The sequence below is a fragment of the Canis lupus genome, chromosome 32 (genome assembly GCF_011100685.1).
Source record: "Canis lupus familiaris isolate Mischka breed German Shepherd chromosome 32, alternate assembly UU_Cfam_GSD_1.0, whole genome shotgun sequence".
In the NCBI taxonomy this organism is placed as follows: Eukaryota; Metazoa; Chordata; class Mammalia; order Carnivora; family Canidae; genus Canis; species Canis lupus.
Window position 1 is genome coordinate 38,525,184 of NC_049253.1, and position 60,948 is coordinate 38,586,131.

The following is a 60,948-nucleotide window of genomic DNA, read 5'->3' on the forward strand; positions in this document are numbered from 1 at the left end:
GGAGTATTAAAATCAAAGAAGAAAATGGAAATTACCTCCAAATCCCACTCTCCAATGGTAATCATTTCTAAAATTTGAGTATACCTTATTTCTTTTCTATGTGCACAAATAAACTTTTCAAAAACCAAATGAGATTACATTTACACACCTGAATAATCTGTTTCTTCAAATTTAAGCAACAGAAAGCAAATCAGATAAATTTATGATTACTTAACTAATTCAATATTTATTGACCACTTATAATGTATAAGGAACTTAATAGCATTACAAAATGGATAAAGTTTATGATTTCATGGAATTTACATTCTAGTAGAGAGATATATACAGTAAGCAAATTATCAAATTACATATAATATTTTAGGGGGTTGTAAGTGCTGTAAAAATATAAAGCTGGGTAAAGGGATAGAGATGGGAAGCTAGCACAGTTGTCAATATGAGAAATAGTGGCTTGGAGTAGGAAAGTAACAAGGGAGGTAGTGAGTGAAAGTTGGATTCTGGATGTATTTCAAGGTAAAGCAGACCAACTCGCTGATGAGAGTGCGTAGGGATTCTCCAACTGCCCCTTCAGATCTATGCACCATTCCTTCCCATAGCCTGGAAGTCTGACCTCCACAGACCACACACCTGGATTCTCCTGTCCTCTTCTGCTTAGGTTCAGACGATTGGAGATTGGAGGGCAGGAGGAGAACAAGGCCAGGATATTTATTCTCCTGGCTCCTTCCCTGCCCACATACAGCTTGGCAATGACTACCCTTCTCTACCGAAGGCCACAGCTCCTATTAGGCAACAGTCTACTATAGCTACAGCTCTTGCAGGCATTGGCAAACCCTCCCCATCCCAGACTCCTTCCAGCCTGGGGTAGTAAAGTCTTCCCACTACCTCTTGGGTGCTTCACCACCTTATATTAGTTTCCCTCTACTGGACCACATATTTCCAAACAATCTTTTGAATTTTCCTCAGATACCCCTTTACTGTGCCATTTGTATCCTGTGAGGACCCTGAGAGACATAGGATGTGAAAAAAAAAAAAAAAGATAAAAAAGGATTGAAAGATGACTCCAAAGTTTCTGGTCCAAGCATCTGGAAGAATGGAAGTGCTGTTTACTGAAGGGAGGGGAATCAATAGTATAAAATGAATTCATTAGAAGGATATGGGGTAGCTCACAGAATAGGTTAAAAAGCAGAAATGTAAAGCAGTGGGTTGAAGCTCCTGGTTTGTGGGGAGCTCAGGTTCTGAAGTTGGCAATAATTAGGTTAGGGTTCCTAAAGGAAAAATGGGCTTACAGTATTCCATTTAAGGGAAGGTGCAGATCAGCTCTTACTGCTTGAAGGGAGAAATAAAATAAAACAAAACTTGTTCACTACAGGGATGCCTGGGTGGCTCAGCAGTTGAGTGTCTGCTTTCAGCTCAGGGTGTGATCTCGGGGTCCTGGGGTCAAGTCCCACATCAGGCTCCTCGCGAGGAGCCTGCTTCTCCCTCTGCCTGTGTCTCTCCCTCTCTCTGTGTGTCTCTCATGAATAAATAAATAAAATCTTAAAACAAAACAAAACAAAACTTGTTGACTACATTTAGCAAAGCTTCAGGCCTAGAGGAAACCAGATACTGCTAAGCATCCTTCAATGTAGAAGACAACTTTCAACAAAGAATTACTTAGCCCAAGGTATCAATAGTGCGGAGGTTGAGAAACCCTGCTCCCCATGAAGGCCACCATATGCTTCAGTTTCTATGTCTTGGGGAGACAAATCAGATTATAGTATTCCAGATCCAAGGACTCAAACTCTATTAGGAACCAACTTTAAAAGTAGTGGTGGGGCTCCTGGGTGGCTTGTTGTGCCCAAGATTGCAAATCTGAGAAACCACCAAGGAGCTGACCCCGAGGTTAAGAGGCTTAGCAGTTTTATAGGGGCCAGTGGCCAATGAGATTGTAACACACAGAAAGTTGCATAGTCATGCCCGTCCACATGCAGGTGGCCAATTGAATTACAATTTACCCTATAGTGACCGTTTGAACTAGCCTATCACTCTGGTCAGAATTGGCATGCAGGTTTGGTGGGGCAAAAGGTGGGGTTTACATTCTTTGGCAGTTAGGGGTTCCGTATTCCTACATGAGCCGGTTTCCAGTAAGGGTGTGCTCAGCGGCTTGACTAGGGTGGGGGAGTGCCTTAAGCAATAAGCAGGTCATGTGGGGGTCATACAGGAGGTGGTGGGTGTAGCACAAAATGGAGTTGGTCCTGCTCTGCTTGTCCAGGGGTAGGGGATTTTTGTCAAATTCCTTGGGTCCCACAGTCAGTAAGTGGACTCTTGGTTTCGGCTCAGGGTCATGAGATCAAGCCCCAGATGGAGCCCCAGCTCCAGCTCTGCACTCAGCAGGGAGCAGTCTCGAAGATTCTCTCCCTCCGCCCCTCTCCTAACTTGTGCACACATTCACACGTGTGCTCACTCTCTCTCTCTCAAATAAATAAACAGAATCTTAAAAAGAAAAAAAAATGTGGTAGTGGTAAATAAATGTAAATGAGGCTCTGCAGGAATAGGCACCACATTTGGAAATTGTTTGAGCCTAGAATTTATGTTTACAACGCTGTAGAGCAAACTGCATCTACACAAAGGAATACAAACCCCACTCAGTATAACATAGGTTTATTAGTGGTTTAAATAGAGCGTTGTGTATGTGCTCACGTTTGCAACTAAAGTTTTAATCAAGTTGTAAATCATGTAATAACTTTACTAGTCACGTGGGAACCTTTGCCGGAAACACAGAGCTATGGTATGGTCTAATGACTGGTTCTGAAGCAGGCTTCAGCCAAGGTTGCTTTCACCAGGCACAACATGCCTTCTGTGTCCCAAGGATCCTCTTGAGACACATGGATGTATGTGGAGAATGCAGTGCACACTCCAGACATGCTCCTGTCACTAGCACAACAGGAGAACTGAGCATTTGAGACTGGCACAGAGCCAAGGGAAGGAGGCACAGAAAGCAGATGAAGAAGGGGAACTTTGCAAATGAGCCACAGAGCCTCAGGGCTTGGACGACCCCGTTGTTTCCTGACATTCTGGCAGAGACACATTTTTCATCAAGAATGATTTTTTTTTTTCCATTTGGAGCTAGAAAGTTTTGTGTCTAAAATAAACATGATTCATGTCCCAAGAAAGCTCCATTCTAAAAAACTCTGTATCCTTGGCTGACTTATACCTCTCCAACCACATAGAATCTGATTTCTGATTCCCAACTCTGAGAGAATACTTCTGCCCTTTATTTTCAAGGCCCAAGAGGAACTGGAACCTCAGTCTACCAGAGTAGAAAGTTCCAGGAGTTTGACTTTCAATTATCAGAAAACTGTGATCATTCTCTGGTTTTCCCCACCTCATTTTGCTACCTCTGGAAGTCCCCTAAGTTTATTTAACAGTACTTTCCTGAAGCTCTAAAGAAAGACTTTTTTTTTCTCAAATCAGGAATGTTTTGATCGTAAATATGAAATGCACAGAGATTTTGCTGAAGTATTACAGTTTAGGCTGTCAAATTAGTTCAGTAAAGTAATTCAGTCAACTCCATTAACTGATTCTTTTTCTGTCTCAAGTAAATATGTCTTCTCTTCAGATGTATATTTTTGAATGTTGTGCATATTTACAGTTAATGTGGATCCATCAGTAATTAATTCACTCAAAATATATTTTTTTAAAGATTTTATTTATCTATTCATGAAGGACACAGAGAGAGAGGCAGAGACATAGGCAGGGGGAAAAGCAGGCTCCATGCAGGGAGCCCGATGTGGGACTTGATCCCGGGACCGGGGGGATCAGGACCTGAGCCAAAGGCAGATGCTCAATCACTGAGCCACCCAGGTGTGCCTCACTCAAAATATTCTTAACTCATAAGGTTAACCAAAATATATTCATAGTATGATTAAATCCTTGTGTGTGTATGCTTTATACATGTATCATAAATACTTTGTACTTTAAAAACATATTCAATATTTGTTTCACAATCATTATGGCATTTGGAGTAATTTCTAAAAGTTAATCTCATTTTTCAAAAAAGTCACATTTTTAGTATTCATTTGCTTATTTTACAGTTTGGAAAAATGACATCCACGGGGCATTTTTCTCCTCCAATTAATGTAAACATTCTGTGAAATATTATGATATTCATTGTCTTCTTTTGAAGCTTCCGATTGGCTTGTTCTTCCTGGTTAGAAAACAGCTAAATTGAAATATAAATTTATGACAACTTCCTCTTAAGTTCTGTATACAAAATTTGTATTCTTTCAGACAGTGATAATAATTGGAATCTCCAGTAAATGTACCAAAAAAGAAAATATTAATCTTATTAATTCACTACAGAGGTCACTTAGGTTTATCTCAAAATGTGGTCTTCAGACTACCTGAGAATGCAGCTGCTAAAATACAGATTCAGGACTTCCTCTCAGAAATTCTGATTCAGTAGGTCACAGTTGATCCAGGAATCTGGGGGTTTTTGTCTTTTTCTTCTCAGTGTAGCAAACAAGCAGCACGCTTACAAACGTCATTTTCACATGTGTGTTTATTCAGCTTTATTGAGCTATAACTGACAAAATTGTAATATATTTAAAATATATAAAGTGATCTGATATATGTATACATCATGAAGGATTCCCACATTTGACTTAATTAACACATTCATCACCTCACATATTTACCTCTGTTTTGTGTGAGAACACTTAAGTTCTACTCTCAGCAAGTTTCAATTATATAATACAGTATTAAGAACTATAGTGACCAGATTATATTTTAGATCCTCAGACTTTATTCATCTTATAACTGAAAGCCTGTGTTCTTTATCAATCTCTCCCCATTTCCCCCACCCCCCACCTCCTGGCAACCACTATCTACTCTCTGTTTATATGAGTTTGATTTTTTCTTTAGTTCCATATATAAGTGATACCATGCAGTATTTGTGTTTCTTTGTTTGACTTACTTCACTTGGCACAATGCCCTCCATCAAAGTAACAAATGGCAGGATTTGTTTCTTTTTAAAATTTTTTTTTTTAGAGATTTTTATTTATTTATTCATGAGAGACAGAGAGAGAGAGAGAGAGAGAGAGAGAGAGGCAGAGACACAGGCAGAGGCAGAAGCAGGCTCCATGCAGCGAGCCCGACGTGGGACTCGATCCCGGGTCTCCAGGATCATGCCCTGGACCAAAGGCAGGCGCTAAACTGCTGAGACACTCGGGCTGCCATGTTTCTTTTTAAAGACTGCATAATGTTCCTATAAATATAATATATATAACATATATATATATTAGATAGATATCTCCATCATCTCTCGATGGACACAACATTTTTTCATACTTTGTCTATTGTGAATAATGTTACAATGAACATGGGAGTGCATAAATCTCTTCAAGATAATAACCACGTTTCCTTGGAATATACATACCCAGAAGTAGGATTGCTGGTCCCATGATAGTTCTATTTTTAATTTTTTGGGAACCTCCATACTGCTTTCCATAGTGGCTGTGCCAATTTATATTCCTGCCAACAGTGCCAAGGGTTCCCTTTCCTCTACATCTCACCAGGAGTGGGGGAAATGGGGGAGAGATTGGTAAAGATAAGAGTCTTTTTGGTAATAGAGATCCTAACAGGTGTGAGGTGATAACTCATTGTGGTTTTGATTTGCATTTCCCTGATGATTAGTGACACACTGAGTGTCTTTTCAGATGTTGGCCATTTGTATGCCTTCTTTGGCTCTTTTGCCCATTTTAAAATTTTTTGTTTTTTGTTTTTTGTTGTTGTTTTGTTTTCCTAACTAGTGGAGTTCCTTATATATTTTGGTTATTAACTCCTTATTGGATGTATGTTTTGCAAATATTTTCTCCTATTCTGTAGGTTTTTTCATTTTGTTGATCAATTCTTTTGCTGTGCAGATTTTTATTTTATGAAACCTTTTCTTTAAAAGATTTATTTCTTTATTTGAAAGAGAGAGAGCGTGCACACAAGTGAGGGAAGAGCAGAGGGAGAGGGTGAAAAGCAGACTCTCCGCTGAGTGTGGAACCTGTCTACAAAGGCAGGGCTCGATCTCATGACCCTGAGATCATAACCTGAGCCAAAAATCAAGAATAGGGCACTTAACCAACTGAATTACCAGGCACCCTGCTGTGCAGATTTTTAGTTTCATGTGGCCCCACTTGTTTATTTTTGCTCATTTCCTTTGTTTTTGGTGTCAAATCCAAAAAAATCATTGCCGTGACTAATGTCAAGGAGATTTCTCCCTGTCTTTTGTAGTTTTATGTCTTAGGTTCAAATCTTTAAACCATTTTGAATTGATTTTTGTGTATGATGTAAGATAGAGGCCAAGTTTCATTCTTTTGCATGCGGTATTGAAGAGACTGTCCTTTCCTCATTATATGTTCTTGACAACTTTGTCAGAAATCAACCATATATGCATGAGTTTATTTCTGGCTTCTCTATTCTGTTTCACTGATCTATGTGTCTGTTTTGTTTGTGCCATACTATTTTGTTTACTGTAGCTTGAAATCAGGATGTTTGATGCCTCCAGCTTATTTTTCTTTCTCAAGATTTCTTTGGCTATTCAGGGTCTTTTGGGATTCCATACAAATTTTAGGGTTGTTTGTTCCATTTTTGTGGAGATGCCATTGGAATTTTGATAGGGATTGCACTGAATCTGTAAATTGCTTTGGGTAGTATGAACATTTTAACGATATTAATTCTTCTAATCAATGAACACAAAATATCTTTCCATTTATTTGTATCTTCTTCACTTTCTTTCATCAATGTTTTATAGTTTTCAGTGTATATATAGATCTTGCACTCCTTGATTAAATTTATTCCTAAGTATTTTATTCTTTTTGATGCTATTATAAATGCAATTATTTTCTTTTTTTAAAATTTTATTTATTTATTCAGAGAGAGAAAGGCAGAGGCACAGGCAGAGAAAGAAGCCAGCTCTAAGCAGGGAGCCCAATATGGGACAGGATCCCACCCTGGGCTAAAGGCAGGTGCTCCACCGCTGAGCATCCCAATGCAATTGTTTTTCTTAATTTCTCTTTCCAATAGTTCATTGTTAGGATATAAAAATGCAACTGACTTTTGTATTTTGATTTTGAGTCCTGCAACGTACTGAATTTGTTTATTAGCTCTAACAGGTTTTTTTTTTTTTTTTTTTGGTGGAGTTTTTAGGGTTTTCTATATATAGTATCATGTCATCTGCAAACAGAGATCATTTTACTTCTTTCAGATTTGGATGCCTTTTATCTCTTTTTTTCTTGCCTAATTACTCTGGCTAAGAATTCTAGTTCTATGTTGAATAAAAGTTGTGAGAGTGGTCATCCTTGTATAGAAATTTATATATATATATTTAAGATTTTGTTTATTTATTCATGAGGGACAGAGACAGAGTGTGAATGAGAGGCAGAGACACAGGCAGAGGGAGAAGCAGGCTCCATGCAGGGAGCCCGATGTGGGACTTGATCCCAGGACTCCAGGATCACGCCCTGGGCTGAATGCAGGTGCTCAACTGCTGAGACACCCAGGGATCCCCCTAGAAATTTATATTTTGATAAAATTGCTATGATATTTTTATGCCCAATGAAATGTAGCACAATTTATTAAAAAGATATCTCTTGTGTTTCCTATTTCATTTGAAATAGAGGATCAATTTCATACCTAATTTTGTCTTGAAAATTTTATATTCTTTTTTCTTTAAAAATGACTTTAAAATTGTATAAGATTCAACACCCACAGAAATATCAATCCACTCCTACTGTAGATAAATTTGTAATACATATTTTTGTGTCTCTAATGATACCCACAGATCAGGTTATTCAAAGGAACATGATGGAAATCATGAAAGATTTCAAAAGGAGATATGAATAAGTCGTTTCCAAAATAAGAAGGAATCCTGGTGTTTAAATGCACCACATTTCTATAAGCTGAGACCACTATGGAAGAGTCTGAAACTGCCAATTCTTCAGCATAAGTGGATGAAGGCAAGAGGAAATAGTGCCTGTAGTCCCTTTAGGGGACCACCCTTTGGTACCAGTTATGGTATTTGGTCAGATGGTATTTTGTAACTAACCAGAGGTTTAACACTATTCCAGGCCCAACTCTGCTCAGCCCAATTTGGACTGGGATTAAAAATATATCTAATACAGATATAATCTTGTTATTTATTCATAGAGGCACACAGAGAGAGAGGGAGGCAGAGGGAGAAGCAGGCTCCACACAGGGAGCCCGACATGGGACTTGATCCCGGGTCTCCAGGATCACACCCCGGGCTGCAGGCGGCTCTGAACCGCTGTGCCACGGGGGCTGCCCTATCATCTTTTTAATCAGTCATCTTCCCACTCACAGCCTATTCTAAGAGCTTTTGGTCATGCCTATTTTAAGAGAATCTGCCACTTAACCTTTGGTCATGTTTGTCTCAGGTGTCTCTGCTTTCCTGGATACAACTGATTGAACCAGGGGTGGACATCTGACTCAGCCTGAGCCAATTAGATGTTCTCATTTCAGAAGTTGAACCAAAACACAAAAATTGAGGCTATTCAAATTGTGCAGAGGACTTCTTGGCCATGGGAGGATTGGGGACAAACATGATACCATAGCAAATCAAAGTCTCAGATAAGAATTGGAGGGGAGCAAATCTCAAAAGCCTTAGAAGGATCAGAAATGGATGGGTAGAGGAGATGGAACAAATGGACATGCCAAGAAGAGCAGAGATGAGAGATCATCTGACACCAGAAAAGTAGTTTTTGGATGGCTATTTCCTGTGAAAGAACACTCCATCTTCTGAAATTAGATTCCCTGATATCCCCTGAATTCCTTCAATAAGCAGCCTTTCCACCCACACTGATACACTTGGGTTGAGGAGTTTTCTGTTCCCATCAGCAGAGATCCCCAATCAAGACAATCTGGACTTATCAGCCACAGTTTTCAGAGTAGTTAAGGAAGGAAGCGCACATCCTGTGGAATGTGCTAAAGACTGCAGGGCTTCCTGTGGGATGCACGTAGAGTGTTGAAGCTCCGCCTGATGGGCATCAAGGAAGCAGGAGACCAATAGAAGTAGATCGACAGGGCAAGAAGCTAGGGGGATGAGGATGTCAAACAGGCAGACTCCTTACCTACAAAAGTAAAGTGAAGGGCATTTGAAAGTTGAGATTTTAGCTACATAGGAAAGGGTTACAGTCAGCTCCATAGTCTTATTTGTATTAGTGATATCTTTAACATATAGTGTTAGTGTACATTCAAAGTGAGGTGATCAGAGTCATAATGTAATCTGGCTCTTTGTGACACTCAGTGCAGAGGTTACACTTTTTTGCAGTGACAGTCAGCATAGGTATACTGCTGCACTGTGGGCTGAGATCAGGTTTTTCTTTACTGTTTTCTTACTACCTCCACCCCCAGTACTCTAAATACTAATAAGAATCTAAAGGAAACTAGGATGGAAGTGATGTATTAGCCAGAGCACCAACTGCTAGTTGTTGTTCTTTACAATTTTTTAAGAGATCCAGATCATATGAGTGTGTGGCGGACTTTGCTAATTGTCCTCTCGATATCTTTCATCTTCCATACTAATGATAGTTTAAGCTAGATCCAAATATAGCCAACGGCCGTGTAGTAAATGGAATGTAAGCCAAATGATATATGCAACTTCTGTGAAAGGTGCTTCCTTCACTCTTTTTCCTTCAAGTGAGCTGGAATCAGGATGTGATGGTGGTGAGCTATTTTCGGGCACAAAAATGAAGCCAATTCCCTAAGGATGGAAAAGTCACAAGATGGACAGAATTGGGTTCTCTATATTATAGAGTCGCCACTTTGTTATCTATATTTTTGAGTCTTTTGTTTTGACAACATAGGCACTATCCTGATGTAGGGCCATCATTGTGCAGACCTCTCAGATGATTCTTTTTCTGTATTTTGGAACATGATAGAAATCTAAGAGAAGAGTACAGAACATGTTTAGAGAGATGGTAGATGTACCACTGCACAGTAAACCTATATCAGGGGCAATAAACAGAGCTCTGGGAGATGAGATACATCCAATAAGATTTTACCAGGATCTTAGAATAAAAGAAAGTGTTTAAGAATACTTAGGAAAGTGGAAACTAAGTATTTCATCAGAATACATAGAAAAGTTAGACAAAACATTTGCATAGCTGTTCTCAGGTTTCCCTTAAAATTAGGATCACTTCACATTTCCCCATTAGCATACTTGTGTCTGTAATATTTTTTCCCTGCTTTTGTGGTTGGCTTGTGCTCAGCTTAGAATTTTAACTAAGCCCAAGGCCTTGTACACAGTTGATGCTCAATACACATTTGGATATTTGTTTATTGAGTCAAATAGAGTCCCATATAACTGCAGCTTTTACTAGTAAATGTGGCTTGCAAAATCAACTGACATTAGTGTCAGTCTGTACCACACAACGTACCAGGTTGTGTTTAAATATGCCTTCAAGAGTTTATTGAATTCATTTTTTAAAAATATTTTATTTATTCTAGAAAGAGAGAGAGAGAGAGAGGCAGAGATATAGGCAGAAGGAGACGCAGGCTCCATGTACGGAGCCTGATGTGGGACTCGATCCTGGGACTCCGGAATCATGCCCTGAGCCAAAGGCAGATGCTTAACTGACTAAGCCATCCAGATGCCCCTACAAAATGGTTTCTGATAAGAAAAATAAAACTTAGAAAACTGAAAAGATTGATTTCAAATATAATCTTTAGGTGCAAGGATTTTTCCTTAACTTTTATTGATCTAACCATAATATTACATGAAAAGTCATATTATTATTTACATTAACATTCCATGAATGAGTAATTATAAGTATATTATAAATAGGTTTTTATGTTTCTACTCCTTTTTGGCAGAAAATGAATTTTTCTCTTAAAAAGTAAAAGTTAAGTTTAACATGGGGGCTTTCTCTACTTATGCACTTTAGAAAGTAGGGCCACCAGAGGCTCTTATGGATCTTGAGAAAGAGATGGGAAGAGAGTCAGAGACCTGGAGAGGGAGAGAGAGAGAATACTTTGGAACTCACTGTATTCTCCATAGGGATGGATCAGGGAAGACAGAGAGACTGCCCCCTAATTTCTTTAGGGGTGACCTAAAGTAGGCTGGGAACTCTGAATAGTTGTGATTCAAAGTTCCAGATACTTCAGGAGTTAAGTGGTATCACTTTAAATGTTATCTGATCCAGTGCCACAGAAGTTGACGACAGAGCAAAAGAGGTAAGAACCATAGGACATGTGTCAACGTAAAATTTGACACTATGAGCTCTATAAAAGTGGAAAGCAAGACCACTCCATTTAGAAATTCATTGAAAGGATTATAACAGGGATGCCTGGGTGGCTCAGCAGTTGAGGTTGAGCGTCTGCCTTTGGTTGAGGGTATGATCCCGGTGTCAGGGATCAAGTCTGCATTCTCCCCCTGCCTGTGTCTCTGTCTCTCTCATGAATAATTAAATCTTCTTTTTTTTTTTTTTTTAAGAAAGGATTATAACATCAGCAGAGACAGAGAAAGTCCCCCAGTTGACTCCATTCTCTCTTTACCTAGAATAACATAGATATTGACTACAAGGGACTTAATCCTCTATCAGCAATGAGGGGGTGATGGCTGGGAAGCACAAACTGTGAGGCAGTGACCCCTAGGTGTCATACCAAGGTCATTACCCATCTGAAGAGTGCCAGCAGGGCAGCTATGCCCGAAGCAACCAGGCAGAGAACAGAGATGAAATTCTTTCAATGGCTGTCAAGCGGATCAAGTTTACTCTTCTAGGACCTGCCAAGGGAAAGGAGAAAGTTTGAGTGCTAGGAGGATTGGGGTGCCAGCATTTACACAGGGGATGTTCAGAGCCAGAAATTCCTGTTGTCATGACATCTACCTCTTGGGTTATATCCCTTCAAGCTGCTGTGGAAGATGAGGACGTGTGTTGCTTGCAACAAACCTTAATGAATTTTTAAATGTAAAACGGTTAACTCTTAATACAAAAAGAAAAAAAAAAGCCTTCCACTCAAAAAAGCCTTTTGAAAATCTTTTCTAATGTTGGCTTTTACTCCAATTTAACTGCTAACATTAGGGGTAATTTTAGTATTATGATAAAGGATCCTGGCTTTGTTAGCACAGAAATTGTATTTTGTCTTGGTTCCTTTGTTTAATGTGTACCAAACTTATAAAAACCAACAGCTACTACTTGACAATAAAAGTTTTATAAATTGAATTCAGCAACTAATGAGAACTTAGTGAATAACTAACTCCTTGGGTTTTGAATAGTTTTTGAAACTATAGTACTAATATGTGTTAAAGTCAAAGGCAAATAGCAAGATTCTATGTATAAATATGAAAGCAATATTATTAATAACATGGATAGCCTTGTTTTTTTCATATAGTCAAGATCTAGTTTCTGTGGCCTTAAAGGTAACTTTCTACAGTAAGGAACATGGTGCATACATTATAACGTATGTGGGAGTAGCTGTCATAGGAAGTCTGTTCAACAATTCTCTGGGTGGAAAAAAAACTTACTTGGCATTCAAATCAGTCATTTAATATTCATTACCTATTTATATGTATGTTGTAAATTCCTGATGGTGGCCAGGAGGCCAAGTTCCAATGGACCCATAAAAATTGATCAGTGGCCATCTCTGAGAGGCATGATGGAGAATATTTGATATTGTAGGAGGAAGGGAAGGTCCTATAGAACACTGGTTTCTTTAGCACAAAGATTGTTTCTTCTCACCATATTTCTGCAGCATTATTTTTCCTCCTTACCAAACTTATCCTAAGCATTCAGAAGACATTATGGATTCAGGAATGGAAATTATCTTATACAGTAGTGAATTTGGGGGATATATATATATATATATATATATTTTTTTTTTACTTTAAAATGCAAGTGGTTATAAATATAAATAAGATTTAAGTCAGAATTAGCCGATCATTTTCTACATGGGTTGATTTAAAGAGTACTTTTGTATAGTTAGATTTTAGGAACTTAATTTCTGGTATCACACAGTTTAAATGAGTAATATATTAGGAATAGCTTCCTGAAATATGCAAAGGAGCACAATTAAAAGGAGAAGAATGTTCCTTTAGGTTGGATTACTTACAGCATTTATGGAATACCTCCAGTGGCAATCTTTCAAGGTAAATTAGGAAAATGATTTTTCCAAGATGGTTTACCTTTAATTTCAGTTTAAACTATCAAAATCTCTTTTATTCATTGACATAATATTTGTGTTGATACGTTTGAAAATAAAAGAAACTGATTTTGGTAAAACCTTTGTTTCTTCATGCTATTAATGATGCCCCTTTTCCTATAGCACTCAAGATGGAAATCACACTTAGTTGGGCTTGTAGGATGATCAGTAGCAACCAGGGACTGGAGGGGGAAAGAAAAAAACACAGAGTAGCACTAATGCATCAAAGGTTTCTTTTTTAGGAAACTAGCATCTCCTTCAAAGGCTGCTGTCTTCTTCACTCACCCACAAAATCTGCTCATTTAATAGAATGTGCCAAACTACCTAGTGGTGTTATCCACCCATGGGTGTTTTGAAACTCGTAAGTTATATAACACTGTGTTTAAGAGGGAAAGTGAAAAGTGGGCTATATCCATAGAACTAACTCCCAAACTCTTGCCTTCTTTTATGCTGTACCACCAGGTCTCTGCCCCCACATATTGTGCAAGTCCAGTTCGGCTTGCCTTCCAGCTTGTTGCATCTTCTACTCTGCAAGGTTTTCTAGACCTTGCTTCCTGTTCTCTCCTGCTATGGCAGGATGTAACCACAGACCTATAATTCAGATCACTTCTGAGTGGCCTCACAAGACTCTCTTGCCCACCCCAACTGTGTCTTGTCCTCACTGAGGACCCAGAATGGAGTGAGTGGGCTGAAAGAACAGGCTGGGACCACTATGACTTTAAATTCTGAGGCTCCAAGAAAAATGTAAAGAGTTTCCTGCTCTATGTTAGCTACTAAGGGAAATCTCTCCAGCAGTAAGGATGAAACAGCTTTTCAGCTTTATGCACCCTCTGCAAAGAAATCATGCTTGAACAATATTTATACTTTTAGAACCACAGAGGCCAGCTGGTATACAAACTGGGTTCTTTTTTTCCACCTACATTTTTGTCTTCTTTCCTAATTTCACATTTCACTCTGGTAGGAGCATGGCTAAAAGGAATCCTTGAAATAAAGCACAAAAACAAAAGAAAGAGAAAAAAGTCCAAATGGGGAGAATAAATAATAGAAATATTTTTTAAATGAGTAAAACATTTTGAAATATGGTAAAGGCCAATTACTAAAATTATGAGGACTGGAAAGGAAAATATTGAAAGGAAAAAGTATAATGTCAATAAAACAATTTTTTCATTGGTTAAAAAAGTACTGATAATGAAGCATGATAGAAAAATATTCCAATATACATTCTCTAACAATTATTCTATGGGAAGACTCCATCAATATCGGATGTTCAAGATCATGTGTGGTTAGACATGACAGCCACGAGAGAGCCACTGGTTACATTCCACAAACTACTGAATGGTATATTCAACAAACTGCTCAGTTTGACATTTGGGGCCTTTTGCAATCTGAACCCCAAATTATCTCTACTATATAGGATGGTTATGATGATTGATTTTATCATCTCAGCTGGACTGTAGTGCTCAGATATTTGGTCAACAATTATTTTAGATGTTTCTGCAAAGGTGTTTTTTTGGATGAGATGTAACATTTAAATTGGACTTTAGGTAAAGCAGATTACCCTCTATAATGTGGGTGGGCCTCATCTAATCAGTTGAAGGCCATAATAGAAAGACTGACCTCTCCCAAGCAAAAAAGGGTTCTGTCAGCAGTAGCCTTTGGACCTGAGTTGCAACTCTTTTCTGGGTCTCTAGTCTGTCAGCCTACTCTGGAGATTTTGGACTTACCATGTTTCCATAATGATGTGAGCTAATTCGTTAGACTAAATCTCTTTTTCTCTCTCTCCGCATAGATATAGATGCAGATATAGACATAGATGCATCCTTTTGGTTCCGTTTCTCTGAAGAACCTTGTCTAATATAGGTAGTGATAAGATCTGGATTCTATAACCAGAACATATGGGTTCAGATCCTGGCTCTGCCCTTTACTATTTAACACATGATGGGAAAGCTACTTTACCTCTCTGCTTCTGCATCTTTAAAATGGGAAGAACAAAAACTCCCTCAATTCCCTGTTCTTTTGTTTCTGCTATTTTCTCACTTGTCATGAGTTTGTTCCTGTCGACTTAGCTAATCCTTCCTTTACCTTCCGTATCTGTGGCTTTAAAAATACATTCACTGATACTCTTCCCTTCAACTTTAATTCCCCTCTCCTTGGTCTAGCCTAGACTCAGTTGAGTTGCCCCTAATGAGTAGAACATAGCAGTGATAGGACATCATTTCCTGGATTAGGTTATAAAATGACCGCAGCTTCCATCCTGACATTCTGTCTGTCTCTGTTTGTCTCTCTCTCATCACTTGTTATGGGGGAACCAACTGCCTGTTCATAAGCAGCCTTTTGGAGAGGCCCAGCGGCAAGAACTGGAGCCCCCTGCCTACAGCCACTTTACCGAGAACTTCAAAGCAGATTCTCCAAGATCTCCATGACTTCAGCTTCAGCCAATGACTTCATTGTAGCCTGATTAGAGACTCTGAATCAGAACCATCCAGGTAAGATACTCCTGGTTCCTGAGCCTCAGAAATTGTGTAAGACACTAAATACTTGTTTTGCACAATTAAGTGTAATTTTGTAGATTTGATACACAGCAAATAATTAATGCTGCATGCAAGTCGATAAAAGCCCCCATCTGATCAACATAATTTTGTCTTTCTCTGTTTCCCATAGCATTCTGCATGTAACTATTATAAAACCTCTCATATTAATGTTAATGTGTTTGTCTCCTTTACAAGGCTGAGAGCTGCTTGAGGGTGGGCCATCCTTAACTGTATTAAGTGAAGAAAAGAAAAAAAAAATCAAACTCAAGCCTGGCACATAAAAGGCTCTTAGAATAGGCTAACAATTAGTATTTCCTTTGTCCTATCTGTGTTGTTCTAAGGCTTTTACAAATCCCATTTAGTCCTCATAAAAACCTAGGGGATATATTATTACCCTCATTTTACAGATGATGAAACTGAGGTCAAGTTATAGAGAAGCTGATTAATTTGTTCACCCGTACACAGCTAGTAAATGTTGCTGAATTACAGAAGGAATGAGTGAATAAATGTCTTACAAATAGGACCATCTATGACTCACATTCTAATCTCTTAGCAGTGCCGAGCCCCGTATGCAACTGGGACTCAGTATTTACTGTCACTCTCTGGTAATAAAAGTAGCTTACTTATGTGAGAAAGAAGTGTTGGAAATCCGTATTGTGGATTATTTAAATTGATTCCCCAAACAGTTCTTTTCCTTTACTCAGAAGAAATAAGGGTTGCAGTAAACATCTGTTGTAATGAGACTAAAAATATACTTTGGAAGATGTTTACCTTTCTCTCCATACATCCCCCATAAATGGTTGACAAGAAGCAAAGTGTATTGATAGTTTGATTATGTAAGATATATTTTAAAAGATTTTTTCTAAATTTACTAAATTTGGTGGTTTAGGAATTCAAAACAGTCTGTGAAAGGGTAAAGTGGAATGTTTTTTCATGGTAGATTGTTCTTCTAACAACAATAAGAGAATACAGTGTTTCTACTGAAGGCCTTTTGGTTTACAAATTTCAAATAGGTCGCTGCTATTTGACTTCTGAGGCCCCTCACCTGGCTGAGTGAGGTCTTTCTAAAAAAGCACCTAATGAGAAACCCAAAGCCAGCTCACATTCAGGGTTGCTCAAAGTCTGGAAAGCAGCTTGTGGCTTCTTATTTTAGAATTTTTTACTTTTTTTGCCGAAGCACTTCTCCCCACCTAATAGTAGGTATGAGGTCTTTCTACTATTTGATAAATGGGGACTATTTTCCTCTTGATGTCTATTTGGGAGATTTACTCCTTTTAAATTCTGTCACTGTAACGATTAATGAAAACATATTTTGGAAGCTGTAAAAATGATCTTTAAATGTAAGCAGATGCTAAAGATAAATGATTATAGTGACAATAAATCATTTCCTTTGTTCCTGTAGGCCTTAGTATTTCTCCTACTAGACAGTACCTTCATAAATTGTCTGCTGGGAACATTACCCTAAAATTTAATTTAAGACAAAAGAGACCAGACATTTCTGTCAATAAAGATTTAATAGCCTTGCCTTCTATATTCATAAAAACGTAAGCAGTGCACTTCTAATTATTTTTCTTGAAAGATTAAGGATGGCAAACCACTTTGTGCTCATCAACTTGACTCCCTTTAGTTGTCCTAGATGTTCCAAGGGGTCTCATTTTGCTCTATTTTTGCATTTCAGAACAGATCCTTTCTTATGACAGTAACACTGCTTCTTAGGTGTTTCCTTACTCTGCCACTCGCCATTTGAAGCAAGGCATGTTTATTATTTCAAGATTCAATATTCCAGTTATGGAATAAAACAAGTCTAAGAAAATGGAATAACCCATTTTAAGTAAAAATCAGCTCTCTAGAAACACAAGTATAAACTGCTAACTAAAAACTTATAACAAAATTTTTGTTCTAAGATTAAAGGCAATACAAAAATAACTAGAGGGTATTTTTGTTCAAAGATTTAATGCAAGCCAGAAATACCCACAGGGTATTAGGAAAGGGTAGTAATTGAAAGCACACCAGGCTCTGGATTCAGACGAGCTAGGTTTGCATTGTGGCTGTGCCTCTCCAAGCTGTGTGACCAGTCTTGCAGATTTATTTGACCTCTTTATCTTCTGTAAAATGGGGACAACAAAAGTTACCTTCTATAGTGGAGTGCTGTGGAGATAAAAATGAGAGGATGCAATAAAAGTGCCATGCCTGGTCCATAGTAAGTAATCAATAAATTTTGGTTATTATTATTTTCAAGTGTCATGTAGAAAGATACTTATTTTTTACTACTAGGATAAAAGGGAAACATTTCTAAAAGGATTGAAAAAATCTGAATTCCCTACCATTACATGGATCTTAATATATTTTCTTCGTATGCCTTATTTATTTTCTCAGGGAACCTCAAACGCCCCCCCCCACCCATTTTTTTTTACAACTACAACCATTTGTAAAAGCAGTATCACAGTTACTAAGAAAAAAGAGACGATGATTAAAAGTAAGTTCTTATGAGTCAATAGTGTAGAAAATAATGTTGATAGCTTTTGTTAGGACAACTGGAACTTGTTCCTTCCCACCTATTAATTACTTGATATTACGGGCAGCCCGGGTGGCACAGTGGTTTGTCGCCGCCTTCAGCTCAGGGCGTGGTCATGGAGACCAGGGATGGGGTCCCTCGTCAGGCTCCCTCTGCCTGTGTCTCTGCCTCTCTGTGTCTCTCATGAATAAATAAATAAAATCTTTAAAAAAATTACATTTATAGTACTGTAGGTTGTCACTGGCCCCCTCATAGACAGTAAGATAGCTTTAATAAAACTAAACTTCAAAAAGGTTAAGTATATAATGAGCTAGAAGCTTTTAAATGTCCCCAGTTACATTTTAATTGGTTCAACCCCTCTGCCAAACAAATAGGCAAATTGGTATTCAACAAAAGACATAAAACTGTAAGTACCATTGAACCCAGGAATAATCGAAAAAAAGATTAGGAATGACAATTAATTGTTTTTGTTTCTTTCATTTTTTGATAACAGCATTATTGATATATAATTGACACTACATTCAGTCCAATTAAGTGCACAATCCAATGGTTTTTAGTATATTTAGAGTTGTGCAACCATCATCACAATCAATTTTAGAACACTGCCCTCAAAAAGAAAATCAACATCCTTTGGCTATCATCCCCCAATTTCATCTCTACACCCAGTGCTTAGCAACCACTAATCCTTTCTTATCTTTATAGATTTGCCTATTCTGGACATTTCATATAAATGGAGTCATTACTTTAATTGAAAGAAACCAGTCACAAAAGACTATGTTTTCAAGGATCATCCATGTTATACCATTTACCAGTACCTCCTTTTTATGGCCAAATATTCCGGTTTAGATATATCATATTTATGTGTTCATAAGCTGGTGGACATTTGTGTTGTTTCACCTTTTGTCTAGTATGAATAATGCTGTTATGATTATTCACGGATAAGTTTGATTTTTAAAATTTTATTTTTCAGGTAACCTCTACACACAACATGGAGCTTAAACACAACCCTGAGATCCAAGAGCTGTGTGCTTTATCGATTGAGCCAGCCAGGTGCCCAACATGGACAATTTTTTGCTTGGACATACTCTCATTTTTCTTGGCTATGTACCCAGAAGTAGAATTTATATGATTCTAAATGATCAAAATCATGGTCCAACAATGTAATTATACTGTATTCCCAAAGATATTATGTAAAAATGCTATCCTCTTAAAAGTATTCTGCAGAAAAATGTTGGCCATGCAGAAGGAAAACTACATAATAATATGGAAAAAGACTACATGAAGTGAAAAGAGGACAAAACCCACTTAAAATCCTTCCTGGGCTTCCCATTCCCTGCTCTGTCCTATGGACCTAGGGACCTCAGTTCTCTCCCTGTCAGTTCTCAGGACCAGCTATGTATACTACCTATCAGAGATTTTTACATCTCAGCTTCAGGACTTTTGTTCATGTTGTTTCCTCTGCCTGTATCACTTTTTCCCCACTTCTTTGCCCAATGGTTTCAAGTCTCATCTTAAATGTCACTTCCTCAGAGAAACCTTCTCTGTTATCCCTGCTTAGTCTAAGATTAAGTGTTTCCATCGCAGTCTGCAATTTTCCATCTTAAATACTTTTGATACTGGTAATACTTTATTCAGTCAGTAATCAAATACTGAGAAGTATTACATGCAGGGATACAGAGTGAAACAAAACACACAAGATCTGCCATCCTAGACCTTGTATTCTAGGAAGGGTATCCATGCACATATATACAAATCAATGTACTGGGTAATTTTATTTCATTTTATTCCAGTGTAGTTAACATGCAGTGTTATAGTAGTTTTTGGTGTGCAATACAGTGATTCAACAGTTCCATGCATTATTCAGTGTTCATCAGTTAAGTATAATATTAATCTTTTTCACTTATTTCACCCATCCCCCCCCACCCATCTGATAACCATATATTCCCTATAGTTGAGGAATCTCAACTCTATAGTTGAGTTGTTTTTTTTTTTATTTCCCTTCGTTGGCTATTTTCTGTCTTAAATTCCACAATGCGTGATATTGATGGGGGAACACAGGGCTAGTTGAGGACAAGGCACGAGCTTAGGGCAGCACACTGACTAGTCTTTGAAAGAGGCAAAGGGACATTCCTCTACGGACTCAACTGCCTCGATGTTCATACTTTGCTAAGGGCAAAAGGCAATCTTAGCCTGACTCTCAGGAACCTGTAAGTCTACTTTAACACATAAAAATTCCTTTAGAAATTTCCCTTTATCTCTAAACCCCTAAGATATGTGTTGACAATCATCCCCCAAGCACATGGCCCACCAATACACATCTGAAGGGTCTCATGACTCAGGTTTTATTAGACCGTAATAAATGACCTTTCTCCAACAATAGCTGGCCCCTTCAAGGTCCTGGAAACCTTGCTTCCAGAATTCCTTAGAGAGTACGCTATCCCCAAGCCCCTCCCGCTCCCAGGTATCAGCTACACTTCACAGGCCGGGGGCAGCAGCTCTTCCTGCCTGGGAGACCTGTCCCCGGTGCCATTTTGCGCCAAACACGTCTCAAGAATTCTTTCTTGGTCATCGCCTCCGGGCTTTACCTATAATTCCAAAACTTCATCAATATCATTTATTTTCCTTTCTCTGATAGGCTTATTTCACTTAGCATTACACTATCTAGATCCATCCTTGTTGTTGCAAATGGCAAGATTTCATTCTTTTAATGGCTGAACAATATTCCATTATATATATGTATACATAGACATACACACACGTATGTATACATACCACATCTTTAGTCATTCATCTATCAATTGATACTGGGGTGCTTCCATAGTTTGTTGTAAATTATGCTGCAATAAATATGGGTGTGTGTATATATATCCCTTCAAATTAGTGTTTCTGTATTCTTTGGGTAAATACGTCCGGTAATTTTAGGTAGTGCTAATTAGCTTAGTTAATGTTTGGATTGTACACTCCATGGAAGTATAAGGTATTTGTCTTGGTTACTTCCAGTTTGCTAGAGCTTACCACTGAGTCTGGCCAGCTACATAAGCTCAATACAAATTCTGTCAATGACTGGTAAAATAAGCATATAAAAAAAACAGAAATAGAAAATACGAAGGAGACTATTCCTGTAAATGGTTGAGTTTGAGGTTCTTCCCTCCCCTTTCCTCTTTCAAAACGTTGTTCATTCTACATACTATTTCTATAATCAAAACGATTAAAAGACGAGCCAAAAATTAACCATAGGTGAGTAAAAAGAACCTCAAATAAAACACACTTATTCATACGTCACCATACACTCGTTAAAGACCTGGTAATAAAACCTGCTCAAATACTCAGACGTCTTGGTTTAGTGAGTAGAATTCCCTCAGCGCATGACCAAGCAGGTTCCCCGCCACCAACAGTATAATTTACCGTTTTATAAGGGCTTTAACACCCAAGACGGTGCTCAGGCCGGATGACAGTCTTCCTCCATCCATTATGTGTGTGACCACCTCCCCCCCCCATACTATTGATACGTAATAATTTTTTTTGCGAGGTCAACAAAGAATGCAAGATCTTTACACAACAGAACACCAGCCCCTTCCCAATAGATCTTTCTTACAAGCCCTAAAGCCGTATTAGGTGGGATAACGCCAGGTAGCTTTGCGGTGGGCCAGGAGAGCATCCAGAGCATCCAGAGCATCCAGAGCATCCAGAGCATCCAGACGGGCCCCCCCCCCCCCCCCCCCGCGAAACCCTCCGCCGCTCCTTTCTTCCTCGGGGCGCATGCGCAGCGCAGCGCACCCGCCGGCCACCGCGGCGGCCCTTACGTCACCGCAAGCTGTCGTGTGCCCTTCCGCTTCCCCGAGGAAAACGAGTTCGCGCACCCTCGACGCTCCTTGTCCCGCGGGAAACGCCTCTTCCCTCCTCCCGCCGCAGCACTGAAGGCTTCCCCCGCCGGCGTCCAGCAGCCTGGCGTTCTCCGGCCGGCGAGGCCTCGAAGACGGGGAAAGCGGAGGGCAAGAGGCCCCCCGCGGTGTTTACAGGAGCGAGCCGGGCTACGAATCGGTCCGCGGGGGCGGGGCCAAGGGAGCCGGCGCTTCTTTCCCCCCTTCCCCCCCCCGCCTTCCCCGCGAGCGGACGCGGCAGCGTCTCTGTCTCGCTTTTTCTTATTTTCCCCCCTTTCCCCCTTTTTTTTCCTTTTCCCTCCCTTCCCCCCTTCTCACCATTTCCCCTCAGAGACGCTTCTCCCGGGCAGGGGCAGAGCCGGCCTCACCCCCCGCCTCTCCCCGGCCCCCGCCGCCCTATGGCGAGAGGGAACCCCCGTCCCCACCCGGGCATTAGCGGCGGCGGTTGGAGGCGGGGGACCCGCGGCGGCCGCGACGGCCTCAGGTCGGGGGCAGTCATGGAGCTGGTGCGCTGACCCGCCGGCCGCAGCCCTGCGTCCCGCTCGACCGCCCGCTCCCCGCTCCCCGGCCCGGGCCCGCGCCCGCTTCCCCCTCTTCTCCCTCCTCAGTCGGTCCCGCCCGCGTCCCGCGCGCCCGGCCGCCGCGCGCTGAGGAAAATGAGGTGGTAACGGGCCCGCGGATGACCCCGCGTCTCCACTGTGAGGCCTACAGCTCCGCCGGGGAGGAGGAGGAGGAGGAAGAGGAGGAAGAGGAGGAGAAGGTGAGGGGGCGGGGGCGGGGGCGGGGGGCTCGCTGCGTCTCCGAGGCCCGTCCGCGCTGCGCCTCCTGAGGAAGCCTTCGGGACCTCCCGGCGCCGCGGCCGCTCGGGGCTCTGGGGCCGCCGCCCGGTTTTCCGACGGTCCGCCGTGGGCCCCCGCGGGCCAACTTGCGTGTAGCCCCACCAAGCTGCGCGCTCGTAGGCGCCGCGAGCCCGTGCGCTGCCCGGGGACGGGGACACACCCCCACCCTTCGCCTTCACGCTGCCGCGGGGGCCGCAGGAAGGTAGTTCGCGTTGCGAAGCGGAGTGAACGCCGAACGGTCCGTGGAACGGCCAGTGCCGGTGCTGCGGGGGGGCTGGGGGAGGGGAGCGTTACCCCAGGGGCGGGTGGGTGGGGGAGTCTGGGGAGGCGGGGAGATCTGAGTCGCACCCTGAAAGGCATGTGGAAAAGTACCGAAGTGTCGGAAAAACAGGGCGGAAAGGTGCTCTCTCGAGCTGGAGGTTCCATTGCAGGTCACTGGGCAGGAGTCGAGAATCGGGTAGCGGAGTAGTGGACTCACGGCTGAGATCGGCAGGAGGGATGTGAAACTGCCGTCAAGTCGGTTGGAACACGCCCCCCCCCCGGGAGACGCGCTCCTGAGGAGGCCGAGGGGGACCCGGTGAAGATCTCTGAACTGAACGCCGAAGCTTCAGTATTCAGCCTCCGTCCCGCCAGCGGGGGCGCCTCGGCGGTGGAGCGGCGGGTGCTGTTCGTGACACTTGTTGAAGGTCTTTATCTGACAGACATGGCGACCCCTTGAGTCCTCACAGAAGAGTCGTGAGGCAAGTCGTCCAGGGGTCTCGTTTCACAGAAGAGGACAACGGAGGGGCCGCGAGAGGAAGTAACTTGCCCCGCGGGTGACTCAGCTAGAGGCCAGGGGCCAGAATTCGAACCGGAGCTGTCTGCTAGAGAATCTCTGTCCCAGAAATGAGTTTGTTTGAGACCGTCAAGGCGGTATTATTTGCTCCCGGCTCTAATGAAACAGAAGGGAGTGGACAAAAAGATGAGGGACGAAAATGAGCAGATGAGTGATTCTGAACTTCGAGGATAAAACTCTTAATACTGAGGAGGAGCAGACTCGTTAGAATGAGCGTGTGTGCGGGGGAAGGCATGGTAGAGATGATTTGCAGTTACAGGTAACCGTTTGTGAATCACCGTGACTCCCAGTAGGTTAGAATGGAACTTTGCAATGTCAAGATCGGAAGCTGAGCGTATGTTTTATTCGGATTCTATGATACTTTAAAAATGAAGATATGGACCTGCGCCTGTTTATTTAAAACGGGCTTGATAATAGTAATACCAACTTTATAAGGTTGTATAAGGATTAAATGAGCTAATATGGCATAGTACTTTGAACAATGTCTGGCCAAGTAGTAAGCACTCATTGCTTTGACTTCCTAAGAACTTCGGTGTAAGCTATTTGTTAGACATAGTGCTAAACTCTGGAGAGTGTTGCCATCAAAGAACTCATGGTTAGTAGGAGAGACAGATCTACAAATAATTATCACAGAGCAATTAAATGCAAAAGTAGAATTATGTCCAAGTACAGATGTAAGAAGGCAGGGTACTAGTCACAGACCTACGCAAGTGATAGCTGTGTGAGAAGGGGAGTGCCAGCTGGAGAAGGACAATTCGGCTTCAGAGAACTGTATGGAAAGGCATGGAGCTAGTGAAACAAACAGCAGGTCGTTTTGGAATTACAGGCATTCACAGTTCATTATTAGGTTCGGGGCATGAAGTCAAGAGATGGTCACATTAATAAATCCCTCTTTTAGAATAGGATCAAAGATCCAGTAGTCAACATCAGTAGAAAATTATTAATGCACTTGGTTTTATGGTGACAATATAATTCTGTATTAATAAAGTTGTTTCTGTTTACCTAGCACTGTGCAGTACTTTTCCTTAGAATAGTAGGAGGCCCTGTATGTAGATATATAGTGTAGTTTATGCTGTACAATAACCATTTTATAAACTATTCACTCATTAAGTTATTTGATAAACACGGAGAAAGAAGCAGAAGTAGTCATTGAAAGATTGGCAGGGGAAATGTGAAACTGTCATAAAGTTAGAAGTGTGTGGAATATGCCAACCAAAATAAACTTTTTGATTCTTAGTTCCTAGAGACTTCTATCTAAGCATTCAAAGTTCTGAATATGACTAATGGCACAAAATAATAAGATACAAGTATAAAGTTCTAGTATTTAAAACAGTAAAATTATACTTTATATTTTATTCAGCAGATTTCATTTTACATAAATATTTTACGTGTAGGAAAAAGGATTGTGTGTTATCATTAAGTAAAACACAAGTAATGCTTTCTTTACTGTATCATTATCTGACTTACTAGTATCTTTATTTAAAAGATTTTATTTATTTATTTGAGAGAGAGCATGGGGGGAGGCACAGAGGGAGGAGACTCCTAACTGAGCAGGGAGCCCAATGATGTGGGACTCAATCCTGGACCCCAGGATCACGCCCTGGGCTGAAGGCAGGCACTTAACTGTTAAGCCACCCAGGTGTCCCAATGTCAGGAAATCTTGAACAGTGCTTTGAAGCTGTGGAAAAGATGAATGGGTGGGCATGGTAACCACCTTCAGATATTTCAAGAATTGGCTTATGAAAAGTTTAGACTTGGGTTTGTTTTGTTTTTGGCTACAAAGATGGAAACCAATCTTGGGTTGAGTCCCTGTTTCATCAAGATTCTATGAGTGATAAAAAGATAATACTGGTAGATATATTTTCCTAATGTTTATCATTTCATACGGGAAATAGTGGGAAACTCCTTTCAGAAGGGAGAGAAATCATACCAATTTAGAGAATCAAGAGTTCTTAGAAGTTAATTAAGTTAAAGATTAACTTCTTTGAAAATTTTTTTTTGGGGGGGGGTTAGGTATTATTTCTTTTCCCTCTCTCTTATTTACTTTTTCTTGGTATGAAAAGTACTTAATTCTCGTTATAGGAAATTTGCAAAAACTCAATTGTTTAAAGAAGCAAAATGAAAAAAATACAATCCAGTTAACCAGAGGTAGTCTGCAGTATGTTGAATAGCAAGCAAGTAGGCCAAGTATGTGAAGTGATGAATAAGAAAGGGATAGTACCTGGAGTTGGGGTGGGGGGGGTGAGGGCACCATGAAAATTGAAGTTTTCTTTAAAAAAAAGTATTTTAATTAATTTTTTAAAAGATTTTATTTATTCTTAAGAGACACAGGCAGAGGGAGAAGAAGGCTCCCTGCAGGGAGCCCAATGTGGGATTCCATCCTGGAACCCTGGGATCACACCCAGAGCCAAAGGCAGACGCTTAACCACTGAGCCACCCAGGTGTCCCTGTTACTTTTTTTTTTTTTTTTTTAATTAATTGTAAATTTTACTTAAAAAATCAGAGCTTTTCATTTGGAAAATGTAGTTAAATGAGGTCTATAATGAAGAACAGCATCCTGCTGCTGGACTTTCTAACCCTTTTCTCACAGGTTAGCCTCTGAGTGCTTATCGGTTTATCTTGTTTAAGATCATATTTTCAAATAATTTGCCCTACTGTTTTTTGATATTTCAATTTTAGGTATTATTTATGGTTTGCCAACTGTGACATGTAAAGAAGTGATGCTCATTCTACACCTCTTATCATCTGACACCTCTCATCTTCCCAGAGCGGGTTTTTTTTGTTTATTTGTTAAAGCCCTTATTCAGTATTTTCATTATCACTGGTATGTAAATGTCATGGTATATTATTACATTTGCCTTCTCGCATAATCTTTTTTTCTGAAGTTAATGACATTTTCAGTTCCTTACCTTTCATCACCTCTAGTTGAGTCTTGCTGTATCTTCAGCTTCTCGATCCAATTTTCTACACATGGTTGTACCTCTCAAATCTCTAGTTTTTCTTCTTCTTCTTCTTTCTTCTTTCTTCTTCTTTTTTTTTTTTTTAAACCAGAGGACATCTCTCCTGGACTTCAGTTGTACCACAGCGATCTAGATAGCCTGCCCTTTAGACTTGCTCATTTTAGAGGGCCCTTCACCTTATTGTTGAGTTTTCTAGATCAACACTCTCCAGTAGAACTTTTTGCAGTAATAGTGAAGAAAAGGAACGTTTCTATCTGATGCAGTGTCTACTAATCACACATGGCTATTGAGCATTTGAAATGGGGCTAGTGTGACTGAGGAATTGTATTTTAACTTTATTCAGTTCTAATATAGCCATATGTGTAGCTAGTGGATGCTGTATTGAAAGCACAAAGAAAGATGGTTTTATACTGATTATATGGGAATGGGTGGGATTTAATGTAATGTAATGGATGTAATTTTTTTTAATGAAGGAAAAGGTTAGTATCTTATCTGATTAGGTTTTTAAGAGGAATATTTGGGACAACTACTAAGAATTGCTAGTATAAAAAGCCCACGATTTAAAATTTGTTGACATAGTGTGAGACTTAATAATGTATTTTCATCAGAGTCTATAAGTTTTATCAATTATATGGTTCATGTTTTTATTCTCTTTACAACTGAGTTTCAAATTTAAAGCAAATATATTTAGGTAACTGATTATTATTGTAACATTTTAATATATGATGTTTTAAAGAGCTGTAAAATCCTATACTGCCTCATAACATTCTTATTTTGTTTTATGACTTGCTTAATGAGAACCAACATATTAATGCCATGCCACATGTATTTTATAATTAAAGAAAAAAGCATTTTTTTATGTTTGATTTTATAGGTAGCTACATCAGGCTGGGAGGCAGGCAGATCCAAAGGATATCATGAAGTTTCCAGGGCCTTTGGAAAACCAGAGATTGTCTTTCCTCTTGGAAAAGGCAATCTCTAGGGAAGCCCAGATGTGGAAGGTGAATGTGCCAAAAATGCCTACAAATCAGGTAATTTTTCTTATCACTCTAGATAGATGACTTCTTTTAGAAATAAGCGACCTACTGTCATATAGTGATATCTTGACACCGCATTGGAGAAATATATACCATTAAAGGATATGTTCTATTCTTTATTTGAGAAGCTTCTCCTTGTTTCATTCTGAAACAAACAAGAATGAATTTTTGGGGTTTGTTTGCTTATTTTGTTATCTGAGTTACAGCCTTAGGAGATAAATGTGTTCTCTTTTTGTAGTCCAGTACTAATGGTAGTAAACTTTTTTTTTTAGATATATATTTAGCTATGGAAGTTGAAATTATCTTTAGTAAACAAAAAATTGTTCTGTCTGTCTTGCATATTTATAACAAGTTCAAGTAAGCTACTAAGGTAATGCCAGTGTTGGACAATTCTAGGGAGATAGCCGGCCTACCTCTCAATTATTGTTAACTCTATGAACTTTCAGAAATCTTTATGCTTCTGTCATATAATCCTATCAGTGTTACTTTTGACAAATAACAAGTTTATGCACTCCCAAAGCTTATTGTATAAGCTCTTTTTAATCCCTAGTACCTAGCACTGTATTTGGGATAAAGAATAGTGGTCAAGAAAATTTTGACTTTTGATTTATAGGTAAATGAATAGCAAATATCTAAATTCCTTCTTTGGTTTAGGTTAACCTTTTTTCATAGGTTATTGAAATCTATGCATTTTCTACTAACCTATTCTGTCATTCTTTCTCATAAGCTGATGAAATATGTTTTGCATTTACTGTTACTTACTTGTCATTTAGCAGATTGAAAATTAGTTAACCTGAGTGAATATCTTTTAAGTTAGGAGCATTTACATATGCTATCACATTTACTATCTTATTATATCCTTTGAAATAGGTAGTAGTCCCTCCCACTTTGCTCAAGACTTTAGTAGAGGTATAATTTGAGCCTGGGGTAGTTGTCTTTCCATTATACTTTGTTTTTCAGTTTTTATTTTTCTATGTTTGTGTGATTTTTTTAGATTACTTGGAAATTCAATCATTTAGTAAATGTTCATTAAGTATCTGCTATCTTCTGAGCACATCTACACATTGGGGATATATATACCAGTGAGAAAAATAGAAATTCCTACCCTTATGTTCTGATATTCTGGTAAGCTTCAAAGCTTTAAGACAGAGCTGGCTTAAAGAACCATTTCTTTCTTTCTTCTTCTTGAGTCAGCATGTAACCAATGATAATATTCTTTTACAACATGGTCTTTGAAGGTGATACTCTACCAAGATTATAGTACATTGCTATATTATCACTTAATCTGGCCTATTTCTGTTGGTGATTTAACAAATATTACTGAGTTAATACCAGAGAATAGAACAGTATTACAGTTTCCAAGAAGGATCTCCTTAAGGGTTTGCCTTTAGTAATGTCAAGTAGAAGCCAAAGTTAATTCTGAAAAATGTGGGTGGGTTTGTTCTGATGGGGATAAGATTGGGATGAGAGTAAAAAGCTGTAGGAGGTCAAACCGCTTGCTACAATAAACCCCAAGGACAGTTGTCTATTACTTTCCTATTTTAGTTCTAATTTCTTTATTTTCTTTTGCCACTTTGCGAGACTGGCTTTTCTATTTCTCTTTCCACTATTGCTTCTAACCATGATTTCCCTCCTTGATTGCTTGCAGAAAAAAAAAGTCTTGTCCTTAAGCCATATACATACTTCTCTAGCTTTCCAAATATTTTTTTAAGGGCTTGTAAAAATGGAAAGTAAAATGTTTTAAAGCTTTCTGTTAGGCTTCTCTTCTTTCCTTCAGTTTCCTTATCTTTCTTTCTCTACCTAAGCTCTTCCTTTGGATCATTCTCTTCCAATTCTCTTTTAATTTGTATCTCCCCCCCCTTCAGGTTTAGGACAGAGAGGTCACACAAGAATATTGCATACTTATCTCTCCCTTTCTGGGTGCTCCCACAGTGCACTCTACTTCCTTTATGATAACACACAGTATTATAATTTCCTGATGATTTGATGGTGAGTTCCCTTGGGATTGGGTTGTATCATTTTTGTTTACTGGCATATAATAAACTTCCAGTAAACATCTGTTAAGTGAACGTTACCATTTCTTTATAATTAGTCCAGGTTAGATAAGTTCTTTGATATAGTAGTGCTTTCAGGTACACAGGATTTTTATTATATGGATTTGGGAGAAAAAATTGAAGGCTTGTCAAAGTGACATACACTTTGAAGATATTCTATGTTTGGGATGCCTGGGTGACTCAGCGGTGGAGCCTCTGCCTTCCGCTCAGGGCATGGTCCTGGAGTCTCCGGATCTAGTCCCACATGGGGCTGCCTTGAGGAGCCTGCTTCTCCCTCTGCCTATATCTCTGCCTCTCTCTGTGTCTCTCATGAATAAATAAATAAAATCTTTAAGAAAAGAAAAAGATACTCTATGTTTTGCCTAAGGTGCTTTTGATTTGCAAAAGTAAAACTCTGTTTCAAGCTATTAAGATGGTTTTCAGGGCAGCCCCGGTGGCGCAGCGGTTAGGCGCCGCCTGCAGCCCGGGGTTTGATCCTGGAGACCCGGGATCGAGTCCCACATCAGGCTCCCTGCATGGTGCCTGCTTCTCCCTCTGCCTGTGTCTCTGCCTCTCTCTCTCTAGCTGTGTCTCTATGAATAAATAAATAAATAAATAAATATTTTTTAAAAAATCTTTAAAAAAAAAAAAAAAGATGGTTTTCATTAGAAAGAAACCATCAGATGGTTTCATTAGAACTCTAAGGAATCTTGAAGGCCAATTATGTGGTTTCGGAATACAGGATCTCAAGCCTCTGGGCTACTGAGGGCATCAGAATCACTCAGGAGGCTTCTTACAGAGATTCCACGCCTCATCCAGACCTGTTAGGTTGTGGCAATTGTGGAAATTTGTATTTTAAAAAGCTGCCGGGCAGCCCAAGTGGCTCAGCGGTTTAGCGCTGTCTTCAGCCCAGGGCGTTGTCCTGGAGACCTGGGATCAAGTCCCATGTTGGGCTCCCTGCATGGAGCCTGCTTCTTCCACTGCCTGTGTCTCTCATGAATAAATAAATAAAATCTCAAAAAAAAAAAAAAAAGCTGCACTTTTTTATTAATATGCATTAGTTTTGGAAGACACCGATTTACTCTAACCACACAGTGGTTAATGAGCAATTCTCTACTTTGGTTACTTTGTCCATTCTACTGTAGGAAAACTATAAATTATGGAAAGATTTTCCTAAATTTAACTGGAAAACTGCTTCTTTCTAGTGGCCACATATTCTAGTTTTGTCCACTGGTGCAATACAGAATAAATCTTTAAATGGTAGCCCTTTACCTACTCAAAGATGTGTTAGGCCCACAAAGTCCTCTCTTTTCCGATTGAACATCCCTTGTTTTTTAACCATTGACAAGATTTCTCTTTTACTGCCCTAGATTTTTTTTTCTTAGATACACTCTTTTTAGCATTTAAGTTGTGACATTTCATTTGTAGTCATTAATGAGCAATGAAGTGAAACTATTACCTCGCTTTATCTTGGCTTGATAATTTTGTTGAACTAGCCCCAAATTTTATTATTGTTTTGGCAGCAATGTCATGTTGGCTTACTGAACTTGTTTTTAAAACCTTGTTGCCTCAAGTTTTAAGCAAAGTTTCCTTTGTGCTATATGTACTTTTTAGGTTTTGACCTGGGTATGGTGTTATTATTAAATTTAAAATTGTTGATTCTGACCCATTTTTCTAGCTCTAAAATTATGATTGTTATCTAATATGTTGACTTCTGTCATTTTTGTATACTGCGGATTTGGTAAATAAATAAATCTATTTACCCTGCAGGATGGTTTCTCTTTTTTATTTTCTTAAACAGTTTCTTGAGGTGTAATGTACAGAAAAGTACATAGATTGTAAGTGTACAACTGTAAAATATACCACTATATTTGCAGAAGCCTCTTTCTGTCCTCTTGCAGTTACTACCATCTACTCCCCTACACCAAGAAAACACTGTCCTAATATCACAGATTAATTTTTCCTGGTTTTGAATTTCACACACATGTATATTGAATCATAGAGTATATACTGGCCTCTTATTTAATATTTTTTCTGTAAGATTCATCTATGTTGCTTCGTGTAGCCATAATTAATTTATTCTCATTGCCATGTATAATTCTTTGAATTTATCACTTCTATTGATGGTCATTTGTGACATCTTGTGCATGTCTCAGTGGGAAAGTCCTCTTCTTGTGCATGCACATATGTGCATTTTGTGTGTGTGGGGGGGTATATTTCTAGGGATGCAATTGCTAGAACCTAGAATATGTGTATATCAGTTTTAGTGCATAACCACCAATTGTTCCAGAGTTGTTATACCACTATTATCCCATGGGTTTTTAAATTTTATTTTTTTTTACCCCTTCTAGCAGAGTATGAAAGTCTCAAGTTGCTCTACATCCTTCTCAACCTTAGTATTGTCTTTTCATTGTAGTTATTCTGGAAAGTGTATTATAGTATCACATTGGGTTTAATTTGCTTTTCTTGAATAACTAAGGAAGTTCAGCTTTTCATATGTTTATTGGCCATTAGATTTACTCTTTTGGTAAAATGTCTATTCACATCTTCCATCTGGGTTTATACTGAGTTGTCTCTATTTTTGTTAATTGTTTTATAGGAGTTCTTTTGTTTGCAGACGGTGCGTTACACGTCTTCAACTGTGTTGACTTTCATGAATAGAAAGAAGTTCTTTATTTTTAATGACCAAATTATCAATTTTTTTTCCTTTTTTAAAGAAGTATTTGTCTAATCGATGTAGTGAAGATACTCCCTTGTGTTTTCTTCTGCAAAGTTGATCGTTTCATCCTTTGCATGCATTTAGATTTATATTCCAGTTGAGATTTTTTTTTGGGGGGGGGGCGGCTATGGTGTGAAGTAGAAATCCATCATTTTTCTTCATACAGAGAACCAACACCATTTATTAAAAAGACACTTTTCCCCACTTCCCTGAAGTGCACTTCTGTAATAAATCAAGCGACTACTGTAAACCTGTGAGTATATTTGTGTGTCTGTTTCTTGCCTCTTGTCATCGGACCATTTGCCACTCTTTACATAACCATACTGCCTTAATTATTATAGCATTATCATAAGTGTTTAGGCATAAATTTTGTTCTCTTTTTCAGGATTGTCTTGGTTATTCTTAGCCCCTTGCTCTTCCATATATATTTTACAATATACTTGTCATTTAAAAATGGGATTATTGAATCTGTCAGTCAATTTGGGGAGAATTGACATGTTTATATGAGCCTTCCAATTAATGAACATAGAATATTTCTCCATTTTCTTTAAAGTTGGTCTTCAGTTTCCTTCCTTTTCCTTTTTTTTAAAAAAAATATTTTATTTATTTATTTGAGAGAGAGAAGAGAGAAGAGGAGCAGAGGAAGAGGGACAAGAAGACTCCCTCTTGAGGTTGGAGCCCATTGTGGGGCTTGATCCCATGACCCTGAGATGATAACTTGAGCTGAAATCAAGAGTCAGACACTTAACTGATTGAAGTACCCTAGAGCCCTGGTCGTCAGTTTGATTTATAATATTTGGTAGTTTAGGTTTATTACTAGATATTTGAATCTTACTGAGGTTATTAGAAATAGTATTATAGATTTTTCATTTTTTAATTTTAATTTTTATTTAGATTTTTCATTTTTTTAATATGCTGTTTCTATAAACTGGTATATGGAAATAAAATATTTTTATATATTGACTATACTAAATTAGCTTCCAGAATCTTTTGTATTTTCTGTATATTACACGTAGACATGTTAACTGTGAATAATCATTGTTTTATTTCTTCCTTTCCAGTTCATAATACTTTTTATTTTTCTTGTTTTATAGAATTAGCGAGGGCCTCCAGAACCCCATAAATGCTGGTAACAGGTGTCCTTGTCTCAGTTTTAGTTTGAGGGGGAAGTTTTCAGCATTTTACCATCATGTATAATATTTGTTATATATTTCTTAGATCATCTTTATCAGATTATCTGCCTTAGTTTGTCAAGAGATTTCTTTCTATAAATAGGTGTCACATTTTTTACATCATTGGATTTTGTTAACATTTTGCTTAGGATTTTTGCAATTGCCTTCATGGGTGAGATTGGTTTGTCCTTTGTCAGGTTTTCATAATAAAGTATGCTGGCTTTGTAAAATGAGTTAGGAAACATTCCTGCTTTCTTTAAAAAGCTTTCTTTCTGTTTGTTTGGGTTGTTACTTCTTTCTCAAGTGTAGGAAGGTTCCACTGTCATGCCTAGAGATTTATTTGTGGGAAAGTATTTAATAATTCAATTTCTTGGTAAATGTGAGACTAATCAGGTCTTTATTTAAATCTTATTTCAGTTTCAGTAAATTGTTTTTTAAGGAATTTATTTCATCTAAATTGTTAAGTTATTTTTGTAAAGTTATTTATAATACCTCTTTAAATTAAAAAAGTTTATCACTATGAACCTTAGTTTTCATTTCCTTAGTTTTTTCCCAGTTGTACATTTGCCTTCTTTTTAAGTTTTGCTCTTATTTTCTTTATCTGCTTTTGTTTAGTGTAATTTGTTTTTATCTTGTGGTCAATGCTTAAATAATTGATTTTCCACTTCTTATGCTTTAATATATACATTTAAAACTAAGTTTCCCTCAAAGTGTAATTTTCCAACTATGTCTGATTTATTGTTGGATCCACATATTGGATTCTTAATTGCATTACTATGTTTTTCAGTTTTATAATTTCTTTTTAGATTTTTTTATAGGTATCTTGTCTTTAGTGAAATTCTTCATCTTTTCATCTCTTTTCCCACTTTTCTTGTGTTATATGTTAAGTCCTTTTCTGGTATTCAAAGATCTAGGTCGTTTTTTTTTGTTTGTTTGTTTGTTTGTTTTTTTCTCTTGGTTTTTGGTCACTTAGTTCTTTTGTCATGCCTGGTTAATTTTTAGGTCTTTTTGTTGTTGTTGATTTGTTTTGTTTCTATTGAAGTTCGATTTGCCAACGTATAGTATAACACCCAGTGTTCATCCATCAAGTACCCTCCTCATTGCCCATCACCCAGTTACCCCAACCCCTCGCCTCGCCTTCTGCAACCCTTTGTTTCCCAGAGTTAGGAGGCTCTCATGGTTTGTCTCTCTAATTTTTCCCTTTCAGTTCCCCACCCTTCCCTTATGGTCCCTTTCACTATTTCTGATATTCCCCGTATGAGTGAAGCCATATGATTTCCCTTCTCCAATTGACTTACTTCACTCAGCGTAATACCCTCTACTTCCATCCACGTCAAAGAAAATGGGTATTTGTCCTTTTAATGATTAATATTCCATTGTATATATAGACCACATCTTCTTTATCCATTCATCTGTGGAAGGACATCGTGGCTCCTTCCACAGTTTGGTTATTGTGGACATTGCTGCTATGAACATTGGGGTGCAGGTGTCCCGGCGTTTCACTACATCTCTTTGTGGTAAATCCCCAGTAGTGCAATTGCTGGGTCATAGGGCAGGTCTATTTTTAACTCTTTGAGGAACCTCCACACAGTTTTCCAGAGTGGCTGCACCAGTTCACAGTCCCACCAACAGTGCAAGAGGGTTCCCCTTTCTCCACATCCTCTCCAACATTTGTTGGTTCCTGTCTTGTTAATTTTCACCATTCTCACTGGTGTGAGGTGGTATCTCATTGCGGTTTTGATTTGTACTTCCCTGATGGCAAGTGATGCGGAGCATTTTCTCATGTGCTTGTTGGCCATGTATATGTTGTCTTTGGAGAAATGTGTGTTCATGTCTTCTACCTATTTCATGATTGGATTTTTTTTGTTTCTTAGGTGTTGAGTTTGATAAGTTCTTTATAGATCTTGGATACTAGCCCTTTATCTGATGTGTCATTTGCAGGTATCTTCTTCCATTCTGTAGGTTGTCTTTTACTTTTATTGACTGTTTCTCCTGCTGTGCAGAAGCTTTTTATCCTGATTAAATCCCAGTTGTTCATTTTTGCTTTTGTTTCCCTTGCCTTCATAGATGTGTCTTGCAAGAAGTTGTTGTGGCTAAGTTAAAAAGGTTGTTGCCTATGTTCTCTTCTAGGATTTTGATGGATTCTTGTCTCACATTTAGATCTTTCAACCATTTTGAGATTTATCTTTGTGTTTGGTATAAGAGAACGGTCTAGTTTCATTCTTCTGCATGTGGCTGTCCAATTTTCCGAACACCATTTATTGAAGAGACTGTCCTTTTTCCAATGGATATTCTTTCCTGGTTTGTCGAATATTAGTTGATTGTAGAGTTGAGGGCCCATTTCTGGGTTCTCTATTCTGTTCCATTGATCTGAGTGTTTTTGTACCAGTATCATATTGTCTTGATGATCACAGCTTTGTAACACAGCTTGAAATCTGGCATTGTGATGCCCTGGCATCGGTTTTCTTTTTCAGTATGCCCCTGGCTATTCGGGGTCTTTTCTGATTCAATACAAATCTTAAGTTTATTTGTTCCAACTCTGTGAAGAAAGTCCATGATATTTTGATAAGGATTGCATTGAACCTGTAAATTGCCCTGGGTAGCATAGACATTTTCACAGTATGAATTCTTCCAATCTATGAGCATGGAATATTTTTCCATTTCTTTGTGTCTTCCTCAGTTTCTTTCAGAAGTGTTCTATAGGTTTTAGGGTATAGATCCTTTACCTCTTTGGTTAGGTTTATTCGTAGGTATCTTATGCTTTTGGGTGCAATTGTCAATGGGATTGACTCCTTAATTTCTCTTTCTTCAGTCTCATTGTTAGTGTATAGAAATGCCACTGATTTCTGGGCATTGATTTTGTATCCTGCCATACTGCCGAATTGCTGTATGAGTTCTGGCAATCTTGGGGTGGAGTCTTGGGTTTTCTATGTACAGTATCATGTCATCTGTGAAGAGGGAGAGTTTGACTTCTTCTTTGCCAATTTGAATGCCTTTTCTTTCTTTTTGTTGCCTAGTTGCTGAGGCTAGGACTTCTAGTACTATTTTGAATAACAGTGGTGAGAGTAGACATCCCTGTTGTGTTCCTGATCTTAGGGGAAAGGCTCTCAGTTTTTCCCCATTGAGAATGATATTCGCTGTGGGCTTTTTGTAGATGGCTTTTAAGATGCTGAGGTATGTTCCCTCTATCCCTACTCTGAAGAATTTTGATCAGGAAAGAATGCTGTCTTTTGTCAAATGCTTTCTCTGCATCTATTGAAATGATCCTAGGATTCTTGTTTTTTCTCTTGTTGATATGATCTATCACTTTGATTGTTTTATGAATGTTGAACCACCCTTGCATCCCAGGGATAAATCCTACTTGGTCATGGTGAATAATCTTCTTAATGTACTGTTGGATCCTATTGACTAGCACCTTGGTGAGAATTTTTGCATCCATGTTCATCAGGGATCTTGGTCTGTAGTTCTCCTTTTCGATGGGGCCTTTGTCTGGTTTTGGAATCAAGGTAATGGTGCCTCGTAAAACAAGTTTGGAAGTATTCCCTCCCTTTCTATCCTTTGAAACAGCTTTGATAGTTTAGGTATTGTTTCTTCTTTAAACGTTTGATAGAATTCCCCTGGGAAGCCATCTGGCCCTGGACCTTTTGTGTCTTGGGAGGTTTTTGATGACTGCTTCAGTTTCCTGATTATTGGCCTGTTCAGGTTTTCTATTTGTTCCTGTTCCAGTTTGGTAACTTGTGGTTTTTCCAGAAATGCATCCATTTCTTCTAGATTGCCTAATTTGTTGGCATATAGCGGCTCAAATGATTTTTAAAATAGTTTGTAGCTGAGTGAAGTAAGTCAGTCGGAGAAGGACAAACATTATATGTTCTCATTCATTTGGGGAATATAAATAATAGTGAAAGGGAATATAAGGGAAGGGAGAAGAAATGTGTGGGAAATATCAGAAAGGGAGACAGAACGTAAAGACTGCTAACTCTGGGAAACGAACTAGGGGTGGTAGAAGGGGAGGAGGGCGGGGGGTGGGAGTGAATGGGTGACGGGCACTGGGGATTATTTGGTATGTTAGTAAATTGAACACCAATAAAAAATAAATTAAAAAAATAAATAAATAAAATAGTTTGTATTTCCCTGGTATTAGTTGTGATCGTTCCTCTTTGATTTGTGATTTTTTAATTTGAGTCTTTTTTCTTTTTAATAAGGCTGGCTAGGGATTTTTCTATCTTATTAATTCTTTAAAAGAACCAACTCCTGGTTTGTTGATCTGTTTTATAGTTCTAGTCTCTGTTTCATTGAGTTCTCCTTGAATCTTTATTATCTCTCTTCTGTTTAGGGTAGAATTTATTTGGTGTTCTTTCTCCAGTTCCTTTAGGTGAGAGGGTAGCTTATGTATTTGAGTTTTTTCCAATTTTTTGAGGGAGGCTTGTATTGTGATGCATTTCCCTTTTGCAAGATTTTGAACGGTTGTATCTTCATTTTCATTAATTTCCATGAATCTTTTTAATTTTTCTCTAATTTCCTGGTTGACCCATTCATTTTTTAGTAGGATGCTCTTTAACCTCCATGTATTTGAGTTTCTTCCAAATTTCTTCTTGTGATTGAGTTCTAGTTTCAAAGCATTGTGGTCTGAAAATATGCAGGGGACAATCCCAGTCTTTTGGTATTTGCTGAGATCTGAATTGTGACCCAATATGTGGTCTATTCTGGAGAAAGTTCCATATGTACTTGAGAAGAATGTGTGTATTCAGTTGCATTCAGGTGGAAAGTTCTGTATGTATCCGTGAAATCTATTTGGTTCAGTGTATCATTTAAGGCCCTTGTTTCTTTGGTGATGTTCTGCTTAGAATATCTGTCATTTGCTGAAAGTGCTGTGTTGAAGTCTCCTACTATTAGTGTGTTATTATCTAAGTATCTCTTTACTTTGGTTATTAATTGATTCATATACTTGGCAGCTTCCACATTAGGGGCAGAAATACTCATGATTGTTAGGTCTTCTTATTGGATGGACCCTTTAAGTATGATATAGTGTCCCTCTTCATCTCTTACTACAGTCTTTGGTATAAACTTTAATTTATCTGATATGAGGATTGCTACCTGAGCTTTCTTTTGAGGACCATTTGAATGGTAAATGGTTCTCCACCCCTTCATTTTCAGGCTGGAGGTGTTCTTATATCTAAAATGAGTCTCTTGCAGATAGCATATAGATAAGTGGGTCTTGCTTTTTTATCCAGTCTGAAACCCTGCATCTTTTGATGGGATCATTTAGACTATTTACGTTCAGAGTAACTATTGAAAGATATGAGTTTAGTGTCATCATAATACCTATTCAGTTCCTGTTTTTGTGGATTATTTCCTTGGGCTTCCTCTTTTTTTAGATGGTCCCCCCTTAATATTTCTTGCAGAGCCAGTTTGGTAGTCACATATTCTCTCAGTTTCTGTCTATCTTGGAAGTTCTTTATCTCTCCTATTCTGAATGACAGCCTTGCTGGATAAAGTATTCTTGGCTGCATGTTCTTCCCATTTAGTACCCGAGATACATCATCCCAGCCCTTTCTGGCCTGCCAGGTCTCTGTGGAGAGGTCTGCTATTAATCTGATATTTCTCCCTATATAAGTTAAGAATCACTTGTCTTGACCTGCTTTAATAATTTTCTCTTTATCTTTGAAATTTGCAAGTTTCACTATTAAATGTGGAGGTGTTGAATGGTTTCTATTGATTTTTGGGGGAAGTGGGTCCTCTCTTATCTCCTGGATCTGAATGCCTGTTTCTTTGCCCAGATTAGGAACGTTCTCAGCTATGATTTGTTCAAATATACTTTGTGGTCCTCTTTCTCTTTCAGCCTCTCCTGGAATCCCAATTACACATAGATTCTTCCTTCTGAGGTTATCATTTATTTCCCTAAGCCTTTCCTCATGGCACTTAATTATTTTTCTCTTTTTTCCTCAGCTTCCTTCCATTCCATCAACTTGTCTTCTGTGTCACTGACTCTCTCTTCTATCTCATTAGCTCTAGCAGTTGGAACATCCAGTTTGGATTGTATCTCATTTAATCTATTTTTAATTTTGGCCTGATTAGATCTCAATTCTGCAGTAAGGAAGTCACTAAAGGCCTTAATGCTTTTTTCCTGAGCCACCAGTAGCTTTATAATTGTACTTCTGAATCGAATTTCTGACATCATATTGAAATCCAAATTCTGTAACTCTGTGGCAGAGAGTATGTTCCGGTTCTTTCTTTTGTGGTGAATTCTTCCTTCTAGTGATTTTGTTCAGTGCAGAGTGGCTGTATCAGCAGGCTGAGCCAAAAATATCAACCAAGACCTAAGTAAAGTACACCCTAGATCATTTCAAACAGGTCAGAGACCGGAAAATAAAAGTAACAGAACAAAATAAAACAAAAGGACCACTAAAGTGAAAAACAAATTTTAGAACAAAGTAGTAAAAATAAAAAGCTAAAAACAAAGAAGAAAAAGATAAAAAGTAAAGAAGAGAAAAAAAGGGGGGGGATGGTGGTGGTGAGGAAGTGGTAGTGGAGAGAGAATGTGGTCTACCTGAGGGGTCCTAGAGGATGATCCTCTTGGTTGAGTGTATTTTGTTTTGTATGTTAGAAGATGCTCAATCCCAAATTCATATAAAGCAGCAATACTTACAGAAAGCCCCAACATTGACCACCAAAATATTAACAAGAAAAAGGAGGAAGGAAGGGAGAATATAATCTCACAAAATGAACCAACACAGTGTTCCACTTGGTTCTGGGTGTTGGTCGTGTTTTAGAAGGTACTAACTTTATTGTAAAACAAAACGAGGCAGAAAAAAACAACAAAAAACTGTATCTCATATATCTACCAAAATTAAATTGAATACGTTGAAGTGAATCCAGAAGTGAAAAATATATCTAAGATCTATAATTGTAGAAATATGAAAGTCAAAAAAGGAAAAACTTAAAAATGAAGAGGTGGTAAAATATTTTAGTTAAGGTGGGAAAAGGGAAAATATATTGGAAATTTTTAGTCTGATATAAAAACAAGTCCTAATGGGAAAAAAAAAAAGAAATGACCCTCTAGTTTTATATACTATTTTCCCTCAGTCTTGGAGCTTTCCAGCGCTGCTCCAGAACTTGCTCTTCTGTTCTCCCAGCTGGTCTTCTGGAGGAGGGGCCTGCTGTGCTGATTCTCAGGTGTGTGTACCTGGGTGGAGATGCCCCCCACCTACCAGGTGCCGGGCTCAGTGGGAGCTGTTTATCCCGTGAGGCCTCTGTTCCCTGGCAGCCCCGCCCCTCCCAGGCACAAGGTGACACAAGGAGGAAAACCAACAATGGCAGCGACCAGATCTCCAGCTCTGGAGTCAGCTCCCCATGAGTAACTAACTACAACCTCCCAGTCTACACTGGCATAGATGCTTCTGGGACAAGGGTGCTGACATGCACAGCTTGGGGGCACCCAGTAGCAGGAGAGTCCTCACTGCCTTGCGCCCTCCCCGCCTCTACCTGACCCAGGGGGAACACAGAATCGCTGGCTTTGTCCGTTTGAGCTCCCTGGGATCCAGAGCCCTGCACCCCTGGACCTGTGCTCCCTGGGGGCCACCCCTCCCAAACGGGGGAGGAATGGGGCACAGCTACCTCCCTCTAGAGCAGGGCTCTAGAATAAAGGGAGCTCCAGAGCCAGCCTGCCTAACCGACTGGCTTCTCCCAAATGCCCTGAGAGCTGTTCCACTCCAGACCTTTTTTCTTTTTATTTGGGGCGGGGGAGGGGGGGGGGTCCAGGTTTTCTTCAAGAAGTCAAAGTATTTGAGATAAATGAGTTTTAATCCTCATCTTCCTCGTTCTGTTTAATATGGAAGTAATGCAGCTCGTAACTCTCCTTGCTGTTAGCAACTACGCGCAACCAGTCACAGAAGTGGTTATTTTTCAAATATTTTTTGGTGAGATATTTCAAATACCTTTTGGAAAAAGGCACCTCAGAAGTTACCCCTTTGCCACAAGCTTTTTCATGGGCGCCATGGCGGCAGCAGGGCGGAAAAGCTCCACTCCAGCCCTTTACCAAGATTGGTCCATGGTTTGCAGTGAGCTTTCTCCCAGGTGCCCCTCCTCTTACAGTGACTCCGGGAATCTTGAGGCTTCACTGTCTCCCCTGCGACTCTGCCTGATTTCTCTTAGGCTAAGCACTTTTCTTTCTGAAAACTCCGGCATGGATTTTTAAAGTTACCGCTTCTCCTGGGCTGGGCTTTCCTGCCATGGAGGCTTTTGCAGCTCTGCTTTAGCCCGGGTCCTCGCGGAGCCCTTCCCCCACTTTTTTTTTTTGCCTTCCTACCTTGTTAGAAGCAAAAATTTTCTCTCTGTAGCATTCCAGCTGCTCTCTCTTTAAATCTCAGGTCGAATTCGTAGGTGTTCAGAATATTTTGAAAGTTATCTAGGTAAGTTTGTGGGGCCAGGTGAGTTGAGGACCCTTACTCTTCCACCATCTTGCCCCTCCCATCTTTTATTATGTTTTTAATTTTAATTCTAATATAGTTAACATAGTATTGTATTAGATTCAGGTATACAATATAGTGATTGAAGAATTCTATTCATTACACAGTGCTCATCATGGTAAGTAATGGTAATCCCCTTAATGGTAATCCCCTTCACCTATTACATCCATCGTACCCACCCCGCCCCCCGACCTCGCCTCTGATGACCATCAGTTGTCTTTAATTAAGGGTTTGTTTCTTGGTTTGTGTCTCATTTTCCCCCTTTTGTTCGTTTTGTTTCTTAAATTCCACATGTGAGTGAAATCCTATGAGATTTGTCTCTCTCTGACTGACTGACTTTGCTTAGCATTATACTCTCTAGTGTGCCCAGTAATTTTTAATTGAATGCTGAACATTATGAAAAATTGTAAAGGTTCTAGATATTATCTTGCTGCAGAATGGTTCAGTCTTCTCTTTATTAGGCGACCGAGTAGATGAACCACTGTAACCCAGTGAGGGGTGGTGCTGATTGGAGTCTGGGCTGCACTTGGGTATGACTTCATTGGCCTGTCGTGTGCCCCACATCCTGGAGTGCAGCCCAGGATTCAACTTGAGACCTTGATTAGGGTACAGAACTCATTCTTGCTTTTCAGAGGCTTTTGCTTAGCTTATTACATCCCTGTCCTTTCCAACTTCAGAATTTCATTCTGAAGTTGGAAAAATTACTTGAGTGTCACATTCAGTTCTCTGACCCTTCCTCTCCCCACTTGGCTCCTTAAGTCTCCAGATTTTGTCTTTAGCCCCTATGAAAGTCTCTGAAGCTCTGTAGGTTTCTTTGCCCGTACTCTCAGCTTTTTGCCATACTCAGGATGGGCAAGTGCTCTGAAGGAAAAGCTACAGAATGTTGACTCCTCTCATTACAGGTTTCCCTCATTATTTGAAAATAGAGCATTCCTGTGAAAACTTAAGCTGAAATGGTGTAACAGCAAAGTAGCAATTATGAATTTGTAAGGGAAACTTTTTGAACATTCCCAGACCCTCTCTTTGGCTTTTCTGATACCTTAGGACACATCTTGCTAACAGATGGACAGAATAAATCAAGATAAAGCACTGATGCTCATAGACCGTTCAAAGCCATGGTGGCATGATGCTGAGGTGCTGCGTGTAGTTTTAGGGGAAGGAGATGGGCAGTACTGATTTGCTGCTCTGGGGGTGCTGCCGTCACTGTAACAACTTGTTGCAAAACAAATGCTGAATTCTATTTTTACTTTTTACCTTTTTCATAAAAGTGAAAATCTACTTCCGATTTTTTCAGATACTAAGGTAGGTTTTTAGTAAAAGTTAAGTGACATAACACAGACTTTTGAAATCAGGGGATAAATATACCTCTTTTGCATAATCTTGGTTCTGCAAAGCCTGGTTGTCCTAGCAGTTCTCATGACTTCAAAACAGGTAGTGGTGGTGGTTGCTGATAGCTTTTTCATAGCCAAAAGCAGAAATGTATTTTTTTTTTTTTAATGTTGAACTTTACAGGTGTGACGAGAGGCTGTGGGTGCACAGGAAGGTACTTAGCCCAACTAGACTTACAAGGAAAAGTGTGGTAAGGAGTGACCATTGAAATAGCTCTTGAAGGATAATTAGGTAGGTAAAAGAGAGAGGGGTGTGTTCCGACCAGAGGGAACAGTATGAACAGAGGAGCAGTGATGTAATAAAACTGCATGGCAAGAGCAGGGAAGGACATAATTACAAATACTGCTCTTCCAGTATGAATTTTAAGGCAGAGGTGATAGGAAGATGAGTAGGCTGGAGAGGTAGGTCATAGGGATTTGTACGCCATGCCTGGGGGATTCTACTTAATCTTTTAGGTAATGGTGAGCCTTTTAGAGTTTAAAGCTGGAGAGGATTTGTATTTTAAGGATCAGAATAGTAGCATGTGGAATATAAAATCCTGTGTTTTACTAGGTTGAATCAATCCGTTCCAAATTCTCTTGAGGATTAGTCATTCAACTTAGTGAACTCGCTTAGCCCTATTTGAGGAATCTGTGTAAAAGAAAACAGATTCCTTGACCAGGAAGTACTATCTGGGGTGGGCAGCCAGTTCTGCTTTCCTTTCTTCCTCCCATTCTTCCTTCTGAATATTAGTCATAGAACTTAATTTTTATAAAGCTATCCTGATAATATTACTCTTTAGTACATGTTTTAATTGAATTGAAAAGGTGATTTTAGTATGACTTCCTAAGAGTGAGTCTTAAACTGTTAAACTTGTGGGGTTTTTGCTGTCTGCTGCTGTTGTTATTGGTTTTGATTAGTGAGATAATACTAGCCATGCAGGAATGCTTTCTTGGCCCTGGCCTCATATTTTAATATAAGGTATAAAGTCCAAAGACTAGCCATGATCTCTTTCATAACTAGTTGTATTATAATTGATTTAAAATAATTATTTGTATGTAATATTTTTAAATTTGCTTTTTTCTGGGATTAGAACAGCAAGTATTTTTAGAGGTGGGAAAGAACAAAACCAGTATTTGAGTGCCTTTTATATTCTATGTGCTTTCTGTAATTTGAATCATTTAGTTACAACCATGATATCGAATCTGTAGGTAACTGTGTTCCCTATGTTACATACTTTTATAGCATATTTTGTCCATCTTTTGTGGCACTTCTTACAATTATATGTTTGTTATTTAATGTCAAACACCAAATTGGCACATTATATATAATTTGTCATTTAGGGATCTTTTTCTCCTCTATCCCTATTGTATGGCTTTCTGAGCTGAAGGTGGAATTGATGATGTTCTTGTTCCCTATTGCTACTCTGGATCATTGTTCTTTCACCTCCTTTAAGCCTCCCCAGTTTCATCAGGTTCTAGCAACATCTATTTCTCCTTCTGCAAATGTATTTCTTTATTGATTTGTTTGCATGGCTTGCTGAACATTACTTTTTTATTTGTTTTGGCATTTTAGATAAAAGCTCATCCTAGTAGGAATTTAATTTCTCTTGAATGCATAATTCTCTCCATCTAGAAATGTTGTGACTGCCTTTATTCACTTAGTTCCCAGGGACTTTTAGGAGCCCCCAGTCCAGAACTAGATCTTAAAGTAGCAGCTCAGGGCTCTGTGGAAAATGATATATTGTAGAACCAGTGACCATGCTAACAGCTCTTTGACTCAGGGCCTATAGTTGTCAGTCTGTGTCAGCTTTCTCTCACTTTTCCTGAAAAGCCACAGCTCCAGACAATAATGTTTTGCCACCTTTTGCAGACTCTCTGCGTGAGAGAGAATTCAGCTCTGGTTCTAATAACCTAACTCCAGTTTCCTCTGTCATGTTGAATGAACAGGATAGTCTATGCAGGACATAAATTATTTTGCTACTCTGTGCACCCAGAAACTGTCAAGCCCACAGCTTCAGTTTCATGAACTATGTTTCCTTTAAAAAAATTTTTTTAAATATATTTTTTAAAGATTTTATTTATATATTTGACAGAGCAAACGAGAGAGTGCAAGTAGGGAGAGTAGCAGCGGGGGAGAGGGAGAAGCAGGCATCCTACTGAATAGGGAGCCCAATGCAGGGCTCCATCCCAGGACGCTGAGATCATGACCTGAGCCACTCAGGTGTTCCCTGTATTTCTTTTTGATTAAAGTAATTATACCACTGATTCTCAGAATATCTGTTTCTAACAGTCTTTTTCACCCACCTTGATTTTATTTGCAAGTCAGAAGAGCTTGAGAATAGGTTATTTCCTCCAGGTTGACTTCATTTCCTATGCTTTAAAGTTCATGGGCTTTAAAAAAACGTAGCTCTTTTCAATGTCTTTAAAATGATTACATCCTCTCCTCACTTTTTAACTTTTAAGGTACACATTCATTACTGTCTTCTATAAGAAGCTTTCATTCTGCTTCCACACAAGACCAAGTGCCTTTCTAGTGTGTTCCTTTAGCACTGTATATGCCTCTCTTTTACACTAATCATTGTGTATTGACATTTTCTGATTGTTTGCCTCATCATAGGGCTTTAAGTTTTGAAGTTCAAACAGAAAGCTTTTTATTCCTTGTATTCCCAGGACCTGCCATATGATAGACACTGAATATTTATTAATATGAACTGTTGTGGTTGTCAGATGTTTTCAGATTATTGTTCATAGTCTTAACACCAGTTTGGTGGTAAGATGTTAATGTGAGAGGTTGTAAATTTTTATCTAACTTTCTTGGCCGTATTTTTTTGTGCAGTAGTCTAGGATCAGTCTTTATTTGACAAAAAGAATTGACTAGAAGGTAGATATATGGCAGTTAACCTTCTTTTTTTTTTTTTTTTGGCAGTTAACCTTCTGAAATACCAGTTACAACTGAGTTTACAGCTAGATGTAAAAATGACATGTGTGATTAGTTGGTTTGGCCAACATTAAGAAATACTTTACTATGTTATGCCAAAATGAAAGAGGAATTAGAAAAAAAAAGAGAGAGAGAGAGAGAGAAATTACTTTGCCAGTCCAATGGCAGATTATAATGAGCATCGAGTCATGTATTTCTCACACTAAAGAAAGCCAAGAGGAGGAGAGAAGAAATTCCAACTGAAATACTTGTTTGAGGAGATACATTATGAAAATATATAGCCCTCCTTGCTTTCATAACTCTTAATGTATCTCTCTGTGATAAAAGAATTTCATAAAATTGACCCATAGTAATCAGGTAAGAGGTTTAAGCTATGATCTCTCTACTTTCTAAGGAATGAGATAAATATATTTTAAAGGATTTCCATCTAAAATGGTTATAATTACAAAGATTGCAGTGCTTAGATTAAGCACTTTACTTGTCTGGAACCCTCACTTACTGAAAATACTTTTTCCCACTAATCACAGAGTCATTTCTGTACTCTGTTGTATTTACCTGGTAGAGGTAGTTCTCATGGATCTGTTTAATTTATTATAAGTAGATTATTATTAGGTTTGTTTTATTTGTATTTTTCATGGTGCCTGCAAAACTTGACAGTAAAGATATCGAAATCATTATTGCTTTAAAATGTGTACCTTCTAAAAAGTAAGCCTGTGCTCAGCAGTTTAATATGTAGGAAGCAGTAATGTTATGTGTTTGTTTAATAATCTCTCCACTGGTAAATTAATGCAGGTGAATTTCCCTTTCAATATTCTTCCATGATCTTTAAATGTGTAATTCATCTGGTTGTACCTGGTACTTTTCATTTATTTCTGTTGGCTTTAGTTTTGTTTTTAATGGGCTCTCATTCTATTACCATACTCTATTTATATTTCCTAAGATGGTTTAATGGCTATTTGGTGCCTTAGAAAGAAATTCACTGGGAAACTTAATTCCAAACTACTGTCAGTTGATACTAGTTACCTAACCTTTAAAGTGTTATATTCCCTGAACACCTTAGTTTAATTAAAATACAGGACTGTGGTGACATGACATAGTGAAGATTTTATTTAATAAAAAAATAAGAGAATATTGGGTATTGGTAAATGCTATGACCATTACATAATGTTTTATCTTTGTTCATCTCAAGTTTGATAGATTTTGAGTAAACTTAAAAATGTTTTTGACATATAAATGTATTCCATAGCATTTGCTAACCTTTTAAGAGATAGTTCATTCTTGATGATAATTTGAAATGTCACTTGTTCTCTTTTATTTTTATTTTATCTTTCAATTGTTCCCTTATAGAATGTTTCTCCATCCCAGAGAGATGAAGTGATTCAGTGGCTGGCCAAGCTCAAGTACCAATTCAACCTTTACCCAGAAACATTTGCTCTGGCTAGCAGTCTTTTGGACAGGTTTTTAGCCACTGTAAAGGTAAATATTTTAGGATACACTTAAACACAATGCCTTGTTTGAGGGTTTATATTTTAAACCAAGGGCAATTTGTAAACATTCTAGAAAGTGACAGGGAATGGAAAACCTTAGACATGATTTGTGCCCCTGTAAGAAGGCATGATGTTTTCTATTATTGCTGTAAATTTTTAGAAATGTTTTGAATCATAATCTGTAATTTTCTTTTTGCTATCAGTATTCATAACTTATACTTAACCTATAAAATTTTTGATTTCCTGATTTTATTACAAACCATATATCATCAGCAGAATGTTTAGTCATCTTTTAACATATTGGTGTACTAGATGTTAACAGTGAGGTAGATTAGAAAAGTATAAGCCTTCTACACATTTTTTTCTGTCACTGCTTATTGACTATCCGTAGTGTTTTAAAATACATAAATACTTTCTATTTGGAGTATAGCATACATTTGGAGTATAGCAAGATGAACTGAACATAAGTGGTATATTTTTGTTGAATGACAGCATATGAAAATAAATGATTAAGTTTTATATTGTCTCTGTTGCTATATATCATTGGCTATATTATATGAAATTGGTCATAGTAGGCTCTCAATTGATTTAAATCAGAAAGTTAGCATTTATTTAATGGCAAGGCATAAAAATTAGAAAAGCAATTCATTTGTTGTCATTTGTATGCCTGGGAATATATAAACTGGGGGAACTATGAATTTAGTGCTGAGGATACTGTACTGTGTTATTAAGTATGAAAAATAAAAGTTAAAGAAGAATGGAGTGGAAGAATTTGGATGGCCAGTTACTTTTTTTTTGTTTCACACTTGTACTCTTAAAAGAGACTTGAAGAATCTTTTATTATGATACTAATTGCCTGCAATCTAGGTTATCTGAGATGTCTATTTAATCTTACTATCAAGCCTCCCCTACTAGAGCTAACCTCCCTTTCACAGAGAAAGATGAGTTTAAACGTAATGTACTTTCTTGGTTTTATGTTCTTCACAAATTATTAATAACCTTATTTTAGCTTTTGTCATAGAAAAGATTCTTATGGGCAGCCTGGATGGCTCAGTGGTTTAGCACTGCCTTCAGCCAAGGGTGTGATCCTGGAGACCCGGGATCAAGTCCCACGTCAGGCTTCTTGCATGGATCCTGCTTCTCCCTCTGCCTGTGTCTCTGCCTCTCTCTCTGTGTGTCTCTCATGAATAAATAAATAAAATCTTAAAAAAAATTAAATTAAACATTCTAAACAGATTTGGAGAAGTTACTGGATCAGTTAAAGAATAGTGCCAAGTATCTCATTTTCTTCATAATTCTTTTTTTCTTCATATTTCTTATTTAATGGATCCTGTCATGTTATTAGCAAAGATTCTCTTACTTAGATGGTTATCTATACTGAAAAAATTAACCTAAAATGTATTCATAGTTTGAATACAGTGACTTAAAACAGACCATATAAGGCTGCTCCAATGACTAGAGCCTCAATCCTAGCTGTAGCTCTTTTAAAGTATGGACTCTGAGCCCTAACCCAGAGCTACTGAATCTGAATCTCTAGTTGGTAAGACCTGGATGTCTTTATTTAAAGAAGCAAAAACAAACTACACAGATGACTGATGTATATCCAGGAATGAGAACAACTCTTTGAAAAAAAAAAAAAAATCACACTTGCTATTGGGATTCTTTTTATTATAAAATTTTTTGGTGCCCTTGACTTTGGAGTTGCATTACCTACCTTGAGTTGTTAATTGTAGGGCTCCTCTTGGGAGTGAACTCTAATTACCTCAAGGATTTGACTTGTTGTATACACTTGGGGGGAAATAAAGGATCCTGGAAAACTCTTAGCCACAAGATCTGCCTTCACTTCCTAAATCACTTGTGTTGTGTTCTTAACTTCTGAGACATAATAGACATGATGGTATTTTTAGAAGTGCTTTCTAAACCATAATGTCTGATTAATGTTAATGATTACATAAAAATATTGATAGTATTGAATCAGCTTTTATTTTTCATATAGGCAGAGGACTAAAAGGTGCCTAGATAGTATGCTACTTACACTGAGGCATTGGTCACTGGCATGCTTATTCAATAAGTAATTAATCAAGGCCACATCAGGTCATTAGAAAGTTTCCCCAATTTTAGAGGAATGTAATATTTCAGTATAAGATAAATGTCAAAACAGGTTTTCTTTGTGTAATGTAACTTAACTCTGTCATTCAACGTAATTGGATTTAATTGTTCTGGTTATTTAAAACTGAATTCTGATGCTGGGTTTGGCAAAACCTTTATTCTATCAATAAGGAAAAGTAGGCCTACCTTATAGATAAGGAAAAGTCAAATTCAAGCCTTCCTATGCATGTCAAACCCTTTAGAAAGTTTTTTCTCCTACTAATTGATTCTGTGTGAATTTAGGAGCTTTTCATTCTCGCCATGGAACCTGAATATGTACATGTTTTTGTGGGCACTTAATTAGAAAATTTCTACTTATCTGCTAACAGTCTATATATAGTTTTTTAAAGCTGGAATAGGGGCAGTCCGGGTGGCTCAGTGGTTTAGCACGGCATTCATCCCAGGGCCTGATCCTGGAGACCCGGGATCAAGTCCCACGTCAGGCTCCCTGCATGGAGCCTGCTTCTCCCTCTGCCTGTGTCTCTGCCCCCACCCCCCTCTCTCTCTGTGTCTCTCATGAATAAATAAATAAAATCTTAAAAAAAAAAATAAAGCTGGAATAGGTTTATAGTCTTTTTAATGTCTTCTTTCTGGAATAGGTTTATAGTCTTTTTTTTAAATGTTGTTTTCTTTCTCTTTAATTCCCCTAACATCTAGTACATTAATATTACTGACATGACTGGTAAAGAGAGTAAAACTAGCTTATAAAATACACACATGCACAAATTTTTAATTTTTGGAATTGTATTTATTAAATAAATTGTCTTCTAAAATTAAGTTCTTCTCTACTGGGTAGAAATTTAACTTTGGGTAACTAGCATTGGTTGAACTTTTACAATGTAATATCTTAGTGTTGTCATAGAATATAATTATGGCTAGGGTTGTGAAGTTAAAAGTTAGTCCTGATCCTAGAAAGCAGTAGGTAGGAATCAGATTAATTATTCCTTCGAATATTGTGCATACCTGTCTCACATGCATATCTAGTTTTTAAAAATAAACTCTTTTAGCTTTTTGAAAATCACTGAATTGCTTTTTTTCTCTTCAAAATTATTTAGGCCCACCCAAAATACCTGAGTTGTATTGCGATCAGCTGTTTTTTCCTAGCTGCCAAGACTGTTGAGGAGGATGAGGTATTTTCCTTTAAAAATTAGTTGTGCCTGTTTCTTGAAAATTTCTATTTATTAACTTGCTTTCTGTTCACCAGAACAAACACTGAAAATTAGTTTATTTTTTTCTGCCCTCTTCACTCTGCCCTGTTCCCCTCCCCTCTGCTTTGGATAGAGAATTCCAGTACTGAAGGTGTTGGCAAGAGACAGTTTCTGTGGATGTTCTTCATCTGAAATTCTAAGGATGGAGAGAATTATTCTGGATAAGTTGAATTGGGATCTTCACACAGCTACACCATTGGATTTTCTTCACATTGTAAATATACCTAATGTCTCTTAGTTTCCTATTTTAATATGTAATCTTATTTTAGTAACTTAAGAAAGTAGATTGCCCACTCGTTTGTTTTGTAGTGATTTTTAGGAAAAAAAATTAGAAATTAGGATATATGTCAAATTTAACTTAAGATATTAATACCTGAGGTTATGTCGATTTCTGTACATAATTTACCTACAACTTTAAAGTAAATCCAGTGTGATGTTCTCGTGATTTTTTTTTTTTTTTTTTTTTTTTTTTTTCAGTTTCATGCCATTGCAGTGTCAACTAGGCCTCAGTTACTTTTCAGTTTACCCAAACTGAGCCCATCTCAGCATTTGGCAGTTCTTACCAAGCAACTCCTTCACTGTATGGCCTGTAACCAACTTCTACAATTCAAAGGATCCATGCTTGCTCTGGCCATTGTTAGTTTGGAAATGGAGAAACTTATTCCTGACTGGCTTCCTCTTACAATTGAACTGCTTCAGAAAGCACAGGTAGGTGTCAGTCAAATTAAGTGTTCATTTTCAGTTCTTGTCTTATTGGGGATACGTAGGGCTACTGGATGATTGTAAAATTAAGAGACCTTTCTAATTTGTACTGGCAAACCACTTTGAAGAGGAGATAAGAGTAAAGTAATAAATACTTTAAACTTACAGGCTAGGTGAACTTTTTTCTCTTCTAACGCTTAGATAGTATTTTCTTGCTTTTCAACCCTTCTTCTAAGTTACTTAAAATCTTTAAGTAGTAAGATTCTCTATATTATATTGTCCTTATGTTTTGTATGAAGAACCTTCCTAGCTATATGTGTAGGTTTAATCATAGTACTTCTTAACTGTATACTTCACTTATTTTGTAAAAGGTAAATTAAAAACATAAATGGCTAGAAGTTGCTTTTTAGACAAGCAAATAATTTATTGTTGGCTAGAAAGTCAAGTATTTGTACTAGACTTTGGCAAGTAGAACTTATCTTTCTGAAAGAGGTTTTGTCCTGGTAGTTCCTATTATTGCCTAAGATTATTCCATCACTTCTATCTGCAAATTGACAGAAAATGTTATAGGCCAGTTTATATAGACAGTTATCGACTGTCTATATAAAATGTACAAGTTTTAATGGAGAAAATTCTCATTCAAATGGAAAAGTTAGTAAAGGGTGCTATATGTTGGCAACTACTTTGGATAAGCTTATTGGTTGTATTCATGTCATCAAATAGAACTTAAAGGTTTACATTTGCTGTAAACCATACCCCTTGCCAACTGAATCCATAAAAGACTGTGTGTGAATAGTGTACTTTCCTTTTACATATCCCTATTTATTCTTATTTGGTGGTAGTTATTCTGATTTATTTTATTGGATTGTCTTTAGAGAAAAGAGAGTTAAATTCTGAGCTTACGTAATTACATTTTGTAATAAAAAAGAACTAAGTTTAGCAAAGAGCTGCAGTTATTGAACTTAGAGTACTGTAAAAGAGAATAATACTTGAATTTGGTGTTTTATAAGCTGCTTAATAGATCTCATGGATGTGAACTGTAAAAGTTAGCACACATGTAAGAACCTCAGTGCTACCTCTCAGCTCTGAGAATTTCAGTTCCTAGTCTGTGAGCAGAGAAAGATTAAAAGCCTTTTCATAAAAAGGTTGGTGATCAGAGCAATATATTAGCAATACATTAGACAAGGCCCGTGCCTCGTCTGTGTGCTTTGTTCCACTGTTTTTAGCATGGCTCTCCTTGTTCTATGTCCCTAGGACAGGCATATGATGTTAGTTGTAACACAGGCTGTTTCTCCTTTACAAGGGAGATATGTTCTATTATTAATTTTTTTTTTTTTTTAAGATTTTACTTACTTATGAGAGAGGCAGAGACCTAGGCAGAGAGTGAAGCAGGCTGCATGCAGGAAGCCCGATGTGGGACTCCATCCCGGGACCCCAGGATTACACCTTGGGCCGAAGGCAGGCTCTCAACCACTGAGCTACCCAGGTGTCCCGATATGTTCTCTTAATGGCATATCTTAGATTGTTAAAATTGAGAAGTATTTCTTTCCATTGAAATAAATGCTATCATGAAAATAAATTCTAGGAGATAGTTGCTATTTAGTGAGAATTTTTAGAAATTATCATAAACTACCATATAAGAATACTGTGGCACAGGAAATTTACTTTGCCTACCTATGGTGTTGGAAAGTGAACTTGAATATTAATCATTTACATGAGACTGTGGGAGTAGGGGAAGGGATATTAATAGAAAACTTCTACATTCCATTTTTCATTTTTTTATTGGAACAGTTGACATCTTTATTTTTAAAAAATATTTTATTTATTTATTTATTCATGAGAAACAGAGAGAGAGAGGCGCAGAGGGAGAAGCAGGCTCCATGCAGGGAGCCTGACATGGAACTCGATCCTGGGTCTCCAGGATCACACACTGGGCTGAAGGCGGTGCTAAACTGCTGAGCCACCCAGGCTGCCCCTGTTGACATCTTTAAACGCTCTGACTTGGTCTCTTTGCCTATTCCCAAAGCTAGTAGAGAAAATTTACTATATGAGGTATTACTGTCACAAAGAGGATAGACTCTGAAGCATAAATAGTAAGACTGTTGTAAATAGCATTTGTATTCTCTAGCTTTGAGAGCTTGTTCTCTACTAAAAAAAATACTGGAGAATATGCTTATTCTCTTTCATAAGTCTTCTGGTGTTTGGTGCTGTAAGAAGAATGTTCACTGAAATTTGTTCCTTTTTATTGAAGGAGTATTACGGATTTAGAACTTGAAGAAATCTTTGAAATCATTTCATTCATGTATATATCTTAAACCTGCAGTCCAGGGAACTTGGGACTTTCTCAGAGACATACAGGACTGCTTAATAAAGAACCAGTGCTTTCCCATGCACACCTTAAAGATTTAGTTCAGTGGTTTTCAGAGTTTCTTTTAGAACTGGAATCCTTCCCTTGACTCCAACAAAATCTTGTACACAATCCCAGAATATAAAGTAGGAAAATACTACTTTCTAATATGTATTTGGGGCAGAGACCTGTTGGGTGCAGTCTCACTCAGCATGGCCTCTCCCCTTCTGCAGGCTGTTAGGACATAGTTTAAAAAACATTGTTCCATTCTCTTATGTGAATAGTTATAGTCCACAAACATGTATTGAAAAATCTGTGGTCTAAGGCACTGGGGATACAGTGATTGTAAAAAAATGAAAAAAGGTCTCTGCCCATATACTATTCAAATTATAATGGAAAAGATAGTTAAAAACAGTATCACAGACTTTGGGACTTGGTCTAAACAGTTCTCTAAAACTAACTGGGACTGATAGCCAACATATGTGGCCCAAACCTGATGGATCCTGATTCTTTAAGGCTCAAGACTGTCTTTGCTGCATTCATTTGTGTTTAGGTAGGAGTATCAGGTCTAATATCTTTGTAATTAGACGTGTGATAAGGCCATGTACTATCAAATATTCTCTCTGCATTCTTGGTTCTAGCATAGGAAATTTTTGCAACGTATTGGTGAGATCATGCCAGAATTACTTCTGACGTGTTTGCCAGTGTCCTGGTTTGAGGGGACTACTGATGTCCATCATAGACAACCCCATACTGTGAGGAGACCACTCTCACTGGCTCTGTCTTTATTCCCTCTGACTGCAGACAAAGTACAGTGAGTGTTCCTGGTTTGAAAGGCAAGCTTCCTTCCTAGTTGCCCAACCCTGCTTCACTTAGCTCCCATGATACCTGTTGGTCACCTTTCTGGAATGGCTACACTTCTTTCTGTTATCCCTTCTTTCATTGTTCTACCTCTGTATCTACACTCATATTCTCCTTTTTCTGATCAATGTGACCCACTGAGCATTTCAGGATGTTAACTCTACTGAGTTGAGTGAGTGTAATCATCTCCCTCATCCCTAGCCCGGCAGTAAAGTAGCAGGCCTTCCCCATCAGGGTCTTGAGGGTTCGTAAGGCCAGACTGCTGCAGCAGGTGTTTTCAGTGCTTCGTGCTGTCCATGTCCAGCAAACCTGGGGCCATCTGAACCTGTCATGTGTGTTGTGTTCTTCTGGTCAGTAACCCATCCGGCTGTCTGCCCTATAGACTTTCAATGCTGTCTGCCTCACCTTCCTTGGTGAGCTACATTACAGTTGTGTTTTTCTTGCAAGGGTTACTTAAAAATGGTTCCCATTATTTGAAATTTGGAAAGATAGTCATGAAAACTATCACTAAATGTCCTCTTAACATCCTGCAATTAGAATGAGTTTGTTTTATATCTTTTTATTACAGTTTCATTAAAGGACTTGTCTGGTGTCTGAAGTTATTATGGTAATTCCAGTTTATGTGCTTGTTTTGTCTTCTCTACTGGATCTCAACAAATCATACTTGATTTGTTTCCTTAGAACAAATTCAGGTAGTAGATTAGAAGGAATTTCTTTTGATATAGGATTTAGTTGGATGGAAATAGAGTTTACATAGATGATATTGGTTTGAATAATGTCTTTATCATTTTTCAAAATGCAGTTGACTCTTGAACAACACAGGTTTGAACTGCACTACAGTACACTACTGTAAATGTGTTTTCTCTTTCTTAGGATTTCCTTAATATTTTTTCTCTGGCTTTATTGTAAGTATAATACAAAATATCTGTTATTTGACTTTATGTTATTGGTAAGGATTCTGGTCATTAGGTTATTTAGTAAAGTTTTTGGGGAGTTGAAAATTAGATGCAAATTTTTCTACTATGGGAGTTGGTTCCCCTAACTGCCGTGTGTTGTTCAGGGGTCAACTGTATAACTTTCTGTTAACTTTTTTTCACAGAGAAAGATTACAATGGCATAGTTTTCCTTTTACTTAAAATACATGTCCTTTTTCAAACCACACGTCTGTGTGAACTCTGTTTTGTAGTGTTCTGTGATGTTAAGCCCAGTGATCAAGGCATTAGAATATTTGTGATACTTTTACCTTTCTAGGCCCCTAAATATTAGTCATTTGCTAAAGAACAGTTTATTAAAGTAAAGTAGTAAGTACTTTTCAGAAATAATTTTTATACTATAACCTTTTCACTTCCCAATTTCTTTCATTTCTGTCATCTCCCTTTTGTTTGGCCTTCTTGAAATATTGACAGAGGTACTTCTCTCCTTAACCATAAACCCCCATCCTTCTTCTGTGTTTTTGTTCCACTCTTTTTATTATGGCTCAGCTTGTTCTGCATCCCTGGGACATGCTAAGTCCTAGCCTACAGTTGTAAGCTTCATAGTTGGGGACTATCTTTAAGTATTATGAATTCTTTTAAGGGAAGAAAAAAAAAATTCTAAGACTAGCTAGTAGTAGTATACCCTTAGGGTGCTATCTAGTGTCTTTCAAACAAGGGAAAAAAATTAGTGAACCAAATGGTAGAAATTAAAAATGGTCATTTTTCTGTATTGTTTCTGAAGAGTTTAGGCATTTTAACATTTGTACTGTGATAACACCTGCCTTTCATTCTTCTTTCCACTTATACTTTTCTGGGTAACAAATAATGAATATTTTTAGTGATAAAACCAGTCTTGTGACCAAGTGTGTTCGTTGTTCTTGCAGATACGTTATTTTCCTTTATTTTCTCTGTGGTATTGCAAACAGTCATGCTGTGTACTGTAGGTTATATAGGTATGAATAAAATGTGGTTAAGAAATATCCAAAAATGGGCAGCCCCGGTGGCCCAGCGGTTTGGCGCCGCCTTCGGCCCAGGGCGTGGTCCTGTAGACCCTGGATCAAGTCCCACATCAGGCTCCCTGCATGGAGCCTGCTTCTCTCCCTCTCCCTCTGCCTCTGCCTCTCTCTCTGTCATGAATAAATAAATAAAACCTTAAAAAATAAAAAATATCCAAAAATACTTATAAAATACACAAGACTGGAAAGTGATCCCTGATAGGTAATAATCTAGTAGGTTTCCTGGAGATGGTGAGTTAGCCAGACCTGGAAGGAATAGGTAATACAATTTCAACAGATAGAAATAGGATGAACCAGGGGTAAAGTAAGAGAGAGCAAGCTGTGCGCAGACTAGAGAGTGCAGGCCTGTTTGGCAGAAATGGGGAACACAGCGTAGGATACACCAGGAGATAAGACTGAAAAAGAAGGTTGGGGTCAGATTGTGGAGAGTCTTATGCCAAGCTAAAAAGGTTAGCTTATTTCTGGTAGGCACTGAGGGGGCCGCTAAAATATTCAAATAGGGGAGAAAATGTATGTTGTTAGAGGAAGATTATTTTATTTATTTTTAAATTTTATTAATTTTTTTAAAAGATTTTACTTATTCATGAGAGACACAGAGAAGCAGAGACAGAGGCAGAACGAGAAGCAGGCTCCATGCAGGGAGCCTGATGTGGGACTCAATCCTGGGACTCTGGGATCAAGCCCTGAGCCAAAGGCAGTCACTCAACCTGTGAGCCACCCAGGCATCTCAGAGGAAGATTATTTTAACTAATTACAGGGAAAGTAGGACAGAGAGACTAATTGTACTCTTTACCACAGGTAAGATTTTGAAAGCCTTCCATGTGTAGTCATTGTACTAGAAAAGAAACTTAGGGAATAAAGATGAATATGATGCAATACCTGCCTTTTGGGGGCTTATAGTCTATAAAGGAAAAGCTTAATGGTTAAGCAGATTATTTTAATACAGTGTGATGTGAGTATGGTGACAGGCTGAAATAGAAACAGATTCTGGAAGGGGCATGGGGGAGTCAAAGGGTAGCTTCAGAAAGGATACCTGAACTATCCTGAAGAATACGAAGGAATTAGTGAAACCTCCAAATTAAACAAAAACAGTTCTTGTTCATGTTGTCAAGCCTACTAATTTCTACAAAAATATAATTTATCAGAAGTTCTCATTGGCTATTTAAAAAAAAACACTTGTTCTAAATTATTGGCTATTTTAAAAACAAAGTTGTTCTAAATTCTTAGCCAGGTGATCTTCCCCATCTCTTAAAGTTTTTCATACCTCTGGTTTTTTTTTTCCCTAAATTCTTAATCAAGTTTATGTTTGTTCCTTGGTCTTCGTGAATAGATTAGAAGAGGCAAAGAGGGTGGGGTGAAGGGTCTTCTAGCCAGGGGGAGTAGACTGCACAAAAGTAGATGTTAGATTTATATAGTGAACAAAAGAGAATAGTTTCTGTTTTCATGAAGATGTTCACCGTATCATTGCAAATACAGAATTTAAGTTTCAAAGAGTCTGACATTAGAAGTACAGATTTGGACATGTTCCCTAAGAAGATGATAGGTAGACTGGAGAAATAGAGGAGTTTCAATTAGAAGGTGTGGGGAGAGAAAAGAAAGCTGGGGAGGAGGGAAGGTGGTCAGCAAAATGACAGAGTAGTCTATATTAACTACATGATCAACTTTGTGGGTTTTTTTCCCTCCTGGCCCAGATGGATAGCTCCCAGCTGATCCACTGTCGGGAGCTCGTGGCACATCACCTTTCTTCTCTGCAGTCTTCCCTGCCTCTAAATTCCGTTTATGTCTACCGTCCCCTCAAGCACACCCTGGTGACCTGTGACAAAGGAGTGTTCAGATTACATCCCTCCTCTGTCCCAGGCCCAGATTTAGATTTCTCCAAGGACAACAGCAAACCAGAAGTGCCAGTCAGAGGTGCAGCAGCCTTCTACCATCATCTCCCAGCTGCCAGTGGGTGCAAGCATACCTCTGCTAAACGCAAAGTAGAGGAAATGGAAGTGGATGACTTCTATGATGGAATCAAACGGCTCTATAATGAAGATAATGCTTCAGAAAATGTGGGTTCAGTATGTGGCACTGATTTATCAAGGCAAGAGGGACATGCTTCCCCTTGTCCACCTTTGCAGCCAGTTTCTGTCATGTAGCCTCAAGTGTTACCTTTAAGTGCAAACTAAGGTAGACTACTCTGAGAGTGGGAACATGGAGAACCATGGAAAGGCTATATAAAGGTATATACCTTATCAGGCTGATTTGAAGTGAGCCAGGAAAAAAAAAAAAAAAATTTACTTTTGTGGTAAATTATAATCAACATTATTTAAGCATAATAAAGACCAAAAAAATAAATAAATAAATAAAATTCAGAAGATCCAATTTTTTTTTTTTCCAAGTAAAAATTTTTTTGTAGTGTTTGTCAGTTCCATCCTTTCTCTACTAAAATGTAATGGAGATTGTACCCATATAAAAAATTCATATTCAGTGTTTTTTTTTTTTTTAAAGTTCCAAAATTCATAGCTGGCACACACCCTGTCTCCAGCATCCTGATTTAATTTTCCTCGTTTTTGTTTGCTGCTTTATTGACTACTTAATGAACTTTATGCATGTTGATCTGTATAGCCTGACTTCCACTGATTAGGAAACCCTCAAAATTACTTTTTTAGCAATTTAGTGAATAAATTATTTCAGTCTGGCAGCCATGTTTAATCCACGATTCAGATTGATCCAAAAAGGGTTCTTCAAAATTGCCCCATGTGAATGAGAGGTGGTAATAGAAAAAGGACTAGCATTACCACATTGATTTTGTGTTTGTCTCATTTCAGTTCCTGGAGTTCAGAAACAAAATTATTGTTTTCATTTTTATCTTAATTTAGAACTTAAAAGTGGCATGTAATTATAATTAGGGCACTGTTAGATTTGTTGAAAGCATATTTGACATTTGTATAAAAGAATTTGTGATAAAGTTAATATATCCAGGTGCTCACCAAAGAAATATCAAATGATTAAGGTTTTGGTTTCTTTTGTTTTTGGTAACTGGTCAGTTTTCACTCATTTCTAATCAGTAGGAGAGACTCTCTAGATATTGGGACAGCTCTATGATTTGGGTCTGTAACATGTAATAACTGAATTCAGTACCCTAGATTTATGTTAAGCTATTAGTATTTTCTTGATGAAAATTACCCTACCTGTATTTCTCCTAATTTCTGGATCCTGGGCTCCTTATGCAGTCTGAGGAAGGTATTACAGTCAGAACCGTGTACTGATGATAAAAGCCTCTGGTAGCAATAAAGTTGTCCTTAACCTTTGTATCTTTAACTTTTTTCTGCTTGCAAAGAGGTACAAGTTCCTATTGCTTAGGCACTGCTACTTCAACTACAGAAACTATAAAAATCCCAAATACATGCTCAAAGAAAATAAAACATGAAGGGGATTTAAATGTGACTGAGGATTAGGTTTTGACATAAGAATTTTTCTTCTGTATCCTTCTCTCACCCTCCAAACAGTGAATTTTCATCTGAGGGAACAGTTTGAGAGAGCACGCTAGACCTGCATCTAGATAACGTCATTTTTAGCCCACTGGTTGGTTCCAGGTTAGCAGAGCAAAGAGTATTCTCAGGTCAGCATTTGACTTGTGGTAAGGTGGACTGCCTACCTACTTAGGACCTTAAAATCCATTCAAATGGGAAACTTTTGCTTACATGTAAGTACAGGAAGTGGGAGAGAAGATTTAAAAAATG

The 60,948-nt window shown here is 38.2% G+C and overlaps 1 protein-coding gene and 1 long non-coding RNA gene across 12 annotated transcripts; both read left to right on the forward strand.

Annotated features, from left to right (window-relative positions):
• Positions 1–9,301: 9,301 nt before the first annotated feature.
• Positions 9,302–20,471, forward strand: LOC102156283. 4 transcript variants are annotated; one of them, XR_005382938.1, is made up of 3 exons: positions 9,302–9,358; positions 15,513–15,668; positions 19,199–20,471. It is a non-coding gene; the product is annotated as an uncharacterized LOC102156283 (long non-coding RNA). The 4 variants fall into 4 exon arrangements; XR_005382940.1 differs by lacking the exon at positions 9,302–9,358 and adding an exon at positions 12,915–13,129; XR_005382939.1 differs by lacking the exon at positions 9,302–9,358 and adding an exon at positions 13,421–13,543 and having other exon boundaries at positions 15,510–15,668.
• A 2,260-nt stretch (positions 20,472–22,731) lies between these two features.
• CCNI (cyclin I) lies at positions 22,732–60,519 on the forward strand. 8 transcript variants are annotated; one of them, XM_038582376.1, is made up of 9 exons: positions 22,732–22,869; positions 23,380–24,042; positions 27,618–27,774; positions 40,788–40,877; positions 47,825–47,953; positions 51,168–51,242; positions 51,394–51,534; positions 51,798–52,028; positions 58,912–60,519. In XM_038582376.1, exons 3-9 carry the CDS (start codon positions 27,661–27,663, stop codon positions 59,359–59,361), a joined length of 1,230 nt encoding a protein of 409 aa, XP_038438304.1. In that variant the 5' UTR covers positions 22,732–22,869; positions 23,380–24,042; positions 27,618–27,660; the 3' UTR covers positions 59,362–60,519. The 8 variants fall into 8 exon arrangements, with proteins under 8 accessions (XP_038438304.1, XP_038438307.1, XP_038438309.1 ...); XM_038582378.1 differs by having other exon boundaries at positions 22,741–22,869; positions 23,974–23,979; positions 27,615–27,774; XM_038582379.1 differs by lacking the exon at positions 40,788–40,877.
• The last annotated feature ends 429 nt before the right edge of the window (positions 60,520–60,948 follow it).

Coding starts and splice junctions, on each gene's coding strand:
- CCNI (XM_038582376.1), top strand. CDS start 27,661: ATGAAGTTTCCAGGGCCTTTGGAAAACCAGAGATTGTCTTTCCTCTTG. Junction 51,535..51,797: donor CATTGGATTTTCTTCACATT/GTAAATATACCT, acceptor TTTTTTTTTCAG/TTTCATGCCATTGCAGTGTC. Junction 52,029..58,911: donor AACTGCTTCAGAAAGCACAG/GTAGGTGTCAGT, acceptor CTCCTGGCCCAG/ATGGATAGCTCCCAGCTGAT.